A 72,089-nucleotide genomic window follows, 5' to 3' on the forward strand; every position below is an offset into this window, starting at 1 on the left:
ACGCATTTACTAATTAACCTAGATCTTAACCTGTTTAGTCTCGCCTTTTTGGAAGAAAAGTGTTCCTTAACTTATAAAAAGATATAAGGAGAGTGTGTTTTCTTTCAACAAAAAGAAATTATATAAATTTCTTTACATCTCCCATAGAAACAAAGATTTTAAGTTCATTTTAAATGAAGTTAAATTCTTAGCCAGTTTAATTGCTAAATAATGTTACCTAATGTGCTGTTCTTAGTCACATCCTTTAGTTAAAAGAAATATTTATTGACCTATGTAAATAGGAAGTGTTTTTATAAAAGAAACTGTACTCATTTCTTTACAGTAAAAAGGTATCGTGCAATAGTTAGTTCTTATTTTTTACAAAATCTAGTGGAAAAACTCTGCTCTACAGATTGCCTCAGTTGACCAAACTGTAAATAGGTACCAGCAAATTGCTGGGGGTAAGGCATAATTGGTGTTTACTGTTCTTAAAATAGGGTCGCTAGCTTATGTTCAATGTTTCACAAACTAACGGTAAATAAAATTTACCTTTACCTTTATAGTGATCTATAATTTCATGAAGATTGATTACATTTTGTGGAAACTATGTATTTTAAAACAATTTAAGAGCAATAACTCCTCAGTTATTGAAAAAATTCTGAGTGTTGTTTCGTGTTTTAGTTGAATATGCTGATCATTCTAAAAGAACGTTTAAATTGAAAGTAATTTAATCTACGTAATTGTAGTTTTTTACTTTCTCTGACACTGTATATTGACTTATCCGAATATGTGCTATACGAAATACACTAAATTTCGGATATGATTTTTGCCCGATTTTCGCCAAGAGTAGTTGTATTTTTGCAAGCTTTGCAATTATTTTGATTGAAATAGCCAGCTTTCTGCATAGTGAAGTTAAAACAGACAATATTACATGTTCAACATGCTACTAGCATCCGTTTGTTGTTGTTATTGTTTTCAACTGAACAGATTCCCCCCCACCCCCTACGACCGATTTCGTTATAATAAATACCAATTAAATGGGCATACAATTAATGCATATATAATTAAACTTTTTTTAATTGATTTGAATTGATTGGAATTAAAAGTATACTTACTTTTGTGTTTGAAAATATGTAAAGATTACAGTAATAAATATAATAAATACCAATTAAATGGGCATACAATTAATGCGTACATAATTAAACTTTTTTTAATTGATTTGAATTGATTGGAATTTAAAGTATACTTACTTTTGTGTTTGAAAATATGTAAAGATTACAGTAATAAATGTTTATGCATGTTTACACTGACAGGAAAATTGCGTATTTGAAACTAAGGGAAGTAACTCAGACAATCAGAACCTGGTGTCTATACATAAAGATAGCCACTGAATCTGTACGTCAGCTACCGATTTTGGAAGCGTCACAGAATGATAACAGCTGTTTCCTATTGCATCGTTACATATGTATTTAGTAACGTTTTCAGTTAAAACCATCATTTGCATGCCGATATTGTAGAACTGACAAGTGCCCACAATAACGTCATAATATTGGGAAACACCATCACGTGATCAGGATTCATCCGCGGAAGGGTCTCGCGGAAGAAAATTGTTGGTTTTATTCACATATGGCACAAATATACTTCATAAATTCGACAAAACATACCGTTTTCTGGTCATATAATTTAATTTAATCAATGCGGTAAACACTTTGATGTTTGATTCCGATGGAACTACATCACTGCACTGTGTTTTTCGGTCCATTTAATTATGAGAATTTGTGCGATAGCAAGGAATCGTCAACGGTTTCAGCGTTAGCCGATTCAAAAACTGTAAAGTTATTTTTTAACATTAAATGTTTTCCATCTTCCATATTAGGTAGGAAAATCGAACCAAAATCTGTTTCCCCTTAATGAGAGCATTCTATTATCAAAGTGAGCATATTATTTGTTCAAAACTATATCTTCGCTTTAATAAATGTTACTACATTTTTTTCATACAGATGTATCGAAGATAATGAAATCAAGTCCACTTAGCTATAAAGTCATACTTTAAGGCTGAAATACTAGTTACAAGCAACACTCTTTAACAATTCAATTAGTAGGCTTATGCAGCTAGTCTATTTATCACATATTTTGCGAATGTGGGTGCGTACAGTAAGTAACGGCTTGTGAATAGCCAATAGTTCTTTTTTCTCGCCAGACAAAATCGATCGATTGCAGCTCAGGCAAGGTCACCTTGAATGCGATTTCAATGTAGTTTTATGTGTAGGCTGAACAAGCAATTAACATCCTGAAAAGATATCTAAAACATTCTTACACTTAGACCGGTATAAACGTACAAAAACGCATAAATACACCACTGTAAAATTTACGTTATGAGTTCAAGGTAGGCTAAAGAAGGACGTTTTGATTTTATTTTTAGAATTTATATGATAGAATTACATGTCATGCAACTAGAACAAGTTCTCTAATGTGGACCGTGCAAGAATTTACATGGTTGTAATCAATAATAATAAATAGAAACAATGTGTATATATCTTTTACAGGTTCGGAAATTCTTCTTGCCGGTTAATCCACTGTGCTTACGGAGAGTTCGCTAATATCGATCGATTAATTTAGCAATGCGGAAATAATCTTGCACCAGTTAGTTTCAAGAGACGGTGTTATTGTCACGTCTTAGAAATTCGTGTGGTATATTTCATCATGGTCAACAGGAACTGAACTATATAATAGATTTTTATTTACACTATCGATATTAACGTTTAAAGAAAAACACACAACGTTTGCGCCTATGTGAATAAACATCTTATTCTCTCGAGAAATATTTCGAAATTAACATGTGTGTTCAAAGAAAAGTGTTCGTCACACGGAAGGTTCCGCAACCCGGAATCGAACTTCTGGAAGGGGCTGGATGTAATGTGGAATTATGGGACAGCGATGAAGCGATTCCAAGGGAGGAGCTTATACGGGGGATATCCGGTGCTCACGCCCTGTTCTGCATGTTGACGGATACGATTGATGGCAAGGTGCTGGATGCTGCGGGTAGGTATCTGACTTAGTTTAATATGTTGTCGATCTGGCTATGCGGGCTGTTACCAGACCTTTTTATTAGCCCACCATCATCAGATGGTGGGCTATTCTAATCACTCTGCGTCCGTGGTCCGTCGTCCTTCCGTCCGTCCGTCCTTCCGTCCGTTAACAATTACTCGTTATCGCATCTCCTCAGAAACTGCCAGGGGGATTTTGACCAAACTTTGTCAGAATGATGTATTGGTACCCTAGTTGTGTCCCCCTGAAAATCAGACTGGTTCAACAATTTTTGAGTGAGTTATGGCCCTTTGTTTATTTTTATAATTTACATAGTTATATAGGGAAAAACTTTAAAAATCTTCTTGTTCAAAACAACAGGGCCTAGTGCTTTGATATTTGGTATGAAGCATCATCTAGTGGTCCTCTACCAAGAATGTTCAGATTATTTCCCTGGGGTCAAGTATGGCCCCGCCCCGGGGGTCACAAGGTTTACATAGACTTATGTAGGGAAAAACGTGGCTTGAAAATCTTCTTGTCCAAACCACAAAGCCTAGGGCTTTGATATTTGTAATGAAGCATCATCTAGTGATTCTCTACCAAGTTTATTCAAATTATCCCCCTAGGGTCAAATATGGCCCCGCCCCGGGGGTCACATTGTTTATATAGACTTATATAGGGGAAAAAAAAGAAAAACCTTTCGTCCAAAACCACAGGGCCTAGGGCTTTGATATTTTGTATGTGACATCATCTAGTGGTTCTCTACTAAGATTGTTGAAATTATTCACCTAGGGTCAAATATGGCCCCACTCTGGGGGTCACATGGTTCATATAGACTTATATAGGGAAAAGCTTTTAAAATCTTCTTGTCAATAACCTACAACATTCAAATTTGGACCACATGTATGGTTTTGAGTGGCAAGATGAACTTTGACATGAGCTGACCTTGATTTGACCTAGTGACCTACTTTCACATTTCTGTAGCTACAGCTTTCAAATCTGGACCACATGCATAGTTTTATGCACTGAAAAAAACTTTGACCTTGACATTGACCTAGAGACCTACTTTCACATTTCTCAAGCTACAGCCTTCAAATTTGGACCACTTGCATAGTTTTGTGTACCGAAATGAACTTTGACCTTAAGATTGACCTAGTGACCTACTTTCACATTTCTGTAGCTACAGGCTTCAAATTTAGACCACATACATAGGACTGTGTACCGAAACAAACTTTGACCTTGACATTGACCTAGTGACCTACTCTCAAAATTTTGAAGGTACAGGCTGCAAATTTGGACCACATGCATAGATTTGTGTTCTGAAGTAAAATTTGACCTTGATTTTGACCTAGTTACCTACTTTCACATTTCTCAAGCTAGAGCCTTCAAATTTGGACCACTTGCATAGTTTTGTGTACCGAAATAAACTTGATGCACAAGCATAGTTTTGTGTACAAAGAACCTTGTCCTTGAAATTGATCTAGTGACCTACTTTCACATTTCTCAAGCTACAGCTTTCGAATTTGGACCACATGCACAGTGTTGTGTACGGAAATGAAAATTTGACCTTGAGCTAGTCAATAAGTCTTGAAATTTGGAACACTCAAAAATGGCACATTGGTGGGTGCCAAGATCACTCTGTGATCTCTTGTTTAGTTAGTTTGATAAAAATGACAAGAAAATAATAAACAAACCTGTATATGATCTTTTTTATAAGTTCAGTTTTAATGACTTAATAACATATCTGCATATATCATGGCAGATGCTGGGTTTGTTAGGAACGTGTAATTAAGTTTGATACTATAGAAATGATTTCTTGAAGTTTCTAATGACGAGTCATGAGACACGTGGTTTTCAACTAGCAGGTAACTAAGTTAATAAACTCCTAGCGCCTCTGATCCCTAGTTGCCGATCGTCATATAGGTAGTTAAATCAAATACGAATAAAATCTATTTATAATGGGTGTATTTATCGGCATAATGATTTTTAATGCATTCATGAAGACAGAAAAAAATAGTTTTTATTTTTAGGTATTTACTTCAGATATTGAAAATCCTCATCAAATATATCCAATTTTACTTAGTTTATAAATAAGTTGTTTATATAGAGCTACATTCATAATTAAATGGCATGCAGTGTCACTTGAATATTAAAAAGACTTCCAGTCTTTAGTGGTAGTACACATTCATACTGTGTTTAGCTATACATGACTGTATTAATTGTGTACTATTTTAAACCTAATGTATATTACTGGTAATACACATAAACTTTGTTAATTTTGTGTTTACAAAAATTGTATATAGTAACTGTCGGTATCTTCAAATTAGAAAAGGAAAGTCTACGATAGATGCATTATTTGTGTTAATGACTATGGTGCAGAATTACATTAATAATAATAAACGTTTGTATTGTGTTTTTGTCGATTTTAAAAAGGCATTTGATTGTATTTATAGAAATGCACTGTGGCTAAAGTTATTTAAGTTTGGTATTAGAGGCAAATTATTACGTATTGTTAAAGATATGTACAACAAAGTTAAATCATGCGTAAAGCTATGTAATAGCTATTCTGATTTCTTTGAATATGCTGTTGGCCTACGTCAAGGGGAGGTAATTTCTCCTATCTTATTTTCTCTTTTCATAGATGATTTTGAGCTGTTCTTGCAACAAGACATTAATTGTGGTCTGACTATAAATGACATAGTACTTATACTTCTGTTATTTGCCGATGATATGGTAATTTTGGGGAAATCGCCTGCAGAAATTAATAAAAGCTTAACACTTTTAGAACAATATTGTAAAAAGTGGAGTTTAGATGTAAATATAGATAAAACCAAAGTTGTTGTTTTTAGAAAAAGAGGCGGTTTGAAGCAAAATGAACAATTTGTATATGATGGTAAATATCTTGAAGTTGTAAATGATTTTAATTACCTTGGAACTGTTTTTAATTATACTGGAAGTTTTACCTTAAATCAAGAACAACTTATTGGAAAGGCGACAAAAGCTCTCAATGTGTTATTAGTTAATTGCAATAGATATCAACTTAAGCCAAAAATCTTATGTCAACTTTTTGATTCATTTGTTGGATCAATATTAAGCTATGCTGCTGAAATATGGGGTAATAGTAAGTCAAAAGAAATAGAAAGAGTCCATCTCAAATTTTGCAAAAAAGATACTTAATGTTAAACAAAATACATGTAATACTGCTGTATACGGGGAACTTGCACGGTACCCTTTGTATATATTAAGATATGTAAAAATCGTTAAATACTGGTTTAAATTGTTAGCGACTGATAATGTTATTTTAAAAGAAGTTTATAACATTGCATTTGCTGATTGTAGTCTTGGAAAGAAAAATTGGCTGTCAAATATTAAAAGTTTACTTTGTAACTACGGTTTTAATTATGTGTGGGAATATCCCGAATCTGTAAACGATAAAGTTTTTGTACCTTTATTTAAGAAAAGAGTTATAGACTGTTTTATACAGAACTGGCATAATGATAAAGAGAACAGTGCTGTATTGAATTTATACAACCATGTAAAAGATTCATTTATATACGATAGTTACCTTGATATACTGCCAAGTAATCTAAGAATATATCTTACTAAAATTAGAGTATCATCTCATTCGCTACATGTTCAAACTGGCAGATATGGTGTAAATAGAACTGTTAGAGGTGAACGATACTGTACATACTGTAATCTCCATGACGTTGAGGACGAGTATCATTTTATTTTAATATGTCCATGTTACACTGATATAAGAAAAAAATATATAAAACGATGTTATTACATAAGACCCAGTATGTGTAAGTTTATTGAGATGTTAAAGACAGAAAATAGAAATATATTAATAAATCTATGTCTATATCTTAGAACTGCATTGTCACATAGATTATCTTTATCAACAATTATTACAGAATAATTCATCCTCTGTATCTGTTAAATGTGAACATCCTGTATAACTTCGATCATTGTGATTTTATTTATTCATGTTTTATTATGTTCAATGTATATTTGACGATGTACACATGTACAAGTCTGAATAAATTATCTGTTCTGTTCTGTTCTGTACGAAATTTGGGTCTAGTATACGTTTGAAATGTCGATAAATAGGAAATATTTAAATCCTGCGATAGTATGATTCATTTAGATGATTGAAAAGTGCTAATAAAAATACTAGCCTATTACTTTACGTTGAATCATGATTGTATTTGCAGTACAATTTCAAGTAAGAGTGACACCGCCTGTATGATTAAAATAATTAATAAGAAGAAGTATCGTGTGTCTATAGTTTTGTTAAATAAAAGAGGGCCATTGTTAACAACTCCATCGTTCAAATAGTTCAATACAATACATGTGCGATCATTCTAAATATCTGTTTTTGAGCATGCCCTTTTTGTTCTTTGTGATAATTTATGCTAATCGGCCATATGGTGTTCTTCCCTCCCCCATACCGAGTTGTCGTTAGTATTGGAGAACAACCATTTTCATTATTTGCCTGTATTTTAAACCTGTCAGAATAACGTACATGTTAATTAATGTATAATAGTACATGTTTTCATTTATTTTCAGGACCAAATTTACAAGTTGTAGCCACGATGTCTGTAGGATATGAACACATTGATCTAGAAGCATGTCGTGCACGAAATATTCGTGTTTGCAACACTCCTAACGTGTCCACAGACAGTGTGGCTGAGTTAACAGTGGCACTGCTGTTGCTCACTGCTCGGCGATTACTAGAAGGTAGGTGTCTGTGTTTCGTTTTCGTCGTAATGCAGTTTAACGACGCACAAAACATTTGTCGGATAATCCAGCTAATGTTCCTTTTTGTTTTTGTTTTTGCTTTTATTGTTGGGTTAAACTTCGCACTGATACAATTATAGGGCATATAGTGACTTTCCAGCTTTGATGGTGGAGGAAGACCCCAGCTGCCCCTCTGTGCATTATTTCATCAAGGGCAGGCACCTGGGTAGAACCACCGACCTTCCGTTAGTCAGCAGGATAGCTTCTTCACATGGAGAATTTAACGCCTAAAGGCTCGGACCCACATCGGTGAGGGGCAAGCGATTTGAAATCAGCGACCTTAACCACTCGGCCACGGAGGCCCCTGTAGTGTTCCTGGATTCATTATTAATACTAACTTGAATTCTGCAAGTAAAGGTAGGTAGGTCCCTAATGAACCCCTTTAACATAACAATTCTGAATCTTCTTTTTGTAATTATCCATAAGCATTGTGTCTTAAGTTTAAATTTGATGCTTTACGTTCGGTTTCTATGTTAGAAAGATAGTCTCTAAGAGAGAGAGAGAGAGAGAGAGAGAGAGAGAGAGAGAGAGAGAAGAGCTATGTTGGTAATAGGTACCACGTATCGTAAGTTTACGTAAGATAAGGGAGTTTGATTGGTCAGGTATTGTTTGAGTATGATAAGTTTCGCCCTAGGAGTTTAAAATTTAATTGATTACAATGCGAAGAATTATCATTTCTTGGCTTATATTTGAAAAATATCAAATAAAATTAATATAAAGCATTAATTAGCAAAATGCAGTTTAATGTAAATGTAAAATATTTTAATTTTCTGTTGTAAACTAAATTTTCCTTTCTTGTGTTTGGCAGGGGTTCAGGCTGTTAAAGATGGGCAATGGGGGAAATGGAAGCCTATGTGGTTGTGTGGTATGGAGCTTGCACAGAAAACAGTTGGAATACTAGGACTCGGACGCATAGGCTTTGGCGTTGCTAGGCGACTGAAGCCATTCGGAGTCAAAAAAATTGTGTACCACGATGTCTGCAGAGTCGGCTACGCAGACGATATCGGGGCTAGTTTCGTAGAATTTGATAAACTCTTGATTGAATCAGATGTTATTTGCATTTGTTGTAATCTTACACCACAGACAAAACAAAGATTCAATAAATCTGCTTTCAAAAAGATGAAAAGGCACGCCATATTGGTAAACAGCGGAAGAGGCGGAGTGATAAAACACGATGATCTGTTAGAAGCATTAACTTCCGGAGAAATTGCTGCGGCTGGACTGGACGTTACAGAACCAGAACCACTTCCGGCGGATCACCCGCTTGTACATCAACCGAATTGTATTGTTCTTCCGCACATGGGAAGTAACACTTGGGACTCTAGAAATAGTATGTCGGAAACAACCGCCAATAATATATTATCTGTATTTAATGACCAAACTGCCACTGGTTTGGTGCAGTAGAAATTGCTTTAGAATTGTTTTTACTTCCATGGTATTTTTGTAGTTAATATAAAAAAACATACTGTTGTTTCTAAAACTAATACGTTATTCATTTCCAGTAGTATTGTTTCTAATACTTATACTAGATTCGTCAATTTAAGAAAATGGACCCTAAATAAATTCCGCCAATTTCCGTGTGATTTCATAGTTTTGTCGGGCTGGACGTGGATTGACCTGAATTAGCCACATGACCTATGTTTACTCAAACGTCAGTTAATCATGTTGTCTATTTCAACTATCTAGTACTCTTGCCCCTAATTGATTCGTCCCAGGTTAAAAATTTAATAACGAAGGCTAATAAGGTCACCAGGGCATTCCCCCTCTTTCGTCCCCAACCCCTTCTATTGAAATATGACCTTAAAAATATTTATAGTCAAACTGTTTAATAAAAAATATACTTATTAAGTAGTAAACAATGTTCACTTGCTTACTGTTTTAGAAATACCGTGTCATGTGAAAATTTGTAATAGCCTAATTCATTTATATTTCTGTATAATGACATGTTTCATAATAAGTGAGTTAATAAGTTCTGTTCAACTTCTGTTCTGTTCGTAAAAAAATAACGAAAAATGCCGGAATCGCATTCGAATACGTAATTTGCCGATTGTTATTACAGGTCCACTATCCTAAGATGCGTCCACTCAAAGAAGTATAAAATACATTTTTTATAGCTCTTTGGTCCACTGGTATGTTATTCATAATTAAGAATTGCCAATTAATAAATAAATTCGTCGAAAACGATTGTTTTACACAAAATTATTATAATGCTGGTAAATTTGCCAGCTTTATAATTTTGTTATATTCAAACATCATGCTGATATAGGCCTAAAAGGTATACATGTTATATAGCATGTATATACTACGCTTTTCACTGGTAAGAGTTGCAGTCGCAATCAAGATAACGTGATCTAAAAATAGTTTACCTGTAACGCCCAAGTACAATAGCTTTACATGTCTGTGTAAAATCTGTTTTACAGGTTAGAAACACGTAATGATAAAACCCACTGTCGCTCAAAACATAAATATCACTGCATCTTGACCGTGGGAAAATGGAGTAATACGAAACTTGCATGGGGGCGACAGGTCCGATTGAGTAAAGAAATATAAACACATTAAACTTGCGTTGTATGTTATAATGCTTTAAATAATACTTTACTTAAATGTATAAGATATATTTAAAGTTAGAAGATACATATAAAATTTCTTGATCACTATAAAAAGAACTGCCCAATTTCAAAATTTGTAACAGCCCTTTTTACCCATTGGAATCGTCCATATACAAAATAAAGCGTCGGCGAAAGGGGTTGTATTTCTTTGTGCTTATTACAAAAATCGTAATTAATGGAGAATAAGACATCATTTTCAAAGAAATATTTGTTTTCATGTACATGTTCAGAATATTACCGTTGTTCATCATCGTTGAATTTATGGGAAGTTGTTCTTTTCAATTAAAAATAAATGCTTTACACCCCCTCAAAATCTTGTATTTACCCAATTTTCCCACGGCCTTGTCGGGGAGCTGACAATCAAATTTAATAACATTACAGCATATAAGCATTCCTGTTAATAGATCTATGCTGACTAGTCTGGACTACATAATAATCTACTCGACCTTTTGACGGCCCCGGAAAAAAAACTTCTCAAAACATATAATTCCTTTCGTTTGAGCAGACGAATTACAAAGAAATTATTTTCCCTTAAAGCGATTAAAGTCTCCGCTAGGGGTCGCTATATATGTTGCGCACGATGTTATAAAAAACTGATTGTTAGTTAATTCAGCTTTGGGTGTCTGACATTACCCTACACGAGAAAAAATTTAATATTTTTTTTTCTTTTTTTTTTTTTAAACATTTAGCAGGTGGAAACAAAATTGGCGAAATAAATAAAATATGTTCATGGTTGTTGATTTAGAATATAGTTTTCAGTCATTAAATCATTATGTTTTGCATTTAAGTTTGATTGTATATCTACAAGTATGTAATGAAGTCGTTCCTTATCAAAGATATTTTATTGGTGTTGGAACATTTCGATTAAAGATATACCGAAACAAACTTTAATTGAATTACATGTTAATTATTTTGTACAAATATGTGTGTTTTCATAGTGATTGTTAAATTTAAGCAATTGAAGTTCATAGTTTGTTATTATGTATTGTGTGTGTGCTTGTCAGTGATGCGACCCAAGTGCTTACTGCAATTTACATATGGAAATATGAATTTCTGAAATGAATATTTTGTTCGTTATTCTTTGTTTGGTCTCTAAGGAGACGTGTAAAAGGTTCAAGGGAAATCGTTTTTCCCGTACATTCGAGGGTTTTCAAACTTAGAGGTTCCGTCTAGCCGTCTATGATGAACACCTACCTTTGTACAGCTAGGGCAGACCCATTTAACATACTGTGACATTTTTATGATGGCTTCACTCTTACGTAAAAGGTGAAAATATCAGTACATGTATTTCAAAGATTTGTGGGCTACTGTGTGTATTTGATTCCTTCATTCCCGATTACACGTGTAGCGGTTCTCGTATCGGGTGACCTCGGTAGCTCAATTGGTAGAGCGTTGGCACGGTAAGCCGAAGGTCCGAGGTTCGAATCCTGGTCGAGGCTGCACATTTTTCCTGAGACTGTTACATTTGGGGGATCGTCCGGGATGCTCACCCTTGGAGCCCATGGTGGGCGAAGCAGTTTGGCTGGGTGTGCATCTGAATTCGGTTAACAGTCTGCGGCAGACATTGGCCAGGAGTGCCAATGTCTCGCAATAAGAGGGATTGTGTGTAGCGGTTCTCGTATCGGGTGGCCTCTGTAGCTCAATTGGTAGAGCGTTGGCACGGTAAGCCAAAGGTCTGAGGTTCGAGTCCCGGTCGAGGCTGCACATTCTTCCTGAGACTGTTACACACGATAGGCGTGGTGAAGTGTCAAAATGTCATTCTATCTATTTATGGATCAGAGTTTTGACTGCAGTGGAAACTTCCAAACTCGAACCAATTTTGCAAAGCGTAGTAATACCCACACCAAACTTTCATCCATATGTTCCAGAGACTATATATATTTTACGTCTATGATAGACCATATGAAATTTCATTAAATTGCATTCTTTGATGAAAAAGTATTCTGTATACAAAAATGAAAGTAAAGTACATTGTACACAAATCACAAGGAAGATAATTTTTAAATTAATTCAAGTTGTGGTTATGATGCTTGTGCTATTTACTTCCTCCTTGTAATTTATTGTTGCATGTTAAGTTATTGTTGCATGAAGTGATACTAAATTATCTTCAACGAAGTCATCGTTATTGTCTCAATGATCTAAATATGTCTAAACGGCCATGATTGTCCTATATCGCTCATCTCAATGACATTGCTGTTAATGACAAGTAGAAATTCAAGGTGAGAGACTCATCTTAAGTACGTCACATTCAAACATCGAGATATCAATTCACGAACCAAAGGTATAGCGTACATGTGATGTAATATAAGATTGAGAGCCCGTTAATCTACCTGGCAATTATTGCTTACTAAATAATTAATAATCTGACCTAACCAAACGTCTACACATATCACATTCTTATCTGGGAACATCCTAGCGTTGACTGCTAGCAAAACTTCCGTGTCCAGAATTCGTGTCAAAAATCGCTAGTTTCACCGTACTTACGGTTAGAAATGTCCGTTGGCACTGTGTTTAGTGTACCGCTGTTCACCCGTTCAATGTCACATTTCAAAAAGCTTAGTGTCGTTGGAAAATACATGTACCAAGCTAAAATAGGATACTTCTCATTTGTATTTCTACCAGTTGCAAGGCCCAGGATATCCACGTGTTGGAAAACACGAATGAAATGTAACCGAAGAATATTGACAACTACCTGTTGTGAGGCATAATAGCTAAATTGGAATGTAAGTACATTTTGTGTCTTTGGGACTGGTAAGAAATGAATGTGATCGAGTGTAAACATGGTAAAATATGTCACTTCCTCATTAATCAAGAGCACATATCTCTGACCAACTAATCACTCTGTAAGAGATCTTATTGATATACACATTTTCTTAGTTAATATGATTAAAACCAATGAAAACGTTATTGTCACGGCCTGCTTCCAGCCGGTAGAGCTATATTTGCCCATAACACCCTCATTGGTGGATATGGCCTCAGCCTTATAACGTGTCAACAAATTAATAGTTGATAGTGTGGACATGGGTCCTTTTGGACTGACGGGACACTACAAACTGTAAAACAATATCCAAGATATGATATATGATTTATTTACTTCAAAAGTAATAGAGGTAAACAACGTAGCGGTCACTACAATATAGCGAAGGCGAATGCATTCATCATAAACGCTACGGGTCACAGGTTAGTATGATATTAGTGTACTATAACGGGACATATAGATTATATTCCATACAGGTACGAAAGGAGTATTGGAGGGTCGTGGTTTCTGGGGCGGACTGTTTGATTATTTCCCTTGGATCATTTATGTATTTATATAAAACGGGTAGTAATGGAATTAAAAACAACATGTCTGATTAATTTGTTATGTTTTATCGTATACTTTATTGTAAAATCGCAAGTTAATATACAAATAAGTGTAAGATAATTTGCCCCGCGACATTATGATGCCTTCTGTTGATTGATTTGTGAAAAAAGCGCCGGTGTAAACAACGGCAATTTTTTTTATAAATCAACGGCACGTTACTACATACATACTGGTTTTAATATAACATTAATCAAACTTGACCGATATCTTACAGCCATTTACAATCTATTTCAATGACGGGGTTGCTGGAGAAATGAAGATTCTTGATTGTATACATGGTTAATTGCAGTTTTAGCCCTTGCCTGATGGACCGATCTGGTCCATGACCCCTGCTCAAACTTGGCCTCCAGAGAAATAATCGTCATGGACATTGTGTAAAAGACTGATCTGAAAAAACTCACGATAATTAATAAAATTTGAAGAAAAAAATATGGTTCTTGCACTCTTTATTTTCCCTGTTTCTAGAAGAAATTGCCTTAAACTGAAACGTGTAATACATGAAGTACAAAAGGGGCAGATTATTTTATAATTATTGAAGACCGTTTACAGGTAATATGGTTTGCTCTACCTCTCATATATATTTATATCATCAAGTTTTAAACTACCTCTATTATAATGTCACATCTTCTTCCTTCGCATCAATTTTACAAGGACAATAACTCGGCGGCACTTCATCTTTTCCTCGTTCATGAAGGTTGAACTTTTTTTATTCAGAGACATAAGTAGTATTTGACATGAATTAAACAATGCAACCTACTTCCAAACAATGCGTTTCTCCATATATTACTGTTTTAACTAAACTGGTAATTTTGCATTGAACGTCGAGCATACGTTAGCCAAAGCTTGTAAATGTTTCCAATGAGATGATTAATGATGATGATGATAATGATAATGATGATAGTGATGGTGGTGGTGATAATAATAATAATAATAATAATAATAATAATAACAACAACAACAACAACAACAACAACTTCGTTTTCCAGTAAAAGAGCTGGGATCCTCTGGTTGTGTGGGATGTTCAAAATGCATTTACCGCCGTGAAAAAATGTGAAAAATTTTATATAACTATCCACAATAGGCTTAAGAAAGGTAGCAATAATATAATCTTAAATATATTTTTGTTGTATTCCAAAAAATCAAAAAAATCATACGTTAAGACTCAAAGCGTTCTCGCATATCAGATATTTACGATAGTTTGTCACGGGTACCATGTTGAAGATCTGATTACTGAGAATGACTAAATGTAGACAAGGCGGAAATTAAAATATTGTTTGTTTCTGCTTCCGTTTCCTACCCATAAGAAATTGCCCCTACCATAAAAAATCATATTGCAAATTAAAAATATTTTTAAGACGTCAGAAATGTTACATTAAACAAAAAATATGATTACAGAGGTGTTTATGACTGAAAGTTTTACCGACATGCGCCCTTTAAACGTAGAGTTTTCTCGTAGAATGTGTCGTGTTCTCATGTTTTCGCCGTACCAACACAAAATACGACATGAAAAGGTGTTTGTCTAGTTGTCGTAATTTCGCCAGTCAATCAGCCATCAAACATTTTACTACATGCTAGAGGGAGAAAACTTCAATCTTTATTTAAAAATTTGTTACTGGATTTATCCCGCCTGAGAATCTTTCATTACAGTTCATCAATCATTATGCATTTGTTTTTTTTATATAATTATATGTATTTATCGAGAAAAAAATTCTTTGAGAAAAATATTTCTTATGATTTTATATTGAGTCTTGAAAAAATACCCATTGGGAGTTTATGTGCAAACATTAAACACAATGTTTGGCCTTTGCTTTTTCGACTGTCTGTGTCTGTGTCAGTGTCTTGTGCCGTAGGGTGTCGTTGCTACATCACTTGAACACACTGGGTCTAGTGGTCTGACACTACTGTATAATATATTGCACTATTTCCTTATGAGTAAAGATATTGCGACATGTGGACGTACCAATTTACTTCATTACTATAGGCACAGCGAGGAACTAAGAATCTCTAATTCCGGGTAAATCATTTGAATACATTACTAGTAGTACTTCTTCATATGTTTTATTTGCCAACTCATCAGTCCATATCATGTTTTATCCTACCTTCATGCAGAATAAAGGCAAAAATCATGGGTTGTGTAAAATTTGCTTTATCAGGTCAGTGACTAAATAAAGCATTTCGGACTTCTTTTTCCTTATTTTTTTTTTGCTTCAAAACGACGCCATCTTGTTTTTTTTGAGAAAAATACATATTTATGCAATTATTTAAAAAAACGCGCTTTTATAAGGTACATGAGACCATGTCACTAATGTATTGCGTATAAATACCGTATTTGCAATTACCACAAAAAGTTTTTATAAGGAAACGCTTGGAGAAACGGAAAGGAGGCAGTACAAAGCTTCTAGGACTGTAATCGCCTACTGGACTTTCAAAACTTCTTACAAATGTCTGTAACCACAAATCTGAAATAAAGATATTGCATTATTAACATGACTGTATGTCTATCATTAGAAACCATCTGCAATACAAGTCTATTATCTAGATTTCCTGAATTTTGTGCTCTCCCGGCCGTGGAATCTGATGATGAAAGAAGCTAAATTTGCCAATTTTAAAATCAATGCAGAAAATTCCCTGCAGATGATAGCACCAACTGCTACACTGTTTCATACTCCGGTAACACTGTCAAATCTGAAAATAAGTTCAAATATATGTGCCATTCTTACCGTTTTTTCACAATTCCACTTTTCCTGACGCCCTTGCTAAATGACAACTCCACTTTAAGCTAGCTCAACGAAGGCATGCATTCGCATCTGCAAGTTACTACGTCATAATTTCAAGATCTAGCCTACTCAGCTAATATGCAATTCATTCTGATAATTGCCTCTAATTTGTAAATTTGACCCTGGCCAATTCGACACTTAGATGAAAACTGTTTACTGCCTACAAAATGACCCCTCTATAGCGTTTATTCAAGTTATTCAAGGATTTTAGCTTTTAGCTTTCTGCACTTTAATCAAGGAATATTGCATATGGAATGGGGTTATATTGAAAAGAAATCATCAAAGAAACGGTTGTCAAACGTCTGCTTAGTGAAAATGGGTATCCGACTTGCAACTGAACTTCGGAAAAAATTCACTTGGCAGCAAATTTAACTAATTCAGTCATGTTGAGCAGAAGAGAGAAGTCGGATACAAAACTCAAGGTTAGCCTTTGTTTTTCAGCTTTTATTTCATAATACTTGAGATTTTATTTACTTGAATACTGAGTGATTACTGAGTGTACATTCTTGAATACTGAGTGTACAGAATACTGAAGGTACATTCAATAAGGTAGTTCCTGTTATTTTTCTCCAGCTGTCGAAACTTTTATACCTATTCAAAAAATGACACAGAATTATTTACTTAACGTTTTGCTTTGCTGGGGACACAGGTATTGGCGAGTATTTACTCCCGTGACTTATTCTTACACTATTTGACGATATAGAGCCTGATCCAGGGCAATTATTTCAATCCAAATTTATGCATATGATTCATGTATTATCAACAAAATTGAAAAAACGTCAGGCTAGAAAATATATATTAATGTTGAGAAACAAAGTTAATGATTTGAAGAGCTGAAGAGCACATTTTTTTAATCTAACGTACGCAAACCACTGGCAGTATTTGAACTAACGAAAGAAAAGATTTAAAGCCATTACCAGACCTTTAACCCTTATCCTACTAAATTTCTACAGTGAACATGTCTATCTTTCAATTTTGACAGTAGCACTAGCTGTTAAAAGGGATGCTTACCAAAAAGACACTGACTGAATGGCGAACAGTGTAGATCATGATCAGACTGCACGGATGTGCAGGCTGATCATGATCTACACTGGTCGCAAAGGAAGAATCAGTCATGTCTAGCCTGATAGGTGTTAACCATGGACATATAAAAAACTCTGAAATCATTAGTCCTCCACCTCTGATTCATGTGAAGAAGTTGACAGTTACTTGCGGAGAACGAACAGGTTTGTACTGGTACAGAATCTAGGAACTCTGGTTAGGTTAACTGCCCGCCGTTACATGACTGAAATACTGTAGAAAAACGGCGTTAAACCAAAAAAAAAAAAAAAAACATAAAAAACTTCCGTTCATACATGCTGAACAACGTAAAAACACATTTTTACGGGATCACTAGTGCATTGAAATTGCATTTTACTATTTTCAGTTTTGAATTGGTATGAAGTTGATACATTCTTAAGGGTTTATCGAACGGTTGATGCAAAACATATCCTAAACGTGATACTAATTGATTGGCTCTACTAGCGAGTAAGATATGGAACAAAAAATGGCAAAGATGTTCCCCTTTGTGAAGAAAGCACCAAATTTTGCATGAAATTACTTTAAGGTATCCCAAATTCTGCAAGAGGAGGAGACACGCTATATCTGCCCTGGAACCTCCTTTAAAATCAGTTTAAAAAAGGGAGGTAAAAATGTCTTGAAGATAATAATGTTTCCTTTAAATTGAAATTTATCTCTATAGTAACGTTTCATATGATTTAAACATGGATAACATATCACTAGCATAGACAAACAACCATTTGATATTGACAAATATACAACGTTTACTCCAAAATACTCTTATTTCTCAAGATACATACTAAAAGGGAGGTAATCGGATTTTACTGTATGTTTAATTTCAAAACTTCTTGTGAAAAGATGTTTCTTATGAAGAAAGCATGAAAGTTTGTATTTAACTATTATAAAGTATACTGGATCGGAAATGGACTACATATACGATTTGTTGGCTTGAATAGTCCAAACCATGAGTCCCCAAAAGGGAACTACCTTTTATTTATTTCAATTAAATATATCTAGAACAATTTCAAAAACCAATTATAATCATTGACACAAAATTTATTAAATTACATTTTATATACATTCAATATACATGACTCAGGAAAAATAATATGAGGTCCTTAAAGGGGAAATTGATAAAAATCACATTTTAAGGCCAAATTTATTTATTTCAATCGTTAAAACTTAACATAAGTAAAAGAACCGAATTCATTGATCTTATGTATAAAATATCAAAAAGTAAAAAATATTCACATGTTTACCTATATATCTGTATTTATTAGGGCAGTAGATTTATATAAAAGAGAGAGACCCTTCAATGGATCATTGTTTTGTATAACATTTACATAACAGTATAATATGACATAATTATGTTTTCAAATCAAATGACTCATCCAAAGACCCATAAAATTAGAGAATCTGATATTTACACACATTTAGTATATATCAATAGATATCTAAGAATTGTAATAGGTTTCCCAAATACTTTTCTAATACATTTGTTTGACAAATTTATATTTCTTATACATGAATGTGTTATTGCACTGGCATTTAATTGGTTCTGGTCACAATAGCATTTTATATCAAACTGACTTTTTTTAATGAGCTACCAAACATACCTAGGCCAATTTTAGAGAACAAATCCTTACTTCATTTTAAAGAGTTATGATAAAACTGACATAAAATGAAGAGAAAAGTAGGTTTGCTTACTGTAAAATCACATCAAAATCACACTGCTGTGACTGGAAGTACTACGCATACTAAAATTGAGTTTCAATTCACAAAATGCAACCCCCTCTCTCAATTTTTCTATCAAAATGTCAAAAATACACCCAAAATGAAATTTAAACAGAAATCAGCTTTAATTTAGACCTCTCTGGCCATGCCAAGTGAAGAATTAATGTTCAAATACCTGGCAGCCATTACGTGTAATGGAAGTCAAGTGTCATTACTGGTGAATCCAGATTCAAGCAATGCAAGGGTCACATTTAAGGTTTACAGACACTAAATAGAAAAGTGGCGCGGAAAAATTATGGTAGTCGCAAAATATGGCGCATTCAAAGAGTCCTTCTTTGCTCTGTAGAGCTTTTTTCCTTCTTTTTTACATGTTTTGCTGAAATCACATAACATGTCTACCCTTGACATATAGGATGCATCTTCGCAATAGTATGATAGCATGGCAGATTTATTATACAGATGTAGGTCATACAATTTGGGGTATTATTTTTAGTTGATTTTGGTTTGTTTGACTGAAGTACATGACCCCCAATTTTCTTTTGATGTTTTTTCAGGACTAACATTTTTCGTTAAGAAAATGTAAAAATTGCAAGCTACAGACATTTAAAACGGGCCCTGCTCTGTGCTGTAGCCATTTGAAATGTGTCAATTTTATCAAGAATAAAGACGTCCAGCTAATATGTAGTATGTTCATACCTTAATGTTTCTCCACAAACGTGGCTTCATATTTAAATATTAGAAATGTGAACATCAGATAGTTTAGATGTTTACGTGCTGTCTATTTCCTTTAGAAACTAGAATTTTATCTACCACCGTTACTGACTTACAGCTTGATTCCTTTGTTTATAGCATACCCATGTATCGTTCCAAAAGTTTGAAGTCACAACATGTGGTACACTAACTGGTATGCGACATGGTACACATTTGATTGCCGCAGATACATAAAACCAAAACCACAAATGGGGTAATGTTACGAGCAACCAACACTGATACACACTGTTATTTTCTATAGTTAAACAGTTTGCTAGTTGTTAGCTGTAGCTTCAATTGGCCGTTCCAAACACTTCTGGAACATGCTGACTAATTCCGTAGTAAGCCGTTTTTGGCATAAAAACAAGGACAAAAATCCAACAGGAAAAGACACATCAAAGAACGTAGACTTAAAACTAACATTCTTAATAATGCATTATCTGGTTGTGATACTGTCTCAATTCTTTGCAAGTCATAGGATATCTTTACTTGTGGTTATGCCGTGTTAAAAGATTCAAGAAGCGCACATGACAACTGGAAGGATAGACGCTGCATAATTAGCTGTTACAAGTTGGAGGAAACTCATCAATGTAACTACAAGAAAACATACAAAGGCATATATAAATGTATCAAGCCAGTCCTGTCTACTTAGATATTTTGAAGACATGTGTGCTAGAGAGTAAAATACTGGCAAATCTATTACAGTTTTAGGTTAATATTGAAAAGGGTTGTTATGCCTAAAATTAAATGTTGTTTGTTTACGGTAACCTGATCGTAACCTTTCTTTCAACTTTTGTAAGTTCACGAAAGAATGCTTGGGACATTACCCTAAACAAGCAATTATTCTAGGACTTATAATTGCGTTACTGAGAGGTATTCGTAACACTGTATTGGATAAAGAGCACATATCAGCTATGATTACATTAGGACGGCCTGTAATAGTCATTTTACCCGTGCTGAATGAGCTCCATCGGCTTTACCGAGATGCAGAGTATATTCAACACTGACCCAAAGCTACAATGTTCTGAGTGATCATTTCTTTATCTAATACAGCTTAATATGCAAGATAACTGTAGCTCAGTATATTTAAGGAGACATTGTTTATAAACTTATCGATTAATCTTTACCTTAAAAAATTTACAACTAACTCTATTTGGTATGACTTTCTTTATTTCTGTATCATGTCTTCATCTTAAACCTTTTTTTTATATGTAACTATTTGCGTTCTTGGGGTGTCTGCAGTAAATCACTGAACTATAGAAATGTTTATAGTTATAAGCTCTATGGAGGCGTTCAGTGAGAGAGACCATCTAGTGGTAAAGGTGTTGTCAGATCAATAGGAAGGTCGTTGGTTCAAACCGTACAAAGGTTAATCTATCATACAAATTACCAGTGCTATTTTCAAGTAAGCGGATTTAGACTGTTTCTAAAACTTGAAATCTTTATCTAATTCAAATAAATTAGTATCACTGAATATAGTATAAATTAGCAATAATATATACAACAATACATTTAGTTCACATTCCATTTTCTTTTGTTGTAAAGAAAGCATTAGGATGATCGTATGCTGTAGCTTGACGTCATTAATTGTCTTAAAACATTTAAATTATGTTTTGTATAATATGTTTTACATGAATTTGAATTAGATATTAGATTACAAGAAAACACAAAATAACCCCTTCTTTAGCTGCGCTTTTGAATGCTTAATAATAATATGCATAGGGAAATCGAACTACCAGTACCCCATGCAAGTATAAGTACTGTAAAATCGATTATATGAATTGCAGTATGTACGTATATGTGAACTTGTTTTATAAATCTTTAATGAACCTCAAAATGTAAAGAATATTAAAATAACCTAAATAAGTAACTATTTTTGATATGATTAAATACTAAAATTAGTTTTGTTCACCTGAGTAATAATAATATTCACACTTAAAAATAAAGGCATCCTGTAAATATTTTTTTAAACAATTTCCCCCTTTTAGGGCCTCATCTATGTCATTTGTCAGTGTCCTATATACTAAATGTGTATAAAATGTAACTAAATAAATATTATGTCAATAATAGTTACTTATTTAGGTTATAAATTAACCTTTTGGACATTGCTTTCAAAAATATATGATTAAAATAAATAAAATATAGGTCCCTTTTTGTGGCCTCATTTTAAGCGAATTGAGGTCTGCGAACTGCGTGTCTCCTCCTTTTTTTGGATTCAGCATACTTCAAAATAGTTACATACAAAGTTTGGTGCTTTCTTCACAAAAGGAAACATCTTTTTCCTATAACCTACTCACTATACATAAAACATTGATCACAAGATTGTAAAATCGATCTCCATGACCGAGCAGTTAAGCTCGTATGTTTAAATGTCTTGTACATTGTAAAAAACAGGAGTCTTGAAATAATAGTAGCTTGCTGTATTCGGATCGAGTGGAATTTTGCCAGGTCGGATCTCACGAGACAAGCCGAAGACAAAATCCCAGATAAAACTACTGTTGTAACTGTTGTAATGACCCTTTTATTATAAATACCTACGGATTTAATTTTGTAAGTTGCTTTGTTTTAAATCAAAATTCCAATGTTTTTCGGTGTTATGGTTAGTAAATGAAAGTAGTCCGGTAATATACGATACAAAAGGTACAATACGGATTTGTTTTCTGCCTGTTCCTATTAACTTGTGAAATACAAGCCGTATTTTTGACAGAATTTATATCGTTATATAACAAATTTCAATCTCACACGCGGTAAACAACCAAGTCATGGCAAATGTTGTTTTGTTTCTCTTGCACTTATGTTTAGTTCAAAAACGCGCAGTACGATTTACACATGCGTCACATGATAAATGTCACACTAACTGGTTTGAATATTGTTCATAGTTCTTGCAGTATGCGCAAAATTTAGTCCAAGGTATATACTAAGGATAATTTTCAGTCTTTCGTATTCGTTTGATTATACATGTATTTTTGATGCTGACTGAAACTAAAATAAGTATTTGGTCATCGATAAAATCAGTCCAGTGACCTTTGTCAAGATTTTTTTTCTCTCCATAAATACAGTCTGACGCCAATGCTATTTTCTAATTTATTCTGTCTTTTCCATATTCGTAGTTTAATCATGTAGATCAGTAATTATTTAGTAAGTCGGCGAGTTGTGCGAAACTTTGACTTAACTTTAACTCAACATTTGTAATCGTTCTTTTCAGCTTTATAACTTTATACTATTTCACAATTATCTTATAATTGAAATTGTGGTATTAGTGATATAACAAAACTTTTACTGTTTATTAACAGGGAATTACAGATTGTAAACGTGAAAATACGCATTATCAAATGCGACGACTTGTGTTCACTTTACATCGCTTCAATGGAAGTTTTAGGGACAAGTGTAATACTGGTATTAACCTAGGTAAGACAGATTTTCTACGTCCGAATTTACTGATACTTATTTATTGACAATTAAGTTGTTTTTTTCATTGTTATACTTTGTAGTGTATTTCTTCATGTAAAAGAGATCGTTTCTGTATTCACTTACAGACAATGCAATTTCGACGAATGTAATATTTTCAGCATTTAGTCATATAATTTACCTATGCTCACCTAATAGTTTTCTTCTTCTATCAAGATAATTTTCTGTTTTCATTTAGCGTGTCATATATTTATCACTGCTCACCTACAAAGTAATTCATTAACTGGGTATATTACCTTTTCTGTATTCATTTACTATAAAAGGGGTATTATACTCTTTCGGCGCTCATTTACTTGATAGCGTTGATTTACTAGGCAATATCAAGCTTCTTTTGTCATTTATAGCGTTTTGTTGCATTGTTCATTTTAGAAAGTTATGTTAAACAATTGTCATGTGTAAGTAAATACATTAAGTGAACAGCCTGTTTGAGTTTAAATCTAAGTGCATGTCTAGCTACTTTTCGTGCCCTCGGTTCTCTAGTGGGAGGTGCGCCTCCATGCGCGAATGATTGAAGTCTGGCTTCTTCAGGAAGGTCGATGTGTCAACGTGAGGCTAAATCAAACAAACATAAGCCAAATGTGCATTTGTTTAATTACCTTGTGATTTTTAAGAAAACTGCAAATAAATGTTCTAATGAACAATTCTAGAAAAAGTCCAATATTTTGTTTATATTTAGCAAAATTAAAATAATAATAATAATAATAATTAAAAAAAAAAAAAAAAAAAAAGACTTAATTAACGAAATAAATCTGGACCGTGTTCTATTAGCAAGCTTTTGCGAATTATTGAATTTAATATTTCCCCCTAATATCATCTGTAAATAATACTGAGTGATTTTGTTTGGTTATACATTGGGCAAACATGACTGGGTTATAGTTAAACAATTATAATCATTGCAACTTGTTTATTTTTCAATGAAACAAATAAATTGATTTTGCTTGTTAAAAACCGTGGTGTTTATATATTAAGGTAGTTATATATACACATACATATAGTCACATATTTTTACATTATACATGGATATTACTTAGTTTACAATGGATTTATGCTAGACGTTTTTAATAATTGATGTATTGCAGCAATGAGGAATCGGTTCCGCTTCAGTATGTATGTTCATTAAATACTCTTATGAAAATAACCATTATCTGAGCCGTGCCATGGGAAAACCAACATCGTGGCTTTGCGACCAGCATGGATCCAGACCAACCTGCGCATCCGCGCAGTCTGGTCAGGATCCATGCTGTTCGCTAACAGTTTCTCCAATTCCAATAGGCTTTAAAAGCGAACAGCATGGAGCCTGACCAGACTGCGCGGATGCGTCGGCTGGTCTGGATCCATGCTGGTCGCAAAGCCACTATGTTGATTTTCTCATGGCGCGGCTCAAAATTTATTAGAATTTATTTTCAAAAAGTTACGGATATTATGATAGGATACCGGTGCTCGTATAATATGTTCCATATACATAAAGTACGCCCGCACTTTTTTATCGTTTGGTATAAAGTTTACCTTATTTGCTAAAGAGCTGCAACACTTCAGTGCCTATACGAGGCTATTATCTACATGACAATTTAACAAAAGATAGTTTACTTTCATCCTCTTGTTTTGAGGTAAAAATGACAACGAAAACAAATTAGAAAACATAGTTCATGCCCTTTCGAAAAAGAGCATTTAATGTTCTGGTGTTTGAAATCTTTTTCTAGTTAAAATATTCCAAATCTTCACATCAGTATTGTTGCAAATGATACCCTACCTGTTTTAAATAAAACACAATCTATGTGTACTTTTGTGACTTTTTAAACATGGGGCCTGGAAGTACATCGAATAAAATTATGTCTTTGCGTGATTTGGAATTGATGAAATTTTGATATGCCATTAACAACATGTTGATCGAATTGTGTGCCTAATACCAAAATACATTTTTAGTAATTTTTGAGATATCTGCTATAATACTGTGACTGTGGCTGTTCTGTTCAGCATACTTAAAATTCTTTAAAAAGCAAGCAAGTACACCCAATGTCAACATAAAAAATAAAAGCGGGACACAGAAAAGTGAATTTTAAAAGCAGTAACAGCTCATCTGAGCTAATTCTGTAGCTTGGGGGAGCTGTTACACTTTTTTGAGTATTCTATTATAGTTATAATAGTTAGCTGACCACAATATACCGCTTCTACTTCACACCTTCCGGATCCTTTTGGTTGGGTTTGGAGCCGAACAATCCAGTTTATATGGCGACTTCTCCTGCTTTGATGGTGGAGGAAGACCCTAGGTACTCCTCAGATCATTATTGCATTATGGGCGGACACCTTGGTAGAACCATTGACTTTCTGTAAGCTGGCTGGATGGTTTACTTACATGGAGAATTCTCTACCTCTAACGAGGTTTCCGACCCATATCGTTAAGGGGCAAGTTATTCGAAGTCAGCGACCTCAGCCACTCGGCCTCGGAGACCCCTGCTCGATTTGAAGCTGATGTAGTAAATTTACGAAGAGTACAGTCATTCCTTGAAAGAGAGGGTAATATTAAGTGGTATAAAGATTAAAGTGACAACAGAACTGGTAAACACTATCCATGTTATAAACAATGTAAGGATTACACATACATACTTTTTCCCCTGAAATTTACCTCTACTGCAATCATGACTTACAGAGGGGTATGCGAGAAGTACATTAATAAATACGTTATGTAAATCTGACATACTAGTAGTCTAAAGAATGTTAATTGTTATTTTTCAGTTACACTTGCGCCAGACTTAATGGAGGTCTATATTGTCTTTCAACTGCAGGTTCTATAGTGACTCAAAAGACTTTTACACAGCTTGATGTAAATGATTTACAAGATTAAAAATGAACACATCCGGCACAACGCCTTTCGAAAACTAAACAATGGACAACGCAACATTTGGAGAAAATCCCTCTTCATCAATAGCTAATAGAACTACACTGTCTACTACTACATCGACAAATTCTCCACCAATAATTGCAGAGGAGGATGCGCATGCACACAAACCATTAACCATTGATGACATTCTCGGAGTGTACTGGGAATACAACACGGCGCATAACCTTGGTCTCTACGGATACCCAGTAATACTAATTCTAGGAACGATTGGTAATATTGTAACACTTTTAGTAATGTTAAGGAAGAAGATGCGACGACGAACAACTTGCTTTTATATGTCAATGGTTGCTGTCTTTGATACACTGGTGTTATATTTTGCTTGCCTTAGACAGTGGCTGGCATTGCTTCAGGGGACAGATGCACTAACGTTGAGTAGTGCCGCGTGCAAAATTTTTAATTTCTTCTCTTACGCATTTTTCGATGTATCAGTCTGGCTCTTAGTATTAATGACTGTTGAAAGGTTCCTGGTGGTTCAGTTTCCATTACAATCGTTAAAAATATCATCAATCGCACGTGCTAGAATAGCTGTTTTAGTACTAATCATCATTATGGTATTGGTGAACGCACATTTTTTCTGGACTGTTTATCTTGACGAAAGACAACGTTGCAATTATTTGGAAGACTTTGAACATTTCCATGACAACATTTGGCCGTGGATAGACGCTACAGTCTACTCATTTCTACCTTTTTTGTTGTTGCTGATATTCAACGTCCTTATCATCATTATCCATCGGAGATCCATAAATTTGCGAAGGACGACACTACAGATTGGCAAGCCGAGAACCAGAAGGTCAAATCAAGGGACACAACTTCGACTTACTGCTATGCTTTTAATAGTGACCTTCACCTTTCTATTTCTCTCCGCACCAAACGTTATACTTATTTGTATCAGGAATAAATATTTTGACTTTTCACTTCAAGTTGACGACTTTCGAGACATTGCAGTATTTAGACTTGTGTCTACAGTTACAATGTTTTGTTTATACGTTAACCATGCAGTAAACTTTTTGCTTTATTGTATCAGTGGACAGATGTTTAGGAGAGAGCTATGGAAATTGTTAACATGTAAATACGATGTTGCACGTGCAGGATCATCCATACTCTCGGATGTTACAATTCGAACGATGAGACTCAGTGAGTCTTCAGTACCTGGCAGTCCTGGTCTAGTCAGAAGAGAAACAGAAAATCATTTTTGAAAGAAATCTACGAAAGTCTAAGGCATCGCCTGTAACTGAAAGTACATGTAATGAAGAGGGGATTAGTCTCCGAACACGTATAACCTAAGCAAAGTAAGGTATATAAAAACAGATGCACTGTCGGGTTTCGGTAGACTATGAAATATATTAAGCTAAATTAAGTTATATACTAAAATGTTGGCGAGAATCTTTACTAGTGGGATCCTTGTCATCGCCAACCAGGAAGAAAATACATCAAATCAAGATGTTGGCAATATGGTCGTCGAAAACATGTTGTTACTTAAATATTTATCAAACGTGTAGATATTGTGTTTTGTTTGAATGGCACAATCAAAATGGTGTGGGTGGTATAAGCATATCACATTATACTTAAAATACATACATACTATTCTGTTAAAAAGTTAGATATTTCATCATTCGAACCTAGAAACGTGTTAGTCCCTATACTTTTAGTGACGTAAAATCACAATATACATTATGGAATTTTCCTTCCGAAGCGTTCACCGCATTTACAAAGTAAAGTAATAGCAGTTTAGACTTGATAAGTGTGTTTGTAAGAGGTGATCTTCTTCTTCTTCTCGTTCGCGACTACACTGTCAGACCAGCAGCCTCGATGAAACTTGTGGTTTGCCGCAATCCTCAATGCCTCCATACAGTTTCTGCTGGATTGGGATATCTATCGACCAAGTAGCAGCTCGCTCCTGGTCATGTCTTTTACATCTCTGAAGTATATGCTCCGCAGTCAGATCTTCTTCACTATATGGACAAGTTGGCGATAGTCTTGTGGTGAAGAAGATCAGACTGCGGAGCATATACTTCAGAGATGTAAAAGACATGACCAGGAGCGAGCTGCGACTTGGCCGATAGATACCCCAATCCACCAGAAACTGTATGGAGGCATTGAGGATTTGCAGCAAACCACAAGTTTCATCGAGGCTGCTGGTCATGTGAAACATCCAAATTATGAATGCTCTTTAGCACAGTTTTAAGCGGAACTGAGTTATACAAAAATAAGCATCATCATGTTTTTCAAACATTGTTTTAAAGCTAATGTTGTATAGATGAAAGCCTGTAATTTGATTTTAACATACTATGCTATATTGTAATAACACTGGTATCACGTTTATGATAATAACATCAACCACAACTGTTTGTACAATTGTAATTGGTGTTATCATAAATCGCTATTAATATTAATTAATTAATAAATTTATTTTATACGGACCGAGTGGTTAAGGTCAATGGCTTCGAATCACTTGTCCTCGCCGATGTGCGTTCGAAGCTAGCTTTGGGGTAGTTCTTCATGCGAGGAAGCCATTCAGCTGGTCGATGGCTCTACCTAAGTACTCGCCTTGTCTCGTTCTTTTTTGGCTACTTTTATATCGTTTTCTTTAAAATGTTATGATACAGTTACTCAATTAACTATATCTTTAGTGCTGATATGGCTATTACACCTCTTTTTTAACGCTATAGAGTATTCCAGTACCTGCTGGTTTCAAACATTGTGTGGACCTTTATTAAAACTGTTAAAAAAACTAGGATCAATGTAGGTTGGATATTATATATTCTAGGACTTTGTTTCAGGTATTCGTTCTACATAAATATAATATTTTGTAAATTTCATTTAATAAAGTTTGTTACAGATGAAACAGTTTATGTATTTCAATATATAGTAGATATATTAAATTCTTTAAAAGGACCGTTTTCAGAAATTCACATCAGGAAGGCAAAATGTCTTTGTTAACTATTCATTTTCATCTGATACCTGTTTGCCTCATTCTTATCTTTTGAATAAAGAGATCAACCCGAATGGGTACCATGTCAAACACCGCTAACTATTAAACATATTTTAATCAACTGTGTGGACTTTGCTACACAACGCAGTACTTATTATGACGAAGATCTTTGAAATAGTTATTTGAAAACTTTTTAGTCGGAAATATTTTATCGTTCTTAAAGCAGATAGGAATTTATCAAAAAATCTAACATTTCATGTTTTTATTTAGTAATACATCTTTTGCAATATCATTATGTTTGCAGCTGATATTTTAACACACACGTATATACATTTTTACATAACTGATTTTAGATATGCTTTACATTTTCACATGGATGATTTTACATATGCTTTACATTATGCAGTGTGCTTTACATTTTTACATGGATGTTTTTAGGTATGTTTTACATTTTTACATAAATGTTTATGCTTTACAGTTGGCGTTTGCAATGACCATTTTGTGTCGATTCGCCGTAAAACTCAACTCACTCGCTCACTCATCTGATACCTTGAATGTGTTTTGTATAAAAACAGCAACTTTTTATGCAGAATAAATAGCAACTTTTTATTCAGAATAATTGAAAAGAGCGTGAACTGATTTTTTTTTAATATGCATTCATATTCAAAGAAATACTACCATTGAAATGTTCAAGTTTATATAAAAACGTATTTGTTCCGCATGTTTATTATGTATGCAGAGGTTTATTGTAACCAAAAAGTAACAAAATTAACATTTCAACTCCGATCATGGTTCCCGGAATATGAATCAGCAAATGATACACACCCGTCAGGCAAATTGTAGTCCTATGGAATTTTGCCTACATATAAATATTATAAAGAAAAATTGTTTTTAATAGCTTATGTGTCACTAAGGGAACATTTCTTTTAGGCAAACGGTATGAAAGTCATCTTGAATTTCATATTTCAGCAAGTATACCGTTATACATGTATATTCAATCTAGCCTTCAAATAAATACAACTATATTTCTCAAATGGTTAAAAGCTTGTATTCATTATGTTCTTAAGTTTAGCATTTTTCTTTTATACATGAAAAAAATGTTAGTACTTTCAAAAGAAAACTTAGGCAGAAAATTTTCTTGTTGTAAACATCAGTTTTTAAAAGATAAATTGCGGTCCTTCTTTAAATTAGAATTAGTTCGGGGGATTACATTCACATCTCTTGTTTCGATGTCAAATACTTTTACCGCTGAACCATTGCATCCTCTCTCATGTTTAGTTTCTTTGCATATAACTTTATTTACCTACCGGTTCCTTTGTTTGAAAGAGGTCTTTATTAATCACCAGACCTGTCCTACTTCAACTTTCTGCAGCAGAATAGAAACATGAGAATTTCGTGCATATCATTAAAATGCAAGATCTAATATGCGCGCGCGAGTGACTAGGTAATATAAATGCCGTCGTTTATATCACAAAAGACCGTTTCGATGAGTTTTACCAAAAATTGTAAAGTGGCATTATGCGCATCTTACAGCACGTAGTGTGTTTTTGGTGAATGTTTTATAAAAGCAAGTTTTCGGTTGCTGTGCATTTAAATGTGTTAAATTAACAATAATGCCGCATAAGTATTTGAAACTGATGCTTTAGAAATGAAGAAATCGGACTTATAAAAAAATAGTTCATTTCTTCAGTCTTGTACGCAATGATCTCCCTTACCTATAAGTAGAGATTTCTGAGGTTGAAGGGAAGCAACTCCTGTAAGCAGTTTGACTTTTCTTAAAAAGACTGCCCCAGTCAAAATAAGAAAAGTCATATTTAAAAAGTTATTATTTCGTAATGGTAACAGGAAGAGTTTGGTATACTGGGTTAAAAACTATAATTTCCTCGACCCTTTTTACACACGTATCTATTTGTGCTGTATTTTTACTTGTAAAATGCGTATAATTCCACTTTAAAAAATTGTTTCAAATCGACTTCACGGTGAAAGTTTAACATTTGATGTTCGACAGGTCAATGGGTTATCTGAATGTTGTTTCAGCTCCAGTCACTTTCATTCAATATGATCTATCAATTAAATATTGTATCAATATGAAATGTAATAAAACATTAAATTGTTCCATCAGTTTAGCGCGAACACAGGTGCTGGTCGCCTATATATGTATATAAGATATATGGTCCCAAACGGAAAAAAACATCATGCTGAACAAACAAGAACACTGCTGCAAGAAACGACCAGATCACGGGGTTCTCTTTGTTGTCGCCACTTGAAAGCATCAGTCCAAGCGTTAACGCTGAATTTCTCGCCTATCTCCGTCCTAACGCAAGTGGAAAGGTAACGCAAAATGAACGAAGAACGAAAAAGAGTCTGGAAGTTTGTCAAGGATGGTCTTTATGTGTATATAAGGGAATATATAGGCACTGGTAAATCATTTACATTGACAGAAACAGTTTCCTGGGCGACGAGGTCCGGCAGGCAATCAGCGTTAACGTGCATGCTGTCTATATCCACAGGTAATATACTGTTAGTGACTCGTGTCAGTATGAGGTAACTTGAAAACATTGACAGATTAAGTAGGTACCAAAAGATCATCTGAGCTAATGCAACCTGTTATTATCTCCGACTTTGTAATATAACCATTAAGAATATTTTAGATATCTTTAAACTATGGCGATATATATATATATTAATTTGTTGGATTTAACGTCGCACCGACACATGATAGGTCATATGGCGACGTTCCAGCTTTAATGGTGGAGGAAGACCCCAGGTGCCCCTCCGTGCATTATTTCATCATGAGCGGGCACCTGGGTAGAACCACCGACCTTCCGTAAGCCAGCTGGATGGCTTCCTCACATGAAGAATTCAACGCCTCAAGTGAGGCTCGAACCCACATCGATGAGGGGCAAGTGATTTGAAGTTAGTGACCTTAACCACTCGGCCACGGAGGCCCCTATGGTGATATATAAAAATCAAATCAAAACTGATTTACTGTCGGAGAGATTTCAACAAATCAACATAAGCTATGTCTAGTTTTCTACCGACAAGTAATAAATATAAAATAAATAACGTAAAAATAATAAATAATGCTCAATATTTCACATATAAACATATTCGCAGACATTTACAACACATAGACTGCTTAATGAAACTCACAGGTGATCTTTGAATTCGAAACAATTGACCAGGGCGAGGAGCGGCACTTAAACACTTTGATCGATCAGAAGACCCTTTCCATCCAGCTGGCTTACGGGAAGTCGGTGGTTCTACCCAGGTGCCCGCTCGTGATGAAATAATGCACGGAGAGGCACCTGGGGTCTTCCTCCACCATCAAAGATGGAAAGTCGCCATATGACCTAAAATGTGTGGGTGCGACGTTAAATCCAACCAAAAAAAAAGAAGACCCTTTGGTTAAAAAAAATGCAAAGTGTTGCACATTTCAGAAGCTCTTCACAATAAAATGTACTGGAATTATTTGCACTTCAAATTTTCTATTATTTGCTTGGTTTCGTTCTATTGATGTCTTTTGACATGCTATTCCAGTGAGGCAGCATTATAAAGTTTGGAATTGTGTAAACTGCTACAAATAGACATAGTTGTAAATGCAATTGAACAAGAGCTCGTCGAACACGAAATGCCCCCCTTGATGCATTCAGTAATTGCACAAGGAACAGAAATTATATGCTCACTGTAAACAAAAATTCTACAATTCTGGTTTAATCTGACCTTGACCTTTAACCTATTAACCTAACAAGAGATTACAGATTGATCTTGGCGCCATCCACTGAGCCATTTTTGAATGTTCCAGATTTCAAAACTAGCTCAAGGTCAAAATCAAGGTCAAATTTCATTTAGGTACAAAACAATGTGTATGTGGTCCAAATTTGAAAGCGGTGGCTTGAGAAATGTGAAAGCAGGTCACTAGATCAATTTCAAGGTAAAGTTCATTTCGGTAGACAGAACTATTCATGTGCTTCAAATTTGGGGGCTGTAGCTTGAGAAATGTGAAAGTAGGTAATAGATAAAAATCAATGTAAAATTTCAATTCAGAACACAAAAATATGCATGCAGTCCAAATTTGAAGCCTGTACCTTCAAAAATGTGAAAATAGGTCACTAGGTCAATCTCAACATCAAAGTTCATTTCGGTACACAAAACTATGCATGTGTTCAAATTTGAAGGCTGTAGCTTGAGAAATGTAAAAATAGGTCACTAGGTCAAAATCAAGGTCAAATTTTATTTCGGAACACAAAACTATGCAAGTGGTCCAAATTTGAAGCCTGTACCTTCAGAAATGTGAAAGTAGGTCACTAGGTCAATCTCAAGATCAAAGTTCATTTCAGTACACAAAACTATGCTTGTGGTTCAAATTTGAAGGCTGTAGCTTGAGAAATGTGAAAGTAGGTCACTAGGTCAAATTTTATTTTGGTACTATGCATGTGGTCCGAATTTGAAGCCTGTACCTTCAAAAATGTGACAGTAGGTCACTAGGTCAATAACAAGGTCAAAGTTTTTTTCAGTACACAAACCTATACATGTGGTCCAAATTTGAAGGCTGTAGGTACAGAAATGTGAAAGTAGGTCACTAGGTCAAGATCAAGGTCAACTCATGTCAAGGTACATCTTGCCACTCAAAACTATACATGTGGTCCAAATTTGAATGATGTAAGTTATGGACATGAAGATTCTAAGTTTTTCCCTATATAAGTCTATATGAACCATTTGACCTCTGAGGCAGGGCCATATTTGACCCCAGAGGGATAACTTGAACAAACTTGGCAGAGAACCACTGAATTATGCTACATTACAAAATACCAAAGCCACAGACTTTGTGGTTTGGACAAGAAGATTTTCAAAGTTTTTCCCTATATAAGTATATGTAAACCATGTGACCCCCAGGGCGGAGCCATATTTGACCCTAAGGGAATAATTTGAATAATCTTAGTAGAAGACCACTAGATGATGTCATATACAAAATATCGAAGCCCTAGGCCCTGTGGTTTTGGACAAGAGGTTTTTCGAAGTTTTTTCCTATACAAGTCTATATAAACCATGTTATGGTTTTGGACAAGATCAGAAACCATTTAACTGTTCCTAGCCAATGTGACCTTGACCTCTGACCTAATGACCTCAAAATCAATAGGGGTCATCTGCTGGTCATGGCCAACCTAACTATCAATTTTCTTGACACTAGGCCCAAGCGTTCTTGAGTTATTGCCTGGAAACCATTTTACTGTTCCTGGTCACTGTGACCTTGCCCTTTGACGTACTGACCTCAAAATCAATAGGGATCACCAGCTGGTCATGACCAACCTCTCTATCAACTTTCGTGACCCTAGGCCTAAGCGTTCTTGAGTTATCATCTGGAAACCGTTTTACTGTTCAGGGTCACTGTGACCTTGACCTTTAACATACTGATTTCAAAATCAATAGGGGTCATCCGCTGGTCATTACCAACTTCCCTATCAACTTTCATGATCCTAGGCCCAAGTGTTCTTGAGTTATCATTCGGAAACCGTTTTACTATTCAGGGTCACTGTGACCTTGACCTTTGACATACAGACCTCAAAATCAATAGGGGTCATCTGCTGGTGATGACCAACCTCCCTACCAACTTTCATGGCCCTAGGCCTAAGCGTTCTTGAGATATCATCCGGAAACCGTTTTACTGTTCAGGGTTACTGTGACCTTGACCTTTAACAAACTGACCTCAAAATCAATAGGGTTCATCCGCTGGTCATTACCAACCTCCCTATCAACTTTCATGATCCTAGGCCCAAGTGTTCTTGAGTTATCATCTGGAAACCGTTTTACTATTCAGGGTCACTGTGACCTTGACCTTTGATATACAGACCTCAAAATCAATAGGGGTCATCTGCTGGTGATGACCAACCTCCCTATCAACTTTCATGGCCCTAGGCCTAAGCGTTCTTGAGATATCATGCGGAAACCGTTTTACTGTTCAGGGTCACTGTGACCTTGACCTTTAACAAACTGACCTCAAAATCAATAGGGTTCATCCGCTGGTCATTACCAACCTTCCTATCAACTTTCATGATCCTAGGTCCAAGTGTTCTTGAGTTATCATATGGAAACCGTTTTACTATTCAGGGTCACTGTGACCTTGACCTTTGACATACAGACCTCAAAATCAATAGGGGTCATCTGCTGGTGATGACCAATCTCCCTATCAACTTTCATGATCCTAGGCCCAAGCGTTCTTGAGTTATCATCCGGAAACTGATAGGTCTACATTCCGACCGACCGACATCCGCAAATCTTTTCAAAGGGGGGCATAAAAATAGTTGAAACAAGAAATATCTTTAAAAATGATAGTCGGCGAATTGTAATAAGGAAAGAACTTTATGAATTTTTCATCTAACATTCATCTTTCATCTAACATTTTTCAAATTGCAAAACTAAACCCCGCACTTTAACAATTTAAATGGTTCTCTTTTAATTTTTTCGCAAAGGTTTCTTAGGGTTGCAATTTTGTTTCGTTTATCCTTAGATGAATAATTACAACAGTAGTTTGATGAAGGTTGATGAAGCGGTTCATTAGAAGAGGTCATTAAACGTGTTTATATTTTTAGCTAAATTGGTCCCTATCCCCATTTGTAACATAAGGCATATCTACTTTTAGCTATAGTGGTCCCTAATAGGGCCCAAGTTTCTATATAAATAAATTTGGAAGAGGACCTTATAATGATGCTCCAGACCAAATATGACAAAGATCCACCAAGCTGTTCATGAGACGCTGTATAAAGGCATTTCTAGTTTTAGCTCTAGCAGCCCCTAAAAGGGGTCAAATGTCCCAGCTGAAAAAAGTTGGCTGCGGGCCTAATAAAGATGCTACAAATCAAGTTCGATTAGAATACATGAGAAAAATAAATTAAAGGAATTTTGTTTTATTTATTATTTTTATTTATTTCTAAAATAAACCAACTGATCCTGCTTTAACAAATAGCATATTCGCTATTCATGAATCTTTGGACAATGACGTCACACCTGTAAAAAAGTGAAGGTCAAGCAAAACATACAATTGTAATTATTTCAATATTTCTGTTTCATAAGCAAAGTTTGACCGTAGTCATATCACATAGATAAACTGTATGCAGCGTAACTACATTTCAGTGTAATGAAATTCAGTCATTATAGAGCATATATATAATAAAACAGATTTCAACTGAGTTCAATATTTATACCATACTTAAGAAAAATATTCATGTATAATAAATCAGTTAAATAATATATAACAAATATATCAAAGCAAACAAGTACTCATTTTAATATGCAATCTGAATAAGTCACAAAAGCAAGAAACATTTTCATATACAGACGACAATTGTAACAAGGAAAATCTTTTAAAGTGCACTTCTCTACATAAAAGACTCTTATCACACCCTTATTCATGTGATACGCAGACCGTATTCAGTTCTTTCTTTAATTTGATATATGTTGGTATTTAAACAGGTTTTTATCATATTTATTAAACTTACTTATCATTTTGAGATATATCAATATTCTTGCTAAATATAGCAAGTTAGCTTTAAAACTGTAAACAGCGTCGTTTAGGATAAACGCTTTGTCTACATTTCACTCAGCGTAGCACATTCAACAGAGTAAAAGAAATTGACACTCTCGTCCAATCAGGCAGAGTGTTGCATAAATCTTCCACTTTGATAAATTATCTATAATGCGTTATCAAGTAGTTTGATTCGCAAACTGAAGTCACGTGGCATAGGTAACGAAAACGAATTTAGACGGCGTCGCCGAAAAAAGACATTTAACTCACACACACACACACACACACACACACACACACACACATTTATAGATATGTGGGTTACTTCACTTTCACATTATCATGAAATTTCTGTATATTGATTTCATAGTTGCATCTATTTCAAAAAGGTTTGAGTCATGTCTTATTAAGAGCAGGACTTTAATCTGCCGCGTTACATTCATAGACATTTTATGGGTTGAATGTCCATTGATCTGATTTCTTTTATCTGATTTGCGCCTGACTGTTTTTCGGCGACGCCGTCAAAATTCGTTTTCGTTACCTATGTCACGTGACTTCAGTTGGCAAATCAAACTACTTGATAACGCATTATAGATAATTTATCAAAATGGAAGATTTATGCAACACTCTGCCTGATTGGACGAGAGTGTCAATTTCTTTCACTCTGTTGACTGTGCTACGCTGAGTGAAATGTAGACAAAGCGTTTATCCTAAACGACGCTGTTCACAGTTTTAAAGCTAACTTTGGCTCAGTATATTTAGCAAGAATATTGATATATCTCAAAATGATAAGTAAGTTTAATAAATATGATAAAAAAACCTGTTCAAATACCAACATATATCAAATTAAAGAAAGAGCTGAATACGGTCTGCGTATCACATGAATAAGGGTGTATTAAGAGTCTTTTATATAGAGAAGTGATTTTTAAAAGATTTTCCTTGTTACAATTGTCGTCTGTATATGAAAAGGTTTCTTGCTTTTGTGACTTATTCAGACTGCATATTAAAATGAGTACTTGTTTGCTTTGATATATTTGTTATAAATTATTTAACTGATTTATTATATATGAATATTTTTCTTTAGTATGGTATGCAAATATTGAACTCAGTAGAAGTCTGTTTTATTATATATATGCTATATAACGACTGAATCTCATTACACTGAAATGAAGGTACGCTGCACGACCTTCACTTTTTTATAGGTGTGGCGTCATTGTCCAAAGATTCATGAATAGCGAATATGCTATTTGTTAAAGCGGGATCAGTTGGCCTACTTTAGAAATAAATAAAAATAATAAATAAAAAAATCCTTTAATTGATTTTTTCTCATGTATTCTAATCAAACTTGATTTGTAGCATCTTTATTAGGCCCGCAGTCAACTTTGTTCAGCTGGGACATTTAACCCCTTTTAGGGGCTGCTAGAGGTAAAACTAGAATTGCCTTTATACAGCGTTTCATGAACAGCTTGGTGGATCTTTGTCATACTTGGTCTGGAGCATCATTATAAGGTCCTCTTCCAAATTTATTTATATGGGAACTTGGGCCCTATTAGGGACCACTATAGCTAAAAGTAGATATGCCTTTCTTCGCACTAACCACTAAAATGTAATGGATTTTTATCAAACTCGATGTGTAACAATATCGTAAGGTCTCCTGCTATTTTGTTACAAATGGGGATAGGGACCAATTTAGCTAAAATATAAACACGTTTAATGACCTCTTCTCATGAACCGCTTCATGAATCTTCATCAAACTACTGCTGTAATTATTCGCCTAAGGATAAACGAAACAAAATTGCAACCCTACGAAACCTTTGCGAAAAATTAAAAGATAATCATTTAAATTGTTAAAGTGCGGTGTTTAGTTTTGCAATTTGAAAAATGTTAGATGAAAGATGAATGTTAGATGAAAAATTCATAAACTTCTTTCCTTATTACAATTCGCCGACCATCATTTTTAAAGATATTTCTTGTTTAAGAAGGCAATGTTTTCAGTCATTCTAGATACAGCTTTTTCATTACTTTTTAGGAAATAGCCGACTGATCTATGTGGTTTACGAACTTCGTAAGATCTTGGGTAATGGTAATTTTCCAAATGTATTTGGTAAAATTATAAAACGTTTTATTAAAAGAGGTTACGATCCAACTGTTTTGAGACATACCGCATGTTTAGTGTTCAACCCGTTTACAGTTGGACACTACGCTTCCCTCTTTGATTGCGTCTGACGAAAGAGGGGGAGGACTCTATGAGAAGCAGTTTTTAAATCCTACCAGGACCGAACTGTTTTGATATTTGTCTTCTGGCCTGTTTCGTCGGGCCCTTAAGGGTGTTTCTCTTGTTGCTCTGTCTTCTGAAAAGACATTGAGTACATAAGTTTTTGGGTCTTAAGGTTTGCTTTTTATATATTTATACATGAGCATTTTTGTGTTTTACATGCCATGCCTTTTTGTTTCCATTACGTGTGTAAGAGATTCACCTGGAGGGGATTACTTTTATTTACACTGTCCCGTGTCTTTGGAACATGGTGGGGGGTAAGAGTGAGGTTTGGTGCGCACCATAAACCGGTTTAAGCTCCCCAGTGGTGTTTTTGCCACTGACCGTTCCAAGGCGGTGCCCCACTGTGTTCCATTGTTTGTTTGCTTTGTCCTTATGTGTTGGCTTTGTGTGTGTATGTTTGTGAGCGCGCGCGCGCGCGTGTGTGGTGCACGCGTCTGCGTGTTCCATTGTTTGTTCGTTTTGTCCTTGTGTGTTGGCTTTGTGTGTGTGTGTGTGTGTGTGTGGTGCACGCGTCTGCGTGCTGGGGGTTTCGTTTTGAGGAGGCTGCGTTTTTGGTGCGTGGCATTCCCTGTTTGATATTTGTCTTTGTTTTTTTTCATTTATATTTCGTCTGAACTGCAGGGTTCTAGGATTAGTGTTTAAACCATTAACTTTGCCTCGATGTAGGCAAACGTTATTTTCAATGGCGTCATAGTTGATCATTGCAGGCACATCTGAGGTACCAGGATGACTTTCAATGATGAAACTGCCCAATTCAATAAATCCTATGATAGATTATTGCGCATCTTCGTGACATTGTGACAACATAAGGAATTTTTGAGAGTCTGTTTGAGAAGAACAGTTTAGAAACCACTGTTGCATAGCATTTAATTTAGTAATGCGCAGATCATTGATCTCATTAATGGTTCTTTTGTCTCAGAATATGTCAATTTTGATAGTATTGTGGATAGTAGATGTATTCTGGAATAAATAAATAAATATATTGCCCCATCCAATAATGTTCCCTTTGCTCCAAGATGTTGCTGGTAGGACTCCATAAGATCTAACATTATCATAATTGAGTACTTCCTCTGCAATTTTTTTCCCTCATTTTTTTTCTGAATTGGAAACATATGTTCATTAGTTAGACCTTTAGGGATTTGAATAGGATTTGTTCTGTCTGTAAACATCAGTTCACATCCTTCATGTGATTTCGTGTACAGAAGGTAACTAAAGTAATCTAGTACATTTTCGTGTGTGTCACTCTTTAACATTTCTAATGAAATTTCTTTAACGTTTCTAATCTTTTTAAATTATCGGAAGGGTCCATCATAAAAATCAATTCCTTTATTGGATCACATTGCATAGGGGCTTTCATCCTACTTTTTATGTTGTCATTTGAATATTGTAGGGACGTGAATGGTCTGTTGCCGACTGCGTCATTCATACATATGTATTTACAATTGAATCTTTGCAGAGACAGTTATTTTACCGAATCCCAAACATGTATATAAATTTCACATGCATCCACTTGATTTGAGATAAAGTAAGCCAACGGAAATCTAAAACAAGATATGCCTTGAATCAGAAATTGCAGTACGTGTCCCTAACGTCTTTGATTTTTCCCCTTCACGTAGTTCAAACAGATTTTCGCTTTCTCGCCACCATGTCGCCAAATACCACCATTTCAATAGATTTACCACTTTCTAGTATTTCTAAAAACCAAAGACAAATATCAAACAGGGAATGCCACGAAACCTACAGCACGCAGACGCGCACACAACAAACACACACAAACATACACATACACGCGCGCACACACAAAAAAACAAAGACAAATATCAAACAGGGAATGCCACGTACCAAAACGCACAGTACGCAGACGCGCACACCACAAACACACATACACATACACGCGCTCACACACAAAAAGCCAACACATTAGGACAAAACGAACAAACAAAGGAACACAGTGGGGCACCGCCTTGGAACGGTCAGTGGCAAAAACACCACTGGGGAGCTTAAACCGGTTTATGGTGCGCACCCAACCTCACTCTTACCCTTACCATGTTCCAAAGACACGGGACAGTGTAGATAAAAGTAATCCCCTCTAGGTGAATCTCTAACACACGTAATGTCTTGATGGATTTGCATTTTATCCAGGAGAATTCCCCTATTCTTCCACTTTCTGGAATGTTCATTCTACTAGCTTCTTGGTCCATTCAACGAAATATGTCAGTTGTAAGTTCTGGTGTGTGTTTTATACTGGTTTTATACAACAAAATCATTTAAGGTGATGGAAACAGCAGAAGTCCAGACTCGTATTTGCATGTAGCTCAATGGACTTCTTGTGTACTAGTTGAGGCATTAATACATAATTTGTCTGTCTCATGTTTTGTTTTGCATTTTCAGTGTTACTGTTTTGAGTTTGGACATTATTAATGTCAGCATAGCATCTCTGGCTGATAGCATAAGCTCCTTTACTTTCTCAAATACACTTTTTTCAGGTGTTGTGTTAACATAAAAAACAAAGACAAATACCAAACAGGGAATGCCACGTACCAAAAACGCAGCCTCCCCAAAACGAAACCCACAGCACGCAAACGTGCACACCACAAACATACACACACAAAGCCAACACAAGAGGACAAAACGAACAAACAAAGAAACACAGTGGGGCACCGCCTTGGAACGGTCAGTGGCAAAAACACCACTGGGAAGCTTAAACCGGTTTATGGTGCGCACCCAACCTCACTCTTACCCCCACCATGTTCCAAAGACATGGGACAGTGTAAATAAAAGTAATCCCCTCCAGGTGAATCTCTAACACACGTAATGGAAACAAAAATGCATGTCATGTAAAACACAGAAATGCTCTTGTATAAATATATAAAACGCAAACCTTTAGAACCAAAAACGTATGTACTCAATGCCTTTTCAGAAGACAGAGCAACAAGAGAAACATCCTTAAGGGTCCGACGAAACAGGCAAGAAGACAGATATCAAAACAGTTCAGTCCTGGTAGGATTTAAAAACTGCTCATCATAGAGTCCTCTCACTCTTCCGTCAGACACAATTAAAGAGGGAAGCGTAGTGTCCAACTGTAAACACTAAACATGTTGTACGTCTCAAAAAAGTTGGGTCGTAACCTCTTTTAATAAAACGTTTTATAATTTTACCAATTGAAATACATTTGGAAAATTACCATGACCCAAGATCTTACGAAGTTTGTAAACCACATCCCCGTAAAAAACGGGTTTAGAAATACCTTCTCGCAGAAGTGTCTTTAAATTACTATTGAATTTTAAAACTAAATCAGAATTACGATAGTAAAATTTATCAAAATAAACCACTTTTTGTCTAATGAAAACGGTGGAAACTCCACAGGTTGCTTAACACGACAAAACAACAACAACAACAAAAAGCAAATATTTGTTGCAGGCTCAGTTTGATTGAGCCTGTTCATAGACGGTAGTGGAAACTCATGCAGTCGTCCACTCCCTCTAGCCCTGGGTTGAGAAGAACTCAACATTTGCACATGCTACAAGTAGAAAAACAAATTAGAGACATCCACAGATGTATTCATACGGCGGTGCACATGGGAAAAAAAACAAAGACAAATATCAAACAGGGAATGCCACGTACCCAAAACGCAGCCTCCCCAAAACGAAACCCACAGCACGCAGACGGCACACAACATACACACAGACGCACACTCAAAAAACAAAGCCAACACACGAGGACAAAACGAACAAACAAAGGAACACAGTGGGGCACCGCCTTGGGACGATCAGTGGCAAAACACCACTGGGGAGCTGAAATCGGTTTATGGTGCGCACCCAACCTCACTCTTACCCCCATCATGTTCCAAAGACACGGGACAGTGTAAATAAAATTACTCTCCAGGTGAATCTCTAACACACGTAATGGAAACAAAAAGGCATGACATGTAAATGATACACTAGCGTGTAATTCCATGAAAAGCGGCGTATGATTTCCAATTAAAATAATGGGTTTGCCCTAATCGAGAAAACAATGGGCAAAAAGTGCAATGTTGCTGCTTCATAATTTGTAAGACACAGTCTGTTTGCAGCATTTTGATCGCAAAATTTATTTCTTCACTAATTTGTCTTGATGGTTCCAGTACTGTAATTTCCTTTAATTCTATCCTTTTATTCTCTAGGTAAGAACCTTCACACATTTAAATTGTCTTAACTGCTTCAAACATTTTGAACTCCCACTTTACTACAATCAAAGTGTGGCGAAGATGTTTTTAATAGGTACCTCTAATAAACACAGAGAAATTGTTGTTTTCAAAAAGAACACTTTTAGATATTTTACTGTTGTTGAATGACATGTCAGTTTCATATGACACCTCAACAACAGTACATTCTTTACATTAAATCCTGTTGGTAAGGATGGCACAACAGTTGCTGCATGAAATTCACTGCCTACTGGCATTGGAGTCTTTTTTTTTCGGGTAAGTGGGTAGTAGGCCTGTTTCTTTCCAGCAAACACTTTTTCTTGTTGTTCAGACTGTGAAAACTCTGTAAAATTGACCCAAGTTGGTCACCTCTCTGTAAAATTGACCTAAGTTGGTCACCTGTCAGACGATAACCCCATCTTGTGAATCCGGGAGGATTTCCATTTTGTATGTGTCTAATTTGTTTTGTACACATAAGCTGACATCACCATCAGCAGACAGATGTTGAATACGCCTGTAGAATAAAAAAAGATGGTCATTTTAACTGTCTAAACTAGATGACAGTGTACCGATATAGGGCTATGTCACTATGCACATATATGACACTGTACAGATATAGGACTATGACATTATCCCAGGGATTATGACACAGTACAAATATGGGATAATGTTGAAGTTACGGCAAAACGCATCTGACAAGTTATGAAGAAGCCAACATTAATTTACCTGACCTAATATTAATGAATTAAAGAAAGATTTTTTTTTATTTGGTATTTTATTGCGCATGAAACAATGAATATGTTATGTAAGCAAATGTATTTAAGAAAACATATCTACCCAAACTTATGTTCAATCTATAAGAAAAGAAATTGCAGCTTTTTACAAGCATACACATTAACGTTCTTTTTTTAGTTTAGCATTTTTATGCTTTCAGATGTAACAGACATGTGGTTGAGGGAAACTTTATGGTATAATAGTGTCAGTTCAGCCATTAGACCCTGATATTGATTTTGATGATGATACCAATGAACTGTTAGCAGGTCTTGACATTGGAAGTTTAATTTCTGAATCACAAAATACTGTACAACGACTAAATTTGTCTCCTCTTCCAAAAGATATCAAAATAGAGAAAAAACTGAATTCATTTAAGTTTGAAGAACCCTGAAGAGAAATTCAGACTGTTTACAATCATTTCATTTAGTATTTATGCTCTGTTTACACTTAGCCACTTTTTCCTACTTGCCCCTCATCGATGTGGGTTCGGGCCTCACTCGGGGCTTTGAATTCTTCATGTGAGGAAGCTATCCAGCTGACTTACGGAAGGTCGGTGGTTCTACCCAGGTGCCCGTTCGTGAAGAAATAATGCACGGAAGGTCATTTGGGGTCTTCCTCCACCATCAAAGCTGGAAAGTCGCCAAATGATCTATAACTGTATCGGTGCGACGTTAAATATAATCTGGAAAGTAGGGACCCAACAAAATAAATAAATAAACGATTTAAAAAAAGCGCGGAGCCCCACGATTTATTTAATACATTTTTATTACTACGCTTTCCTACGCTTTCTTACTCTCTCAGTACGTTTTGTTATTACCTGTAGCGTTTTGTTACGAAACTAACACGATCTGGTCAAGATCTGTTACGATTACCACGATATGCTATCACATTTTGTCACGTTCTATTTGGATCCCTCACGTTATAAAGTTCTAATAAGATCTCATACGATTTATAGCCATGATTTTATCAAAATTGTCACGTTTTGAGCACAACTTGAGTTATAAATAGGATGCATAGGCCATCCTCTCACTTTCTGCAGAGAGGAACGAGCTATCCATCCTAGAGAGGAAGATGCTGAATTGGCAATTTTCATGTATGTCTGTATAGTTACTCATCTGGAGCAGCAACAAGGGATGGAACAGGACAGATTAGAAGGGATAGGAAGGAGACGAAAAAATAGAAGGCCTAGGACCTGCAGGGTGAGACTATGATTAAGTGTAAACCGAAGGCACCAATTGGGACAATACTCTCAACTTCTCAACAGAGAACTCAGGCGTGAAGATGTTGGTTCCAACGTCAACTTCGAAAGGCTGCCACCAGCTCTGTTAGAACTTAAAGAGTGGTGTTTCCAAGTTCACCAAGATCTTCTACGATGGAGCATCAAGTTCTGATGCGCTATGTTAAGCTGTACTACGCTCTACTACAATTTCCACGTTCTACCACGCTCTCTCAAGATTTAACAATAAATCGGAATAATCGTGGAAAACATTTTGACTGTCAAATTATCACGATTCCACGAAGATCCCTGAAGATCACCACGATTCGATACCACGACCCACCACGCTTCTCTCAAATCGTGGACATCGTGGCTAAGTGTAAACGCAGCATTACTTGATAATAATTTTGTGCAATATTTCATATTTTACAAATGTTCAAAGAAACTGTGCAAAACAGTAAAACACAAAAAGCACAGACTGCCTTTTTCAAAGCCTTTCAGTCATATGTAACGTCTCTTTAGTAATGAATTTAATGCCAGAGTATGTTCATGTAATTTAGGGTATAATATAATGTAAAAGAAATAATAAATAAAGCAGCTGAAAACGTACACGATTCCTCTAAAACTTGTTCAAAAAGACAGTTTGACAGTGCCATGACCTATACTGCTAAAATAAAAGTACAATATATTGGAGGATACATAGTGGCTATACTTGGATATCAAACAAATTCGAAAGTACGAAAAAAAAAAAACGCATTCAAAACAGAAGTATCTAAAATTGAACAGTACGAGTTGGTAAAAACAACCTTGCAATTTTTACATTCATTGATGTGTTCTGAGACTTCTACCTCTAAATATCCCGAGAGTTTAAAGGAAACAACAGGAAAACAAATATAACTGACAATGCTTACAAGTTATCTGAAAGTCTAATCAGTAATATCTTATCTGATCTGACAGTAGAAAATCTCAACAAGTTTGGTGCAAATCTTATTACAGATTCTGTACAAATGATTTCTTAAGGTTGCTTCTAAAGCTTCAGTTAAAGAAGAGGTTTCCTTTGACAGCCCGAATGTTGAAGACAATATTGAATCTAAAGTCAGTTCTTGTTTACATGAAATTACTTATAAAGCTGATGTAATAAACGAACTTTTTGGTAGTGTTCTGTCAATGGTCAGTTCAGTTTTGTTTAAACAGCTTCTAAGGACGTAATAAACGCTTTTGAAATTTACAAAATAAAAATGGAGCGGCGCAGACAGGTTCATATTTCAACTTCACGAATTAAAAAACGGAAAACAAAACAGCATCTAATTTACAGGACCCAGTTCCATCAACATCGGGAAGTAGGGACCATGTTCCAACATCATCAGCAATCCAGGACCCAGTTCCATCAATATCAGGAAGTAGTGACCACGTTTCAACATCATCAGCAATCCAGGACCCAGTTCCATCAATATCAGGAAGTAGAGACCATGTGCAAACATCATCAGCAATCCAGGACCCAGTTCCATCAATATCAGGAAGTAGAGACCATGTTCAAACATCATCAGCAATCCAGGACCCAGTTCCATCAATATCAGGAAGTAGTGACCATGTTCAAACATCATCAGCAATCCAGGACCCAGTTCCATCAATATCAGGAAGTAGTGACCACGTTCCAATATCATCAGCAATCCAGGGCCCAGTTCCATCAACATCGGGAAGAAGAGACCATGTTTCAACATCATCAGCACTCAAGGGCCCAGTTCCATCAACATCAGGAAGAAGAGACCATGTTTCAACATCATCAGCAATCCAGGACCCAGTTCCATCAATATCAGGAAGTAGAGACCACGTTTCAACATCATCAGCAATCCAGGACCCAGTTCCATCAATATCAGGAAGAAGAGACGATGTTCTAACATCATCAGCAATCCAGGGCCCAGTTCCATCAATATCAGGAAGTAGAGACCATGTTCCAACATCATCAGCAATCCAGGACCCAGTTCCATCAACATCAGGAAGTAGAGACCATGTTTCAACATCATCAGCACTCAAGGGCCCAGCTACATCAATATCAGAAAGTAGGGTCCATGTTCAAACATCATCAGCAATCAGGGGCCCAGTTTCATCAACATCGGAAATTAAGGACCATGTTCAAACATCATCAGCAATCCAGGACCCAGTTCCATCAACATCGGGAAGTATAGACCATATTCCAACATCATCAGCAATTCAGGACCCAGTTCCATCAATATCAGGAAGTAGTGACCACGTTTCAACATCATCAGCAATCCAGGACCGAGTTAAATCAACATAAGGATTTAGGGACCATGTTCCGACATCATCAACAATCCAGGACCAAGTTCCATCAATATCAGGAAGTAGAGACCATGTTCCGACATCATCAGCAATCCAGGGCCCAGTTCCATCAATATCAGGAAGTAGAGACGATGTTCCGACATCATCAGCAATCCAGGACCAGTTCCATCAATATCAGGAAGTAGAGACCATGTTCCAACATCATCAGCAATCCAGGGCCAGTTCCATCAATATCAGGAAGTAGAGACCATGTTCCAACATCATCAGCAATCCAGGGCCCAGTTCCATCAATATCAGGAAGTAGAGACCATGTTCCGACATCATCAGCAATCCAGGGCCCAGTTCCATCAATATCAGGAAGTAGAGACGATGTTCCGACATCATCAGCAATCCAGGACCCAGTTCCATCAATATCAGGAAGTAGAGACCATGTTCCAACATCATCAGCAATCCAGGACCCAGTTCCATCAACATCAGGAAGTAGAGACGATGTTCCAACATCATCAGCAATCCAGGACCCAGTTCCATCAACATCAGGAAGTAGAGACGATGTTCCAACATCATCAGCAATCCAGGACCCAGTTCCATCAACATCAGGAAGTAGAGACGATGTTCCAACATCATCAGCAATCCAGGACCCAGTTCCATCAATATCAGGAAGTAGAGACCATGTTCCAACATCATCAGCAATCCAGGGCCCAGTTCCATCAATATCAGGAAGTAGAGACCATGTTCCAACATCATCAGCAATCCAGGGCCCAGTTCCATCAATATCAGGAAGTAGAGACCATGTTCCAACATCATCAGCAATCCAGGGCCCAGTTCCATCAATATCAGGAAGTAGAGACCATGTTCCAACATCATCAGCAATCCAGGACCCAGTTCCATCAATATCAGGAAGTAGTGACCATGTTCCAACATCATCAGCAATCCAGGACCCAGTTCCATCAACATCAGGAAGTAGAGACCATGTTCCAACATCATCAGCAATCCAGGACCCAGTTCCATCAATATCAGGAAGTAGTGACCATGTTCAAACATCATCAGCAATCCAGGACCCAGTTCCATCAACAGCAATTGTTATCAATACGGCTGAACAGTCCGACCATACTTTGTCAGATAAAACAGCATCTTCTGAAGAAGATGAAACATTTTGTCAAAAGGGCAACAAGTTGTATGTTGATGGGGCAGACTGGATTTGTTATGATAGTTGTAATAAAAGTTTTTGATAGAAAATGTGCAGACTTATCAAATGCTTTAAAATGGAAGAAGTTCTCCAAATTAAGCGTGTCGGGTATTATTGCACTGCTAGTGATTTAAAAGTAACGAGAGAGAAAAAAAAAAGAAGCAAAGAAAAAAATATTGCAAACGATTTTAATTGGAAACAATCTGTGGGTTTTCCGTAAGTCTTACCATAATGGGATATTTAATACTAAATATATATGTAGTGACTTGCTTCCCATTGGGAAGAATCACAGTTTTTACTTGTTTATTTCGAAAGGCTTGATGCATTATAATATGCATGGGATCATTAAATTGAATACACCAAACTGATTAAATATTTATTAAACTTTTGAAATTTTGTAGCAGTTAGAAAATATACATTGTGCATCTTTATAAATTATAATACGAGAACAATTTCCAGTCTTAATTTTAGGTTTATATATCAGTTTTAAGATTGCAAAGTTAAGTTTCCAAAATTCTGTAAACTTCGAAATCTAGAAATTCTAAACGTGAATAAAAATATTAAAACATTAAAAAGAATTTTGAACAGTAGAAATTCAGAATATATCTTTGGAAGACGATGGTTTATTCTATTTTATGATACTATCATTATCATGATTATTAATATGACAGTCTTTATCTTTGGTAGACAATGGTGTTTTCTGTTTTATGATACCATGTTTATTAATATGCACTTAGCGTTCTGAAAGAAACATAGATAAATGGTAATTCTGCTTCAAAAGTAGACAACAAATTTCTATGTCTAGAATCATAGTTTCCTGTTCGGGAAGTCGGGAAAAATGCAGAGACCGTTCCCCCTACTTAAATAATGATGGAACTTAGTCTCTACTTCCAGATAATATTGGAAAATGTCTATTTAACAAGAGGGCCATGATGACCCTGAATCGCTCACCTGAGTAATATGAGCCACATGTTTCAAATGGCAAACTGATGCTAACATATTAATAAAGTAGGTCAGTATGTCACATTCGTGGAAACTGAAAGTCAGTGTTAAGATCGGCGTGCAAAACTGTACACATCATCCAAATTTCAAGGCTGTATCTAAAAACAACAAAGTAGGTCAGTAGGTCAAGGTCACAGTCAAGTGATCCTTAATTGCTTGGGCCATCAGGTAATTATAATTAAAGTGTCTAGAAAATATGATCTAATAAGTATTTTTCCTAGTATATAACTCAAAATTGTAACAAGTGACCCGCAGGGCGGGGCCTCTTTTCACGCCAGGGGCATAATTTGAACAAACTTGTTAGAAATTCACCAGGCAATGCTACATACCAAATATCAAAGCCCTAAGCATTGAACTTTCAGACAACATGATCTTTAATTTGTTATTCCTATATAAGCCTAAGTTAAATTTGGTACCCTCAGGACAGGGCCTCTTTTCACCCAAGGGACATAATTTGACGATTTTTGGTAGAAACACTAGGAAAGGCAACATACCAAATATCAAAAGCCTAGGCCTTGCAGTTTCAGGCAAGAAGATTTTTAAAGTGTTTTTCCTATGAAAGTCTATGTATAATTTGAGACTCCCATGGGCAGGGTCTCTTTTCACCCAAAGGGCATAATTTGAACAATTTTGGTAGAGGACCACAAGGCAATGCTACATACAAAATACCAAAGTCCTAGATCATGTGGTTTTAGACAAGAGTTTTAAAGTGTTTTCCTTTATAAGTCTATGTAAAACTTATGACCCCCGGGACGGGCCTCTTTTTCACCCCAGGGGCAAAATTTGAACAATCTTGATAGAGGACCATAAGATGATGTCACATGCCAAATATCAAGGCTCTAAGCCTTGCGGTTTTGGACAAAAAGATTTTTAAAGTCTTTCCTTTCGGTTGCCATGGCAACCAGGTTCTGCATGGAATTTAATTCTTTGAATAATTTTGAAAGGGGACCACCAAAGGATCATTCCTGTGAAGTTTGGTGTAATTCTGCCCAGTGGTTTTGAAAACGAATTTTTTTTTAGAAAATGTTGACGAACGCACGACACACAACGCACGACGGACATTGAGCGGTCACAAAAGCTCACAATGAGCCTTTGGCTCAGGTGAGCTAAAGCCAAAACTGAGACCTTTGTTCTGACAGTGTTGTTTTTAAGAAATAAATGCTTTATTTTTAAACATTATGTAAGAAATATTCTAGCACAGCCCAACAGATTATTTCTGAAATAGTGTGTTAAGGTAGTTCTGCACGTTTGATAAACCGGAAGTGAAGGCGTAACGTCATTTATCCGGAAAACGTAGAATAAATCCTGGATTCGGCGTACGGAAATGAAAATCAGTGAATGAATTAAAAGCAACCTGTGAATAAATTTATTAAATTGTAACAGTCTCTATCTTTCTAAAGTTAAAATATGATATTAAAACATCTGACACGTTAAATAATTCAAAATAATGTCTCAAAATTAGCGTGAAATGTGCAGTTTACTTTAATCATGACCAAATATCTCAGAAATAAGTACACGGACCTATACATTTTATTTCACTATATTATAAGCTATATGTTTATTTACGACTGTGAGATGTTTCATTAAAACCTACATTGTGGAAAATTTTCTATTCGCGAAAATGTTATGAAAGTTGCTATTTTCCCATAGACTCCCATTATGAAAGATTGCGTGAGGTCCAAATTTTTCAAATCAGTCTAGCAAAAAATCAAGCACACGACCCTATCCTTTTTATTTGCTTAATTTTATAGGTATATTCTGAAGGTTTCAAAAATCAGAGTTTAATCAAATTCTATATTGTAGAAAAAATTCGATCCAAACGTGCAGAACTACCTAAATGCAAGACATGGGTCCGGTGGTTTTCAAATAAGTCTTTCTTTTCTCTCAACTTACTTTAATTCAGTTCAGCATTAAAATATTTTTGGGTAAATTATACCCAAATCAATATAGTCAATATATGTGTGAACATTCAACTTAGTGGCTCATATCGTTTTTAAGTTATATCTGATTATATAGCTACATTTGTCACGTGTGCACACCAAACAGTTTGTCATTTTGCACGAAAGCTTGTTTTCAGATGAACTTTATTTTTTGAATTGTTTTTGATGTAAGTTAAAATCTTTAGGTTTTAGGTTTAATACTTTTTTTCACAAATTACATTTTACTCCTGATATTTCATTTCAAGAAAATTGCAAATTTTGATTTTGAAGATTTGTAACAGTTGATACTTTTTGTGGCAAAATGTGGTATGTGCATGGCTTTGTTTGAAGTCTAAAAGTTTGAATCCAGGTCAGATTAGATTCCGTAGCGAATGAAACAGGAAGGTCATTTTTTTCTACAAAAAACGCATAAAACTGCGTTAACGAAGACATTGGATAAATAACCGATTACGGAAAACCAGCGTATAAAGTCGCTGAAGAATTCGGAGTCGGTGCATAAATTAACTTTATTCCTGGTGAAACAAAAATATGGCGGTATTTAACAGGAAACGACGAACTAAACACAGATTAAAAGATGCAGTCAATAATCGAATAAATGTCAATGAACAATTAGTACACAAAATATAAATATCATAAACCTCAGTGTGTAAATAGTTCTAATGGAACATTTATATTTTACTGCTCCCCTTGATTTTCTTGCCAGATCATGAGCTTAAATTTGTTTTATCAACACCATACGAATGATGCAAATTATTTGAAATGTATATTTTATCAATATGCAATTAAAGAAATGGTATTTAATCATTTTCCACTCCTACCTTTAAAGAGGCCAATATATAAGTATCCGATATTCATGTACTTTACTTGGAAAAATATATGAAACCAGCGTCATCCTGTTAAGTGAGACGTTTTAAGAGATTCCCTGTCATATGTGACCTTTTTCGCTGCTTCCCAAAGCTGGTCTCTTAAAACAGTCTCGACTGTACTTGTAAATTAATAGATACCGCCGATGGAGATGTTGACTTTCGATTTCAGTGACTCACTCGACCGCCATAATTCGGATGCGTCCGTAACGAGTCGAAAACTACGCTAAAGGAAGTGGCTAATCCTACGGTCCCGTATGAATAGTGAAAAAGCCCGCAGGCAGTTATTTGTACGGCAGTTTTGTATCACACTGTACTGAAGTCATTCAACTGATATATTTTAAATCGATTTCTTGACTTCTTTCAGTCGTATATAACAGGAAGTGATTTCGAATATAGAAAAAGACTAATTTTATGTCTATGTGCAATATTGTTGTCATCGTATGTTATATATAAAATAAATCAATGATTGTGTGAATAATGAAAATGTCATTTAAAGAAGTTCACGTCATGATTTGAATATTTCCTTCATATATCGATTTATAAGACTGGAAAAAATATGGACAATATTCAGAGAGGGTCTGTCTGTCTTTCTATATTTGTATCTTTTATGTGTTATCTTACTTCAAGCGGGAGAGCCGTATTCGCAATTCACATATCATTGCAGTATATCGGTATCTGAATTATGGAGTTCAATCCGGAGAAGTGTGAGGTATTGAGGATTATTCGAAAGAAAAAACCTATCATCTACAATTTTACACTCCATAATATAGCACTAAAAACAACAGACGCTGCTAAATACCTGGGCGTCACACTAAATTAAGATCTCAGTTGGTCAAAACATTGATCATATTGATAACATCACATCAAAAGCAAATAATTCACTTCGGTTCATTCATAGAAGGCAACAGGAAAGTAAAGAAAAACAGCTTACAGCATCTATTGCAAAACCAGCAATTACAGGCATTCACTTGCATTGCTTCCAACTGATGGAGCATGTTTTAATATCACATATTATGGACCATTTAGATTATATGGCTCTTTTTATTGAACAACATTTACATCAGGTTTGGGAATGCAGTTTTTAGACAAGTAGTTGGTATTCCTATGGGAACAAATTGTGCACCCCTTGTCGCAGATTTGTTTTTATATTGTTATGAAAGAGACTTTATGTTGAGCCTTTCTCCAGATACGCAGGCAGATTTTATAACTGCATTTAATAACACATCACGCTATCTGGATGATATTCTTAATATGGATAATCCTTTTTTTGGTCAATTGGTTGGAACTATTTATCCTAAGGAGCTTCAGTTAATTAAAACTAACAATTCGGATACTGATGCTTCATTTTTAGATTTACATCTCTCTATTTATGACAATATTATACATACCAAAATTTATGACAAGAGGGATGATTTTAATTTTAGTATTGTAAATTTTCCCCATTTGGATGGGGATGTACATCAGGCTACATCTTATGGGGTATATATTTCTCAGTTAATTCGGTTTGCCAGAGCGTGTAGTCATGTCAAGCATTTCAATGAACGTAATCAATATATTACAAGTAAACTTCTTCAGCAAGGCTACCGTTATTTCAAATAGCGTAAATATTTTGCTAAATTTTACTATCGTAATATTGATTTAGTTTTAAAATTCAATAGTAATTTAAAGCCACTTCTGCGAGAAGGTATTTCTAAACCCGTTTTTATGGGGATGTGGTTTACAAACTTCGTAAGATCTTGGGTCATGGTAATTTTCCAAATGTATTCGGTAAAATTATACAAGAGGGCCATGCTGGCCCTATATCGCTCACCTGATATCATTGCACTTGAGGACAAGAAGGTCCTCAGAAAAAATATCTAAGTCCACAGGACAGTAACAACAAAGGGAAGAAATTTAACCAAAAAGAAAAAAATTCTTACAAGGTACAGATATGTCAAAATACACGTAAAAATTGGAGGTACCATCCATGTTGTACCACAGAAAAGTGGTCCCGGTTTTTCCGTACGGCCAATAATAAAAAAGGTAAAAAATATAAGCTATTTATAGTAACGTAAAAGGAAAGTAATTACCAAAAAAAATTATTGTAAGTGAACAAAAGAAGGATCTGCCAAATAAATCTGTTGACATAAATGAAATTTCAGATCAGTTTCTTCATTAGTTACGGAGATATACCCATTTTAATTTAAAATAAAGGGAGGTAATCTGACATAAAATCAGTCCATAGTTATCTACCCTGATTGGCTCAGTCCAACTAATGACAATAATGAAATTTCAAATAAGTCCTATAAGGACTTACTGATATAAATCCATTTTGATTACAATCAGGGGAGGTAATCAGATATAAAATAACTCTGAACCTACGCTTGGATCTGATTTGTCATGGAATCCAAAAATTATTGTTAAAGTTATTTTGGAAGTTTGTATCAAATAAAACCATAAATGAAGTCTCTATATGGCTGCAAAAGCCAAAATAGCCAATTTTGGACCTTTAAGGGGCCATAACTCTGGAACCCATGAAGAAATCTGGCCAGTTCAAGAAAGGAACCAAGATCCTGTTGTGATACAAGTTGTGTGCAAGTTTTGTTAAAATCGAATCATAAATGAAGCTGCTATTGTGCAGACAAGGTCAAAATAGCTAATTTTGGCCCTTTCAGGGGCCATAACTCTGGAACCCATTATTGGATCTGGCCGGTTCAACTAAGGAATCAAGATCTTATGGTGACACAAGTTTTGTGCAAGTTTGATTAAATTCAAATCATAAATGAAGCTGCTATTGTGCAGACAAGGTCAAAATAGCTAATTCTGGCCCTTTCAGGGGCCATAACTCTGGAACCCGTACTGGAATCTGGCCAGTTCAAGAAAGGAACTAAGATCTTATGGTCATACTAGTTGTGTGCAAGTTTGGAAAAAATAAATCAAGTCATAAATAAAACTGCTATTGTGCAGACAAGGTCAAAATAGCTCATTTTGGCTCTTCGGGGGCCATAACTCTGGAACCCATAATGGGATCAGGCCAGTTCAAGAAAGGAACCAAGATCTTATGGTGATACAAGTTATGTGCAAGTTGGTTAAATTCAAATCATAAATGAAGCTGCTATCGTGCAGACAAGAAATTGTTGATGCACAAAAATAGCAAATTCTGGCCCTTTAAGTGGCAATAACTCTAGAACCAACGATGGGATGTGGCCAGTTTTCGAAAGGAATTGAGAAATCATGCCAATACAAGTTTTGTACAAGTTTGATTAAAATTGCTTGCAAAATGTGGTATCTATCTTGTTCACAAGAAATTGTGGACGGACGGACGACGGACGAAAGGCGATCACAAAAGCTCACCCTGTTACTACGTGACAGGTGAGCTAAAAACGTTTTATTAAAAGAGGTTACGACCCAACTGTTTTGAGACATACCGCATGTTTAGTGTTCAACCCGTTTACAGTTGGACACTACGCTTCCCTCTTTGATTGTGTCTGACGGAAGAGGGGGAGGACTCTATGATAAGCAGTTTTTAAATACTACCAGGAAAGAACTGTTTTGATATCTGTCTTCTGGCCTGTTTCGTCGGGCCCTTAAGGGTATTTCTCTTGTTGCTCTGTCTTCTGAAAAGGCATCGAGTACATACGTTTTTGGTTCTAAAGGTTTGCTTTTTATATATTTATACACGAGCATTTCTGTGTTTTACATGCCTTGCCTTTTTGTTTCCATTACGTGTTAGAGATTCACCTGGAGGGGATTACTTTTATTTACACTGTCCCGTATCTTTGGAACATGGTGGGGGGTAAGAGTGAGGTTGGGTGTGCACAATAAACCGGTTTAAGCTCCCCAGTGGTGTTTTTGCCACTGACCGTTCCAAGGCGGTGCCCCACTGTGTTCCTTTGTTTGTTCGTTTTGTCCTAATGTGTTGGCTTTGAGTGTGTGCGTGTGTATGTGTTTGTGGTGTGCGCGTCTGCGTGCTGTAGGTTTCGTTTTGGGGAGGCTGCGTTTTTGGTACGTGGCATTCCCTGTTTGATATTTGTCTTTGTTTTTTTTTTCCGTTCAAAGCGCAGTTTTGAATCTCAGATAATTGCATTTAGTCAAGAATTGTTTGATAACTTTGTAGCTGGTAAATAGATAGACCTAATGTAGATAGACCTAATAGTAATGGATTTTAACAAAGCGTTTGACAAAGTTGATCACGATATTTTGGTCTACAAGCTATTTTAATAAGGTATAGACAGGAAAACATACATAATTATATGGATTAAAACGAATACATACGGCCACCGATCAGATATACTACCTGTGGTGTAGGGGATATCCCAAGGATCTGTCCTTAGGCCTTGCTTTTTCCTAACGTATCAAAGACCTGCCAGACTCACTTAAAAGCATTGTGCTCACTGCTACAAGTAGACACCGTCGTTTATATGACTGAAAATTTGTTGAAAAAGACGTTAAACCCGAACACACACACACACACACTTAAAAGCAGCGTAAGACTCTTTGCTGATGATACAGTGGAGTCCGTGGAGTTTAACTGGGGACCATACGCCGGTTTTCGCGGAATTACACACTAGTGTAGCATTGAAGGTTCCATGTGCACCGCCGTATGAACACATCTGCGGATGTCTCAAAATTGTTTGTTTTACTTAAGCATGTGTAAATGTTGGGTTCTGCTGAACCCGCGGCTAGAGGGCGTGGACAGTAGCATGCATTTCCACTACCGTACATGAACAGACTCATTCAAACCGAGCCTGCAACATTTTTGTTGTTGTTGTGTCGAGCGGCCTGTGGAGTTTCCACTTCTTCTACAGTTGAATATCGTTACCTCGATATCGGTTAGCTCGAAACTCCGGTTAGCACGATGTGTTTGAGTCGGTCCCGATTTTTCCCTATTTATCTTAATGTAGTTATTTATCATTACCTCGATATGATTAGCTCGATATTTTGTTTAGCTCGATGAGATTTTTCAGTTCCGTCAACTTACCTGTACTGTTTTAACACCTGGTTTCGTCGATATCACAGCTTGTCAAAAAATATCCATGTTATTTGTAAGGTGTGAAAATCAACCTATTGTTGTCCGGCGATGTATTGATCATATTCAAGTTAGTTTGTGTCTTTGTTTTGTTTGTTGTTTAATCTTTAATCCAATTTAAATGTCAGGAAGTTTGCATTTAATTCCCAATAATTAGTGTTATAAAACACCGTGCAAGCATGAAAGCTGCTTTCAAATATAACAACTAATTTGGATGAAATATTTTCTGTTTGACGAAGTAAAAATCGGCCAGTTAGGATTGAGTAACAATACGCGTATTTGTCGTGTTGGTCGACCTGTGAAGTTTCCACTTTTCTCTATTTTAACTGGCAAATTTTCGTTATTGAAACACAGTGAAAATGACTACTCAGCAAGGAACGTTACCGTTGCATTCAGACTTGTTTAGGGAAGGAATAAAAATGCTAATGCTAATTCAGATATTTTATTTGTAAATTTAAATTAAAATCGTATTTACGTTTTATATTATTTCTACCCCCTTTCAAACCCTCAGAAAAAAAAAGCATTGGATATAATGACAATTTAGACGTCCAACACAAGTACAAAGAAGTCCCAGATTGTCGATATTGTTACGTCGAACTTCGGATACGTCGATGCAATTTTTACAGTCCCTTGAATATCGAGGTAACGGTATTCGACTGTATTTTATTATCACAGCAGCGTTGTTTGTGCCATGTGGCGGCCGTAAGTCTCCCCGTACATTCAATTAGGGCTGTTATATTTCGATCTTCTCTGATCGTTCGGCACGACTTTTATGTTGAGTTATTGGTACTGTTTAGTTTTTCCAGCATGAAAATTTCGGCCTTGGTGGTTCCAACACAGACACTTGAGGGTCAGAACCTGTTTGGTTGAAACTTCCTACACGCCTTCATGGTTATTAGGCAATGTACAAAGCCAAGTTCCATAACTCTGACATGAATGTTAACAAAATTATTCCCCTTTTGAAATTAGAAATTGTAACGTTAAGTTTTTGTGTCTCTACATGGAATGTTATTCAGTTATGTCCCTTTATGGCCGTTACTGCTTGGTTAGAACTTGTGGTCCAGCTTTATATAACGCATACATTTTTAAAATTAAAGTGTATATAGCAATCCACGTAGACACATCAGTTTTGATAAACAGAAAACCTGCTTTGTGACATAGGTGAAACAATGCAAATCTACTGTACTTGTTTCCCCTGGAAGGCATGTCTGAATACTTTATATTTTGGCCAAATAGTTGCCACATTTAAATGCTGTATAAATTTATGCTGTATAAATTTGTAAATGGGAGTCCAAAACGATTGCATTTACACCTAGAACAATATTGGTTTACATGCACATTTGGTCAGTTCTTTACAGCTATTTGCAACTGGTGGATAGTTGTCCAGTACATCTGCCAAGAGTCACCTTGTTTCTCCCATCCTCATTCAGCAGGATTTTCGACTTCCATTTGGCAAACAAATCCAACCAGCTTGGTATGCAGCAAACTTTGTGTATTTGGCAAGAGTTGCTTGTGTCGGGTCAAGAGCATCATATGACGTCTGTTTTCGGGCGTACATGTCCTGTCTGACGCCTTGAATATCTGCTATAGAATTTGACCTGTCTTACATAAAGCTTTTCACGAACCCCCTTGTCCTCATTAAAAAGGGGTATTTTTAATGCACAAGAAACTGCACTGGCCAATATACACCTTAGTTCTTAAAGACATCTGTCACTTCCGAACAAACATTCCAAGTTTGTCACAGTATTTTTATCTTTTCCCCGGAAACCTGACACTACATCAAAACCTGTAAACGCATGAAAAAAAGCAATACCTTTTGCCTTCTCATGGCCAACTGATTGAATGACATCATGCATGGGAATCCAATTCAAATTTGTTCCCTGTCTGAAGGCTACCCACAGTTGTTTAAGGCCAAGACTTTCAGCTTAGAAAATGCATGAATAGCTATGAATAGCGGTGGCAACTAAATCTGTGTCTGTAGCTTTACTGGCAAGCTGTTTATGAACCTCCACAACAGCATGCATGCATAAACACCCGTATATCGAGTTCCTCATGACTGCATGGCGTCAGACCTTCAAGACTGATTTTCCTGATTACATACAGTCTTTTCCTCTTTGGTCAAAATTACAGTTATTTGCACTGGCACCAGACCAGAAAGAAAATGCCTCTGTACATGTTATACTAAACCCCTAGGTATTCTATAAGAACCATGGTCGTGAACGGGAAAATATACTAACCCATTTCAGTTGCGCATTTTATAACTAAAACACGCAGTTCGGTAAATGTGTACTATGGATATTAAACACGCGATAATTTATTGTCCACTGTGTACCGGTCACATTTCTTCAATACTTCTTGTTTTAGAAAAACAACGCGTAGTTTACAGTTTTTCAACGTTACACAAAAAACTTGCTTGAACTTCCCTGGTGAAGTTCCGGTCTAGATTACAAAACCATTCTGATTGCCTGATGTGAAAATGTATGTCAATCGTCATTTTACTACACGTGTATGCTAAAATGTGTATATGCAGGATAAATGTTCAAAATGAATTAAATAAACAGAACAGATGTTTACCAATGTATGATTTCAAATTCAAAATCACATACAAGATGAATTTCATTCATCATTTTGAGTTTTATAGTATAACTGTGAATATTTTGCATTCTGTTTTTGTTTGTTTACATTTCGCCTAACATGTGCACACTGCTGTGACCTCTAGACCGGATGTTCAAGCAAGTTTTTTCTGTAACGTTGACGAAAGCATAAAATATGTGGAGCATCTCTGCAATATGGAATATTGAGACAATGTGACTGGTGCACGATGGAAGATAAATTATCGCTTGTTAAATATACTAGGTACGCATTCACCGATCTGCGCGTTTTAAGTGAGCAATATACTATTGAAATGGGACAGTGTATTTTCCCGTTCATGACCATGGTTCTTATAGAATACCTAGGGGTAGGATATAAAATGTACAGAGGCATTTTCTTTCTGGTCTGGTGCCAGTGGTTATTTGTGAGTGCATTTCAACATGTCTGTCGGCCGAAAAATAAAAAAGATCAGTCTTGTTATCATTATCCCCCAAGAAACTGCACCAATTGGGTGGGATTTTCCCGTTGCTAGTAACCCTCCGTCTAGCGCCTTGACCTCATTTCGTTTTGGTTGTCATCGCCTTTCATGTATTTTCTGAGCTGGAAGGGCTTGGCCTTGAACAGCTGTAGGTAGCCTTCAAACAGGGAACAAATTTGAATTGGATTCCCATGCATGATGTCATTCAATCAATCGGCCATGTCAATCAGTAGTCAGGTTTCCGGGAAAAGGGTTAAAAGGCTGTTCGAAGAACTTGTAATATTTGCCGGGAATTGACAGATGTCTTTGAGAACCTAGGAGTATATCGGACAGTGATGACTAATGAGGACAATATGGGTCTTGAAAAGTTTATCATCTTTATTGTGACAGACTGGCCAAGTTTGCAAAAAACAGAGGTCATTCCCCAAACTCAAGCAGCCTTTGCCGACCACTCAAAGCGTGCTGCATACCAAGCTGGTTGCATATGGGACAGACAGTGTTTTGCCAAATGGAAGTCGAGAATCCTGCTGAATGGAGATGGAAGAAACATGGTGACCTTTGGCAGATACACTGGACAACAATCCAACAGTTGCAAATAGCTGTAAAGAACTGACCAAATTTGCATGTAAAACAGAATGTTGTGGTAGTTGTAAATCCAATGGATTTGGACTCTAGTGTACAGATCTATAAAGCTACGAATGTTACAACTATTTGGCCAAAATATAAAGTCTTGAGACATGCCTTCCAGAGGAATCAAGTACGGTAGATCTGCATTGTTTCACCTATGACACAAAGCAGATCTTCTGTTTATCAAAATTGATGTGTCTATGTGGATTGCTACATACACTTAAATTTTAAAAATGTCTGCCTTATATAAAGTTGGACAGCATGTTCCAATCAAGCAGTGACGACCATAAAGGGACATAATTAAAATATATTCCATGTATAGACACAAAAACTTATCGTTACAATTTACAATTTTAAAAGGGGTAATTTGGTTAAAATTCATGTCAGAACATGAAACCTTGCTTTGTACATTGCCTAATGACCATGAAGGCATGTGTGAAGCTTCAACCCGATTAAAATAGTAGTCTCTGAGAAGAAAAAATAATACGAAGTCTTAACGTTGAAAATTCTAAGTTTAAAAGGGGGGTAATTTTGTTAAAATGTATGTCAGAGTTATGAAACTTGTCTTGGTACATGTGTAAAGTTCAATCCAATAAACAGAGTAGTTTCTGAGAGAAAAACTTGACATACAACCTTAAAGTTGACGTCACCACCGCCGTCATCATTGCCGTCACCGTCGGAAAAGCTACGCCTCAGTCCGCCATCAGTTTTAAAAGTCGCAGTCGAGACAAAACTGTCCTTCAACACTCTGAATATGCTATTTGTCTATAACATTAAAATTGATTTAACTAGGAACGTCAGTGTTAATGGCAAATTAGTGCTTTCACATGAAACGGCCACCATCTTGAAACAAGACGCCATACTGGACTTTGAAACCAGTCTCTTGTGTATCAAACATAGATTTTGCACACGCAAAGCATCTTAAGAGATATTTTTTCTCAAAATTGACAAAAATAAACTCTGTATAGGTCTGTTCAAGTCAAAAATCAACTTCCTGTGGCGGCCATCTTGAAAATTTTGAATTTTCAAAGGGCTAACGGGCTTTTTTAAAAAAGTAGGCTCAGACGAGTACACATGCCAAATTTCACGCTTGCATCACCAAATGCAGTATTGTTTCAGTTATCTGCCAAGCTATAAGAGGATAGTGCTAGGACTGGTCAGCCCGGTGTCAGTATGTGACTGGGTGGGGTATCACGTCACGTATCTACGGCGTGATATTTCAGTGAGACAGCACTATAAAGTTGGGCATTGTGTGCTCACTGCTACAAGTAGACACCGTCGTTTATATGACTGAAAAATTGTTGAAAAGACGTTAAACCCGAACACACGCACACGCACTAGAGGCTACATTTGTGGTCCTATCTTTATGAAACTTGGTCAGAATGTTAGTCTTGATGATCTCTAGGTCAAGTTTGAAACTGGGTCATGTGGGTCAGTAGGCCAGATCAAATGAAAAGCTTGTGAACACTCTTGAGGCCACGTTTTTGACCCAATCTTTATGAAACTTGATTAGAGTGTTTGTCTTGATGATCTTTAGGTCAGATTTGAAACTGGGTCATGTTGGGTCAAAAACTAGGTCGGTAGGCCCGATCAAAGGAAAAGCTTGTGAACATTATAGAGGGCACATTTGTGACCCAATCTTTATGAAACTTGTTCAGACTGTTAGTCTTGATGATATCTAGGTCTTGTTTGAAACTGGGGCATGTTGGGTCAAAAACTTGGTCAGTAGGCAAGATTAAAGGAAAAGTTTGGGAACACTCCAGAGGCCACATTTGTGACCCAATCTTTATGAAACTTGGTCAGAATTTTAGTCTTGATGATATCTATATCTGTTTGAAACTGGGGCGTGTTTGGTCAAAAACTAGGTCAGTAGGCCAGATCAAAGGAAAAAAACTTATGAACACTCCAGAGGCAACATGTTTGACCCAATTTTTATGAAACTTGGTCAGAATGTTTGTCTTGATGATCTCAAGGTCAAGTTTGAAACTGGTGCATGTTGGGTCAAGAACTAGTTCAGTAGGCCAGATCAAATAAAAGCTTGTGAACACTCCAGAGGCCACATTTGTGACCCAATGTTTTGGATACTTGGTCGAAATGCTTGTCTTGATGACCTCAAGGTCAAGTTCGAAATTGGCTTATGTGGGGTCAAAAACTAGGTCAGGCCAGATCAAAGGAAAAGCTTTTGAACACTCTGAAGGTCATATTTGTGACTCAATCTTTATGAAACTTGGTCAGATTGTTTGTCTGCATGATCTCTAGGTCAAGTTCGAAACTTGGTCATGTTGGGTCAAACACTAGGTCAGATCAAAGGAAAATCCTGTCAACACCCTTAGAGACCACATTTCAAGTTTAAAAATCATTAGAATTAGTCAGAATGTTTTTCTTGATTATGAATAGGTCAAGTTTGAATCTAGGTCAAGTGGGGTCAAAAACTAGGCCACCCAGTCAAATCAAAGGAAAATCTTGTGAACAGTCTAGAAGCCACAGTTGTGACTCATTCTTTATGGAACTTGGTCAGAATGGTAGTCTTGATGATCTTTAGGCCATGTTTGAATCTGGATCATGTTGGTCAAAAACTAGGTCAGTAGGCCAGATCAAAGGAAAAGCTTGTGAACACTCTGGAGGCCACAATTTTGACTCTATCTTTATGGAATTTTGTGAGAATGTTTGTCTTGATGATTTCTAGGTCAGATTTGAATCTGGGTCATTGGGGTACTAAAACTAGGTCAGTAGCCAGATAAAAAGAAAACATTGTGAACACTTTAAATGCCACAGTTATGACCTAATATTTATGAAACTTGATCAGAATGTTTGTCTTGATGATTTCTAGGTCAATACGAAACTGAGTCATGTTGGGTCAAAAACTAGGTCAATAGGCCAGATCAAAGGAAAAGCTTGTGAACACTCTAAAGGCAACAGTTGTGACTCAATAAATATATATATATTTTTTTTATACCAGATTTATATAGCGCCCTTTTCATGATTAATTTCACGTTCAAAGGCGCTTTACATAGTTCAAATGCAGCCACACAGGGCGCATAATTCATCCTCTACTGGTACAGACACAGAGCGGTCTGACCAGAGGGACAGAGTGAGACAAAGCCCCCACGACGGAGAGATCAGAAATCAGATACAGGCTTGTCCGGCTAACTTAGCCTAGCTCGTTTCGAATAGACAGCCTGGTTCTTTAACGTGCCCAGTGTATAGCACTGATGGGTTCCTGACCAGTACACCTCTAGCTGGGTGGGAAACACTGAAAAGCGTTTCTGAAAATTCCCGAGTAGCTGTCGGGGATCGAACCCCGACCTCAGGATTGGAAGGCCAGTGTGCAAACCACTGAGCTATCCGTCCACTTGGTCAGAATGTTTGTCTTGATTATCATTAGGCTGAATTCAAAACTGGGTCATTTGGGGTCAAAATCTAGGTCAGTAGGCCAGATAAACTCTGGTGAGCAATATAGGGCCATCATGGCCCTCTTTTTCCTAGAACCATTAGACTCTGAAACAACCTACCACATTACGTAAAATCCTGTGCCACTCTTAACGCGTTCAGGAGTGGCCTAGATTACTGATGTTCTAACCTCAAATAAATGTTTTTATCATCTTTTAACCTTTAACTTAATACAGTATTACTGATTTTAATATTGCATATTAATTTATGTTTACAAAAGCGGCTTAAACATCAAAGTGTCGACCAGACAGTTGCCTCTCAGTGATAGTTGTTGTCTGTCGAAAATAATTATTTTGCTTTTCTCTGCCATTTCTGCCAAAAAATACATTTATGTTATAAAATTACGCCTGTTGTTCAATAAACGTAAAAGCAGTTTACCAGAAAATGCGATACGGATTTGCTAGACATGTTGTTGGATTAAGCGTGGCTAATGGTACGGGCCCCTTACGGACAATCAATTTATCTACATCTGCATAATTATTTGTAAATTTCTACAATTTTCCACCGTCTTTACATAAAGTCCTATCACGACCAATTAGCCATGATTGTTGTTTTCAAAGTATTTAGATTTTCGTCACGTGACACTGTCTTCGTTGATTTACGGAAATTGACGAAGCCTGGCGGAATAATTATATCTGTTAGGGATCCGCGGGTCGTTAAATTTTTTATGATTTTATATCTATTCGTATCTCAACAATATTAGGCCATTCAAGTCAGACTAACGGGTGAATGTGTACATACTACTCTTTTCTACAAAGTTATTTGCTTTCTTTTTACGGTGTTTTGAACAGGATTATAACTAATGTTTTTCTAAGACAATCAACCATTCAGCTTTGAAGACAAAATTTAGCTTTTTTGTTCAGTGCATAGACTTTATCAGAAGCATAATATATATTGCTATATACTTAACAATGCCCCATGTGAACCTTTCCTGTAGTATTTCCAAATTGTATGGCTTTTATTATTCCATTGTATCATTCATGAGATTTTTTTAACAATGCAATGTAACCTGTGTGTTTACAATGTGTTAAAAATGTCTTAATTTGAATTGAATGTCATTGAATTCCTTATAATGACATTCTTGGCAGGACCTCGCATTTCATTCAACCTGTTTAATAAATTCAATATGAAAAGACACTCTTTTAACATTTGCTAATTATTTTTTTCCACAGCTTCTCTAATCAAAGCACTGACAGCACTGATGTGGGCAGCTGTTGACAGCTTCTGGTAATGGGCATGAACAGTTAGCTTAAGTTTGGTGATTCTAGTTAAACTACTTTTGATTAATAAGCATTTTCAACCTTTTTCGCCAAATAAAGGGGTAAAATTCTGCTTTTACTCTGTCAATGGGAATAAAATGATATATTAGCAAAGCACCTGTGCTTATAGAACATTTTGTGAGGTTTGGTTAATCTTACTCAAAATCCTTTTTGAATTATAAGCATGTTTCAACAAATCAAAGGGAAAACACTGCTTTTACTGGACAAAGGGGAATAACAGTAAATGTAAGCAAACGTTATGGACTAATTGATAATTATGTGATGTTTGGACAAGCTAGTTTTAACAAGAGCTTGTAGAACACTTGCATGAAGTAACAGAGAAGAAACAGAACTTATTTGGTCACCGACCACTTGACATTTAACATATTGACCTTAAATTAATAATTTTGTTTCATTTTCCAGTCTTAAATGACCTCAGTATCAAATGTGATCTTAAACCAAAGCATAATCTAGTTTTCTGGCAAAAAACGTTCTATTGTCAATGTGATCTTGACCTTTGACCTACTGAATTCAAAATCAGTAGGGGTCATCAACTGGTCACGACAAATCTCCCGATCTCATGATCCTAGGCCTAAGCGTTCTCCAGTTATCATCCGGAAACCGATTGGTCTACAGACTGACCAACATCCATCAATAACATTTACAATATACCCCTCCTTGAAGGAGAGCAATTAATTTTCAAATTCGGAGATCCCATGTCTCCCCCAATGCATAATCGTAATAGGCAAGAAATAAAGAGAGGATAGGAGCGAAAGACAAAGAGACACTAATGGTTGGCTGCAATAGAGATCATCTACTTGGCATGTCCAATCACCCTATGAAGTTTTAAAAGTCTGCGTCAGGTGGTTCTAGAGTAAATCGTTTTCAGTGTTCAGGCCCCTGTGACATTGATTTGAGATCGAGTGAGCCCAAAATTTACAGGGGTCATCTACCCTGCATGTCCAATCATCCTATGAAGTTTCAACATTACGGGTCAAGTGATTCTCAAGTTATTGATCCAGAAAGTGTTTTTTTTCCATCTTCAGGCCTCTGGGACATTTCCCTTCAGGCAAGTGACCCCAGAAACATTAAGGGTCATCTACTCTGTAATTAATATCATCGTGATTGAAGGTTCTGGGTCAAATAATTCTAAAGTAACTGGTTGGAAACTGTTTTCAAAGTTCTGGTTCCTGTGACCTAAACTTTTGATTAAGTGATTCAAAATCAATAGGGATCATCTACTCTTCATGTCCAATCATCCTATAAGTTTAAACTTTCTGGGTCAAGTGGTTCTCAAGTTATTGATCAGAAACCGGGTTCCATGTTCAGGCCCCTCTGACCTTGACAGGTGGTTTTTTAATTTTATTTTACAAATGAGATCTTATCTAAACTAAAAGCAACCATAAAAGAATATTTACAATGAAATTAAATGTTTCAATCATTTTTAAAACAACCAAAACAAATACTACTCTCTCCAATATCAGCACACATCATGATCTTCAGGTTGCATTTAGTCAGTTTTCAGCTGTGGACCGCCTCGGTAGACGGACGTAAAAAATGGCACTAGTAGCTTCCTCGCTTAGCGTTCAGCATTAAGAGGATAGTGCTAGGACTGGTCAGCCTGGTGTCAGTATAACGTGACTTGGTGGGGTATCATGACACGTGTCTACGGCGTGATATTCCAGTGAGGCAGCACTATAAAGTTGGGCATTGTGCTCCCTACAAGCAGACACCGTCGTTTATATGACTGAAGAATTGTTGAAAAAGACGTTAATCCCGAACACACACTCTAGATTAATGTTAAATGCCTCATAATCATGACAACATGTATGTTTTAGTGTTGTTATATTTTCTGGTCCTTTAGGATCGTGGAGTCCATTGAACATATGTGTAACAGAGTTCAACTTAAGCCGGTGCTAGGGGCTTAAGAGGTGTTGCACATTTCATTACCTCTCATGAACAGTTTGTTTGTTTGTTTTGGGTTAAACGCCGTTTTTCAACAGTATTTTAGTCATGTAACAGCGGGCAGTTAACCTAACCAGTGTTCCTGGATTCTGTACCAATACAAACCTGTTCTCTGCAAGTAACTTCCAACTTCCCCACATGAATTAGAGGTGGAGGACTAATGATTTCAGACACAATATCGTTTATCAAATAGTCCGAGGATCGAACTAACGACCCCGCGATCCGTAGACCAACGCTCTAACTACTGAGGTAAGCGGGCGGGCTCTCTCATGAACAGACTCAATCAAACCGAGTCTGCTATTAGTCTTCTTGGTTGCATTCTATGCTTCCAAAGGATCTTTTCACGAACTGTATTGTTAAAAATGCAAATATTGAAAATTGAAATTTTTCAAACTTAGTTTGAATTGTCTCAAATGATTTCATTGCAGTCTTCCGAATCCCACTGTTGTATAATTATCCGAGAAGAAATCGTACGCCAGTACGTGAATATTTGGGGACCAAAAATATCGCGAATCTACCGGCGATTTAAAGGCGAACTTGTTAAAAATAAAGTTTCTTTCGAATTAATTATACCCTTTAATGATATGTCAATCACCAGCTAGAATGTAACTGATTAAAATCGAAGTGCATATGTTCGCATTTTCGGGAAACAGATACGAATTTTTCGCCCCCTCCGTTACGGTTGCAATTATTTTCCTAAGCCGTGCAAATAAAAGTATTTACGTTAGTATTATGAAAGGATTGTATCTTTTTTTCTATGAAAAATAAATAAGTTAACACCTCTTCTGTTGATTTCATGCAATATTTCTTTCCATAAACCCATTTCTATGCTACAAACTTCGACGGATACACTGGTGCAATTTTATCATTCAGTATCGTATCGAAATAGAACGCACGCCGTGACCACTGGCGCCAGATCAGAAAGAAATGCCCCTGTACATGTTATACCCTACCCCCTAGGTATTCTATAAGAACCATGGTCGTGAACGGGAAAATATACTAACCCATTTCAATCGCGTATTTCATATCTAAAACACGCAGTTCAGTAAATGTGTACTATTGATATTAAACAAGTGGTAATTTATCTTCCGTTGTGTACCGGTCACATTTCTTCAATAGTTCTTATCTTAGAAAAACAACGTGTAGTTTACAGTTTTTTCACAGGTACACAAAAAACTTGCTTGAACTTCCCTGGTGAAGTTCCGTTCTAGATTATAGACACACTCTGATTGGCTGATATGAAAATGTATGTCAGTCGTCATTTTACTACACGTGTACGCTAAAATGTTTATCTGCAGCATAAATGTGCAAAATGAATTAAATAAACAGAATAAATGTATAACTATGTATGATTTCAAATTCAAAACCATATACAAGATGAATTTCATTCATCATTTCGAGTCTTATCGTAAAACTGTGAATATATTGCATTCTGTTTTTGTTTGTTTACATTTCGCTTAACATGTGCACACAGTCGTGACCTCTAGACCGGATGTTCATTAGGGAAGTTCACGCAAGTTTTTTCTGTAACGTTGACATAAGCATAAAATATACGGAGCATCTCTGCAATATGGAATATTGAGACAAGGTGACTGGTGCACGATTGAAGATAAATTATCGCTTGTTTAATATCAGTAGTACACATTTACTGACCTGTGTGTTTTAGGTATGAAATACGCGATTGAAATGGGTTAGTATATTTTCCCGTTCATGACCATGGTTCTTATAGAATACCTAGGGGTAGGGTGTAACACGTACGGAGGCATTTTCTTTCTGATCTGGTGCCAGTGGCCGTGACAGGTGTTTTCTGATCATGTCATGTGACCAAAATAAGCTCTTTGGTGTTGTTATAATTATACCTTCTCTTGAGAAGGAATATCTTAATTCAATAAGTCACACTTGACTGAGCTACTGATGTCGAAAGCTGTTGTAATTACAAGCTGGCCAATTAAACTATTCTTTCTCAATTGAGGCGACTCCGTGGATTACACAATACTAAACCCGAGGATGATTAATTGATTCTTTTATTTCCTCCTGACCATAACATATGTACATTCACCAGATAGACATATATCAGCAAATTTAAATGTAAACAACCAAATATTATCGTTACCTTCAAATGCATGGTTAATATGTGAAAACAAACCCCATTGTGACCCTCTAATTATGTGCAATGAATACACATCGAATCATAATAGATTGACCAGGTCAATGTCTTATTGCCGTATTTACTCTACTGAAAGAGGTAACATATTTAATTTGTTGTTGGATTTTTTAACAATTTATGTTAAATAACTAGCGTAAATACTTACCTGATATTTTTTGGCAGTATAAAACAGACATTGCAACCAACATTTTACAAGATGGTCATTTTATATTTATATAGATGTGCCCTAGAAGGAACTTTTGGTATCTTTTAACTTGTAATAATATTTCGATTAACTTTTCTTGCAGGAACTGAGTTTTAAATTAAAATGTTTACAAAAGACGCCACTTGGTTTTAATACCGAGTATAGGTCTACGCGGACGGTACTATTTTTGTAGGCTATTTATATGTTGTTTTGGTCACGTGATGAAGAATTGCCTTGGTCATGTGATCAAAGCAAGCATGCTCAGTTTCATACGCTTTGTTTTTGTTATGAAATATAGATTACGACAAATATGTACTTAAGCAATGCATTATTTAAAGTTGAATCTCAGAAGCTTTCTGAAAGTAAAACAGACTTGAATTACGTAAAATGTATGTATGACATGGAACTACTTATTTTTCGGTTTCGGATAAGCGTATCGTCTAAAAATTTGTGGTATGTTAAATCTGTGGCCCACAAAAATTGGTAAGCTGGAACCATTGTGGTGCATGACTTAAAGGGAGTTAAATCTGCTAGCCTTATGCTAGGTTTTACTGTGGTACATCATGTCAAGTGTATGCATATTAAAAGTCATACATAGATATATATATATAAATAGTTTAAGTTTTAATACTTAGCCAGCTTGTAAAAGAAAATCATTTCTTAAATAAGTAAACATTTAAAGTTTTAATGCATGAAACAGTTGCACATCAATAATTACCTTACAGACAGTAACACACAGAGCAGCAGCTGGCTTTGTTGACTATATGATATAGAATTATATAAACTTTAATCAGCTAGTAATCATAGCGGGTTAAAACCGGTCTCTCTTTAAGTTTACACTAGGATCTCTTGTACATACGTATTGATTTTAAACTGATCTGTATTGTACATACAGATACGCTTTATTATCACAACATAACCATAATCATAAAAATGATTACAGTAAAATGTCATTCATTTCCTTAATAAACCTGATACGAAGTAAAATAGAAATAGAGTCATTTCGGGTCATCTCGGACACTTAAGGTATCGCGTGTTGAATGGATGATCATATAATGAGATGGTACCGTACTTTCGATATTTAGCATCTCCGAATTTTGTTCTCCGGTTCTAGGTATTACACGATTGTAAAATCATATTGAAAGCCGGGAACCAAATGCAGATAATATGAATGTATCGGCGGGTCATCTCGGAATGTTCGGGTTATCTCGAACGTACCATCGGGTCAACTCGGATTGTTGTAAATATCAAAATAAAAATCCCATTATTAGCTATTTAAAAAGATAAATGGTAAGTACTTTATTTAAAACAAGTTCAGGCGATACGAAATGCTAGTTAAATATTTAATAATCTTTAAGGGACATGGGGTCTAGCGGTCCGGTAATAGATATATATGTATTACTAAGTATTGTATTATACAGGTAATTTCTTTAAAAGTTATGATAATTCTTCCTAAAGCAGTCGTAATTAGGATTTTTGTAAATATTTTATTTATAATTAGTACTCACTCGGCTTCGGGTTGGACCTATTTATATATTTACGAATACTTCTGAAAGCATTAGATCTATTTTTAATTCATCAGTCACGACAAAAAGAAATTGATGAAAGCTTCCGATTTTGGCGTACAAATTGTTATCTATTATTTATTGAATTTGCAGTCGTATAATTTCTTGTGATTAAAGAATTATAAATA

The 72,089-nt window shown here is 35.9% G+C and overlaps 2 protein-coding genes across 3 annotated transcripts; both read left to right on the forward strand.

The window, feature by feature from the left end:
- Nucleotides 1–2,257: 2,257 nt before the first annotated feature.
- On the forward strand, nt 2,258–10,898 carry LOC123523021 (glyoxylate reductase/hydroxypyruvate reductase-like). Of its 2 annotated transcripts, XM_045300604.2 has the most exons (4): nt 2,258–2,365; nt 2,526–3,021; nt 7,579–7,749; nt 8,618–10,898. In XM_045300604.2, exons 2-4 carry the CDS (start codon nt 2,817–2,819, stop codon nt 9,211–9,213), a joined length of 972 nt encoding a protein of 323 aa, XP_045156539.2. In that variant the 5' UTR covers nt 2,258–2,365; nt 2,526–2,816; the 3' UTR covers nt 9,214–10,898. The 2 variants fall into 2 exon arrangements, with proteins under 2 accessions (XP_045156539.2, XP_045156540.2); XM_045300605.2 differs by lacking the exon at nt 7,579–7,749 and having other exon boundaries at nt 2,298–3,021.
- Nucleotides 10,899–23,394: 12,496 nt separating this feature from the next.
- Nucleotides 23,395–28,313, forward strand: LOC123565860 (CX3C chemokine receptor 1-like). The gene is made up of 2 exons (XM_053549407.1): nt 23,395–23,510; nt 26,304–28,313. The coding sequence occupies exon 2, from the start codon at nt 26,454–26,456 to the stop codon at nt 27,663–27,665; it is 1,212 nt and encodes a 403-aa protein (XP_053405382.1). The 5' UTR covers nt 23,395–23,510; nt 26,304–26,453; the 3' UTR covers nt 27,666–28,313.
- The last annotated feature ends 43,776 nt before the right edge of the window (nt 28,314–72,089 follow it).

This window comes from Mercenaria mercenaria, chromosome 8 (assembly GCF_021730395.1).
Source record: "Mercenaria mercenaria strain notata chromosome 8, MADL_Memer_1, whole genome shotgun sequence".
In the NCBI taxonomy this organism is placed as follows: domain Eukaryota; kingdom Metazoa; phylum Mollusca; class Bivalvia; order Venerida; family Veneridae; genus Mercenaria; species Mercenaria mercenaria.

What these genes read in the sequence shown, in the direction of transcription:
- LOC123523021 (XM_045300604.2), top strand. Translation starts at nt 2,817, where the DNA reads ATGTGTGTTCAAAGAAAAGTGTTCGTCACACGGAAGGTTCCGCAACCC. An exon ending in CAAGGTGCTGGATGCTGCGG is followed by an intron (nt 3,022 to 7,578) that starts GTAGGTATCTGA and finishes ATTTATTTTCAG; the next exon opens with GACCAAATTTACAAGTTGTA. An exon ending in TGCTCGGCGATTACTAGAAG is followed by an intron (nt 7,750 to 8,617) that starts GTAGGTGTCTGT and finishes TGTGTTTGGCAG; the next exon opens with GGGTTCAGGCTGTTAAAGAT.
- LOC123565860 (XM_053549407.1), top strand. Translation starts at nt 26,454, where the DNA reads ATGGACAACGCAACATTTGGAGAAAATCCCTCTTCATCAATAGCTAAT.